At 39.9% G+C, this 72,089-nt stretch overlaps 1 protein-coding gene across 2 annotated transcripts; it reads right to left on the reverse strand.

Annotated features, from left to right (window-relative positions):
• Positions 1-7,292: 7,292 nt before the first annotated feature.
• Pag1 (phosphoprotein membrane anchor with glycosphingolipid microdomains 1) lies at positions 7,293-30,471 on the reverse strand. Of its 2 annotated transcripts, XR_001503565.2 has the most exons (7): positions 30,266-30,471; positions 28,656-28,707; positions 25,364-25,460; positions 22,671-23,272; positions 19,978-20,037; positions 14,996-16,328; positions 7,293-14,205 (listed from the first exon to the last, which is right to left on the reverse strand). XR_001503565.2 is itself a non-coding variant. In XM_015485904.2 (6 exons), the coding sequence occupies exons 1-6, from the start codon at positions 30,388-30,390 to the stop codon at positions 15,972-15,974; spliced, it is 1,293 nt and encodes a 430-aa protein (XP_015341390.1). In that variant the 5' UTR covers positions 30,391-30,471; the 3' UTR covers positions 7,293-15,971. The 2 variants fall into 2 exon arrangements, 1 of the variants encoding a protein (XP_015341390.1); XM_015485904.2 differs by having other exon boundaries at positions 7,293-16,328.
• Positions 30,472-72,089: the final 41,618 nt, after the last annotated feature.

Genomic DNA, 72,089 nt, shown 5'->3' on the forward strand with positions numbered 1-72,089 from the left:
CAAGATGAATAAAGCCTGGATATATATATTATATTTAAATATAATATATATATTTAAAATTTTAAAGCAAACAAAGATCTGGTTTCAGTGGTTTAGTTAGATGACTTACTTTGATGTGGCTGCATTATAGGCATGTTGTGGAAGAGCAAAAAAGTAGTGAAACTTTAATGCTACTGTCTGTTTATTTTTGTGGCAAAGAAGGAGATCCAGAGCAGATGATATTTTGTCTTCAAGCAGCACATCAAGCAGTCTTAGAATATGTGATGGAAAGTCTTGAGCCCAGTGGGGAGTGGAAAATGGAATTGCCCTGCACATTCAAATGAGGAGACTGAGGGGAGAGTGTTGGTGAGCAAGGATGTGGGGGGTGAGCTCCCCACTCCATCCAAGATGCTTAATATTCAGTTCCAACTTTTGCTTTGTGTGACATCTGTTACCTTGATCAATGCTATGTGGGTGCAATTTTGAGGGAAATTTAAAAAGTGGGCCTTGGGTTATTGTAGAATTAGAAACAGAGGAAAATGAGGTGGATGGTTTAACAGAGATCAAGAGCAGTTGGTCCCTGTTGAAGTCCCTGGCATTCTACAGAAGGCTGAGAATAACCTTGACCCAACTATAACCTTACTTTACAAGGAAACTAATTTTGTTGAAATTTCCAATGAGAGCTTGACCTTCCCTGAAATCTGTGAAGTCTGGAAGGCATGGGGCTTTGCCAAGGCAAGGGCTTGCATTCCCTAGAGCCAGAGAGAGAGGGGCATTTGGTTTAGGAGGCACAGCACAAGCAGGGCTCTATACACATGGCTGCTTTATTTCAGGACTCAGGAAGAAGCCATTGATGCCAAGGGATATGAATATTTAACATTTTCCCAAGAAAACAGTCAATCTGTTAGTTTTACCCTTCTGCATGCAACAAGATGTGGATGGTAAGCAAGTGAAAGACATTGAGGACAATTCAAGGACACTGGATCCAACTGGTTATGAGAAATATTGAAATGAGAGAAGCACCAGAGAATTGAAGACCATGTAGAAAAATATGAGCAAGAAGAGCTAGTAAAGGAGGTAACTGTGTGTGTGTGTGTAAACTATTTTACCTTAAATTAAAAAATGCTAATCAGGTTAATAGTTTAGTTCTCTGTGCATTCATTCCTCCTCTTCCTCCTTCCCCTCCTCCTCTTCCTCCTCTTCCTCCTCTTCTTCTTTGTAATTGAGATGCTTTACCACTGAACTACATTCCTAGTCATTTTTATTTTTTCTTTTGCAATAGGGTCTTGCTAAGTTGCTTAGGCTGGCCTTGAACTTGTGATCCTCCTGCCTTAGTCTCCCAAATTGCTGGAATTATAGACGTGTGCCACCATGCCTAACACTCTTTCCTCTTTTTAGCTGTTCTCTTGGTCTCCACTATGTTGTACTTCAATTTGGTTACTAAGCTAGTCTTCATTCAAGTAACTGTGGACTTTCATCCAGTGCTGACATGATCATATCCTACAACACTTATTTTCTGGGGCTGGGGTTCATATACTGTTAATGGACAATAGCTATGAGATTTTTGGAAAATGATCAATGAAGTCTCCATGTGGAACAACCCACTGATTTGGTTCAGGTTTTTCAATTTATTATAATTGGAGAGCTTACACCTTTCCTCCCTCAACTCCATGTAATAATAGTACAAATTATCTTTCATCAACAAGCTCAAAGCAATATTATTATTATTCTGGTAGTGGAGGTGGAACTTACAGACACTTTGTCACTGAGCTGTATATCTCTAGAGCCATATATACCAGTTCTTTCTTTTGGGGGGTGGTGTTACTAGGGATTGAACCAGGGATGCTCAACCACTGGGCTACACCCCCCAGCCCTTTTTTGTATGCTATTTAGAGACAGGGTTTCGCTGAGTTGCTTAGTGCCTTGCTAATTTGTTGAGGCTGGCTTTGAACTCTCAATCTTCCTGTCTCAGCCCTGGAGCCGCTGGGATTATAGGCATGTGCCACCACGCCCGGCTAGCTCCATTTTTTTTTTTTGAGAAAAGGTCTCACTAAGTTGCTGAATGTGGCCTCAAACTTGTGATCCTTCTACCTCTTTCTCCTGAGTTGCTGGGATTACCGGTGTGCACCATTTCACCAGGCTCAAAGCAATATTATTAAATAATTATGAAATCAGTAGGAAATAATAATGTGTTATTACTTGTGGAAAGTGAGAGGTGCATATTCTAAGTCCCAACTTAAATCATTATCTATTCCCCTTCAAACTTTCTCTTTCTATACCTATTGTAATATCATCATTTATCCAGAAATCCAAGAATTATCTTTACATCTGTATGTTCTTAATCCTTTACATTGCAGCAGTCATCAGATCTCTTCTGTTCTACCACTCAATTAGGTTGAGAATTAGCATCTTTGTGTTTTTCCTCTATTGTGTTTGCCTGGTGAAACCCCTCATTATGTGTGAACTGGTCTCCTGCCTTTGGTCCTCACACTTCCCAGTACAAACTCCAACTGCCTCTGGCTGAAGCCCTTTAACTCCTTGCAAATGCTTGCCTCTCACACACACTGAGTTCACCTTTATGTCACCAGCACACGTGTACAGCTTGGGAGCTGGCTACACATAGACTTAAATATTATTCACCTACTACCTACTCATGTACCATCCATCCCTTGACATATGTTTAGGAGTTCCTACTTTGTGCAAGCGTACTTTAGGTGAATGAAATCATGGCAGATATGTTGCTTCTTATCCTGATGCATATATTTAAACATTTATAAAGAAGTTTTATAAATTCATGAAGACAAATATATCAGTGTCTTCCTTTATGATTTGTGCTTTTTTGGGCATTGCTTGAGAAATCCTTCTGTTCTAAACCCTACTAAAAATCTTCATAGCACTATTTTGATTAAGAACTGAGGCCTGGGGCTGGGGTTGTGGCTCAGTGGTAGAGTGCTGCCACCATGCATGAGGCAGTGGGTTCGATCCTTAGCACCGCATAAAAATAAAATAAAGATATAGTGTCTAACTAAAAAATAAATATTAAAAAAAAGAATTGAGGCCTGGGATGAACTACCTGAGTTCAGATCCCTCCCAAAGCTGGACAACTTAGTTGTGCTGCTTCAGTTTGATCATCTGTATAGTGAGTAACTTATAGTTTGTTTTTAAGATTAAAGGTGGTGTCATTTACAGGAAAATGGATGGAACTTTTAAGACCATTGTGCTAAGTGAAATAAGTCAAACTCAGAAGATCAAGGGTTGTGTTTTCTCTCATACGTGGAAGATAAAGAGGAGAGCAGAATAGAGGAGGGAAGTGAGGGGTGGTGTGCTGGGGAGGAATATTATCCAAATTATATTGGTATTTTTTTATACAAATACGTAACAACAAATTCCATCATTATGTACAACTATAATGCACCAAAAAATGTGGATAAAAAAGATTAAAGGTGTTAATACAATTAAATGCATATTGAACGGCACCTCATAAATGGCAGGTTTATATTGTTACAGCTATTCTGTTAGTTCTTTATCTCTTAATATCAAATTTATTTTCATTTATAATATAAATTGTAAATCCAATTTTTTTTTTTTGGTATGGAAAGATAATTGTTGCTAAACCCATTTGACATCGTTCAATGCCTTCTCTTTGCTCCTAGAATCACATCTCAATTCCTGATCTTGGTCTACTTTGCTTTATTGGATCTGACCCCTGCTCATCTTTAAATTTTTTCCCCCCATTCTTTATCACTGGGACTCCATGGAGGTTTTAGAACAGCCTCTTTTCCTCTTTAGAGTTCTTTGGGATTGCTCTTTTTTTTTTTAAATATTTTGTTGTTGTTGATAGACCTTTATTTATATGTGGTGGTAAGAATCGAACCCAGTGCCTCACACATGCTAGACAAGTGTTCTACCAGTGAGCCACCACCTCAGCCCTGGGATTGCTCTTTTCTTGGAATGTTTTGCTCCTCATGTTTTATATGGCTCCAGGTCACTCACTGGTCTACCTACAAGAAAAAGGTATCCTCTCTCCTCACCCACAAACTCTGGAACTCTTTACTTCATCCTCATTTATTTCCTTTATCTATCTTGTTTTATTCATCACACTTAGGATCTGAATTTGTTTTGACAAGTTGTTTATGTTCTTCTCCCACTAGACTCAATGTTCATTGAAGTAGAAGCTCTTGTTTTATTTACTCCTGCATCCTCAACACCTGGAACAGTGTCGGGAAATAGTAGGGGTGTAGTACTTACCTTACTGAGTAATCTGTCTTTGTCTCCTTACCCAAATGGGCTTGCTTTTTGGAAGGATAATTCTAGTAATATTATGTAAGGTTGATTTGGGGTGCTGCAGAGGTACTCAGGAGGGGAATGGCTAGACATGGGCAAGCATGGTGGAGAGAGAGACATCTGGGGTCCGGCGGGTTGACCCTGCATTAACTTGTGTATATGTGTATGAGAAGGTCAGTGTTTTCCTGGCTTGGAGCTTTGGTGTTGGCTGGGTGCCATGCCTGGAGTGCTCTTTCTTTGAATTAACCTTTTGAACTCATATAAACTATAACCTGCTCACAGACCCCTTTTATCTAAAGTGGATCTCCAGAGACCATACAATTGGCTGAGATATCAGGATACTACATTCCTTGAGAATTTAAATGTGTGTGCCAAACATTTAAAGGTAGACACTAAAACCATTACAATGTGAGCGCCAATGAGACAAGAGTTTTGTCTCTCTTCTGTCACTGTCTTTCAGCACCTGGAACAAACTAAGTGCTGAGTAAATATTTAGAGAATGAATCAATAAGTGGATTTCCTGTGGTTTCTTTTGTTTTCCTGTTAACTTGTCTTTCTACTTTGATGTTGCAATGATTTTTTTTTCTCTTTTAGTCTTGAGCATTGAAAGCTGTTTGCTTTGAGGTCTGTTTCAGAAGACCCCTCTGTCAGGTGGTGAGGCTGCTTATCTCCAAGTTAGATGCCTCTCTTTCTCCCCCACCACTTTTTGCATTGGTCTAGTTTGGAGCACATCCCTACCTTGTTACTCAGCCATCTCTTCATAAATTCACCATCACAGAGAAGCTTTTGGAAAAGCTCAAGAATAAAATGGTAAACTTGAAAAACACTATTACAAGATGTACTCATAGGACTATGGATGATAGAGAGGTGAGAGAATTCGAGCCAGACCAAACACTTATTTGGTGCTTGCTATGTGTAGAAAACTGCAGTATATGTTATGAGGGCCACTTCACATCTCAAATGTGCCCCAAACGCCAAAATGAGACAGCTGAGAAAGATGATTCCACTCCAGAATGATCACATTTTGAGATGACAACAGGACATACAGATGGAGATATCTTGCAAACAGATGTGATGCCTGGTAAGACAGTTGGCTTTGGAGCCCCTGAAGTCCAGCCTTAAGATTTTAAGAATCAACTAGGATGAGAGCAAACAATCAGAATGACAGCCTTAAAGGTAGCTGGGGACGTAGCTCAGTGGTAGAATGCTAACCTAGCATGCGTAAGGTCCCCAGGTTCAATCCCCAGCAGTGCTAAAACCCCCCCAAAAACAAACCTTAAAGGTATAGTAAGGTCCTAGATCATATTTTAAATGAATAGAGCCATAATGCAGACTGCAGTCTCAGAGGCAGAAAAGTGGACGACCGAATCATTTTTTAAAACAATGACAAAGTGAGTGGGATATGTTTGAGTCACCATAATTAGGGAATCTGAATTCTTATTTCTCAATGAACATTTGCTAACTGTCTGCTAAGTGCTGGAATTGGCAGTGTACTTCTGCTAGAATAGCAGAGACTCTATTCCAAGACGACAGAAACCCTACTAACTTTCTGAGCTCCAGAACTTCAATTTGCTCAGTTAGTCCAGGTGCAATGACTGGTTCTGTCTCCCAAAGACTCAGAACAAGCTTTTCTTAGCTCCAAGGTTTCACATATGGAATGGCATTGAGACTAATGGGTCTTAGAAAGGAGAGGCAGTTCTCCCACATGGTTAGAAATGAATCCAGGGTTGGAAACCAAGATGATCAGGAATTTCCCTGCATTTGCCTCCAGGCTGCCATTAATGCTTTACAGCAAATGCAAGGGAAGCTAAGTCCTTTGACACGGGAAAGGGGCAAACATGGCCTCCGAGGGCTCAGCAGGCCCCAGGTGAGATGGCCTATAGTCTGGGGAAGCCATGGCTCCCTGTTCTGCCTCTTCCACCCTGTATACTTCCTGCAGCCTCTCTTGGGCTTGCAACGCCCATCATTAGAGTGAAGGATGGTTCTGTTCAAGAGCCCCAAGAGCAAGCTCCTTAAACTGTGAATGGTCCTAAGAGTAGGGGGGATATTTACCCACTCCATAGGAGAGAGGAGTTAGCTGGTTAGAAATGAGCATGTGAGTCCCTGGAGAAATAGGGCCATGAGGTGAGTATCCTGGTGCAGATGGGATGGGACAGAAGGAAAGAGCAAGGAATAGGCTCAGAAAGGGAGGCTCAGCTGTGGGTTGGTCTTATCTGAGGGGATACAGAATACAGGGCTTGGGGCATCTTGAGTTCAGGGGCACAGATTAAAAGGAGACAGAACACAAAAGAAAACCCTCACTGTTACACCTTTTGGCTCCAAGACCAGTCTCCCCCACCCACATATTAGTTGTAGATGGACACAATATCTTTATTTATCTATTTTTATGTGATGTTGAGGATTGAACCCAGTGCCACACACATGCCAGGCAAGTGCTCCACCCCAGAGCTACAACCCCAGTCCTCAAGGTCAGTCTTCATCAGGAGAGAGTGGCCAAGGTTAAATTCTAAGTAAAGCCATTTGCTCTGAGACCTTCTCCTGGAGTTACTTGGTCCCTTCAGTGGATTTGCAGATGGGTTCTCAAGACCTGGGCACTGCTTGCTCACTTTCCTAGAAGTACCTGTCAAGTGTAGACAGACACCACCCCAAATTTCCCAGGGTTGTTGTGTAATTTGGTCTTGCTAGTATTTAAGAGCATTTAGCATTTTCTGGGTACCATGCTGAAGACCTTAGTCCCCCAGGTAACCCTTTAGTCAGTTCTATGCTATAAGCCCACAGTCACCTAGGAACTGGGATGCAAATCTGCAGGTTCTGCAGATTTTGACCCTAATTGCTACTCACTTTGGTCTGAGATTTACTCATATTCCCCTTCCTGTCAGGGTGGTGAGCTGACTGAGGGAGTCCCCAATCCTGGCTATGTACTAAGAGTATACGAATCAGCTCTTCTTGACCTTTCCAAATACCAAATGAATTTTAACAAGCTTTTATATAAAACTGACCTTTATTATAATTAAAAAAGAACAAAGACAATTTGATAAGTGCCTTTAATTACAGTGTACCTGCTATTTACATGTAATTATACTTTTTATATACAGCTTGAATAAGGTTCATTACATGTAAACTATAAGATATTACAAGCTACACTCCAGCCTTTTCTGAATATTCAGAATTGAAGTACTACCAGCAGGAACACAGAAAACAAATACCCACTTCAGTTCTTTAGGTACCATTACTGAATGAATAATCAAGATCTAGCCACAGAAGAGAATTGGAAATATGCATCAAATTGAAAGAGATTCTTAACATGACTAACAGTATTGCTATTATCTAAACTCTAACATAATTAATCATTGTATCATTAAAAACAATACAGCTTCAATTTATATAGCACCTTTCTTCGAAAGAGGTCAAAGCATTCATACTTATCTATATTATCTCATTTGTCCCCAAAACATCCCTATGAGGTAGGCAATGGTTGATATCATTATCCCCATTTTGTATATGGAGAAACTGAGGCACAGAGAAGTTAAATCATTTCTTTGAGGTCACACAGTAAAGTCAATGCTGGAACAGGTACCATAGCCCTGTGCTCTTGTCTCCAAAACCAATGTTATTGTTTCAACTAAATTGTTCCATTAGAGCATCTAATTCAACACCTCAATTCACTTTTCCAAGAAATAAAAAAAGTGCATTTTTTTCACTCATAAAAATTGTTGAAATATTAAAGGTAAGAACCATTCTGGGATGGATGGCAAATTGATGTTACACTCTTCTAGAAAGAGCTTAGGGAAGTTTTCGTTTTGCTTTTTTCATTCATTCAAGGAGTTTCTCTTCCTAGTTGGAACACAGAAGATGATTTGAAAGAATCCTCTTAGTCACATCCAAATTTTAGTTTTTGTGGCCATATTATGTTATCTGCAAACCAGGTTTATTCCTGAGTTTTTAAAAAAGAAGAAAACGTCTAAATAGTTTTATCATGGATACATATTTTCTGTTCACTCCTTAAAAGACTCCAGGTGGTAGAGAGGGAGTTAGTAACATACATTTTCCAGACAGACATACAGATGAGAAACACAAAGGCAGTAAGTCACCCAGGTCACTTGGTTCAAATTTTACTATTAATCCCTTACCCCTCTCCGAGTCAAATATATATATAGTCTATACTCAAAGGAAGAAAAAAAAATTTTTAAATAAGTGTCAAAATCTAAGGAATAGAGCATGCTCTCAGGTTACAAGTTGTTGACTTGAACCTAATATTCAGTTTTCTTTGCTTAACTACTGGCACAGGTGAATTGCTTCTCCTAAGAGGCAAGCCCTGCTAAAGGTACTGACCCCCTCTGGGACATCTGTGGGCAGCTGTGGAGCAGCACAGAGAAATTAAGGTTCTGGTGGTTCCAAAACAACAACAACAACAACAACAACAACAACAACAACAACAAAAAACACCAGAGGAGCCTAGATGTGGAAAATAAATTTTAAAAAAGCAAGCGAGCTAAGGGATCGGTGGCCAGTGTCACATCAGGTTCTTCTATGAGTTTTACATGGAAAAATGCATGGAAGCCTGTCAAAGCAATGTTCTCATCTCAAAATCGTTTGCAAATAGTAGACTCCAGCTTTTGGTTTTAGCAGCTTCACTGAGGGAAGGACACTGCTGTCATTCAGGAAGCCTTTACTCTCTAAATGGGAGATAAAGACTAAAAAAAGAAAGAAAAAATTCTCTTTCAGCTTAAGAAGGGAAAGGGAAATATAGAGAGAGTGGGAGTAGGGAGAGTGTGTGTTTATGTTTTAGTCCAGGGATTGAACCCAGGGGTGTTTTACCATTGAGTCACATTCCCAGCCCTTTTTATTTTTTATTTTGAGGCAGGGTCTTGCTAAATTTCTGAGGCTGTCCTTGAACTTGCAATCCTCCTGCCTCAGCCTCCCAAATAGCTGGGATTACAGGTGTGTGCCACTGTACTTGGTTGAAAATAGTGCCTTTTAAACTCATTGTTTCCAAGTTGTTGAGTTAAAAAGGAAACTAAACAAAATCAAACCAGGACATTACAAGGCAATTCTGAACTGTAGGCTCCAAGCACCAAGACTAGTCTGTCTTCTAGCTTTAGTTCACCATTCAGGGTGAACTTTTAAAACAAAACGAAACAAACAAACAAACAACAGCAACAAAAAATATATAGAGAGAGAATGAACAGATATGTATACTGTTAATTTTGAAAAAGTTATACTCTAGAATATTCAAATAACTATGATGAACTACAAGGAAGTTTAAAAATCAAAACTAGACACATCTTGGTGCCTTAAATATGTAGAAAATGAGAATCTAGACTGCTTTATCACCCATTCACCTGTGCCAGTAGTTAAAATAGTATTGCATTCCATAAATCAAACCTTTGCCTATAAATGATAACTTTGTATTTAGATACAGTTATTCTCAATATCTGATAACTTTGTATTTAGATGCTTGAACATTGTCAGTTTTCTTGAGACCTGGGAGAGTAGCACAAACTAGTTTTTAACTAACATAGCTCATAAGCACCATTTCCCAAGGGAAGAGAGTATAAGAGTTGGATGGCTAAGACATTTTACATTCAATTTATTTGTAAATTGATTAATAATTATGATTAAAAATAATTATGATTAATACAAGTGATTAAAAAGTATTAATAATTTTCCCATTGGAATAACCAGCTTTCTCCTACTTTACTGACAACAATTGCTGTGCAGCTGATAGAGGGCTACCTTCAACAGGATGCTCAGTGAGGCTACTCCTTCCCTGGGACATGTGGGGACACACGCCAGCCTTGGAACACTGTGGGGGAAAGCAAGCTTACTTGTTATTTGGTGACAGTATGGTGCTAATATTTCTGAACTTGTGAGTTTGATTCTTCCTCACCATTTTAAAAAGTTCTGTTTTTTTTTTGAATTTTTTTTTAGTTGTAGATGAACAGCATGCCTTTATTTTGTTTATATTTATATGATGCTAAGAAACAAACTCAGTGCCTTATACATGCTAGGCAAGCATTCTGCCACTGAGCTACAGCCCCAGCCCCCAAAAGTTCTTTTCTTAATGTCAATTATGCTCATGAAAGAGGTGGGCAGGAGCGTGTAAGGTTTAGCAACACTTGTGACAAAAAACACCAACACCTGCTTCCCTAGGATGATCTATGGTCTTGGTACCCTGTGAAGCAGGGAAATCTGACTTGGGCAGAACTGTCTGGTCACCAGCAGTTTTGGAGAATGGTTCTGGGCTGGCTGGCAGGGTCTGGGATAATGGGGGATTGTGATTTGAAAAATGTTAGTGGATGTCCTTTAAGTAGCAGGCGGAGAGGTCTGGGTGGGGAAAAAAACCCCAGGTGTGGTGGTATTCAAAGGAAAGTGACAGAATCTGTGCAGGACAAGCCAAAATAAGGCAGGAAGAAATATTAACCTCATGACCCCGTTCTTTAGACTCCCTTCTTCAAAGGTGTGAGGGAGACTCAATATCTAAAAGACATTTTTGCACTTACAACTAAGGTTTAAAAATTCTCACTTAAGTATTAAAAGCAACTTCCCCATGGTTTTATGAATTGGATAATTTGACCATTACAAAGACCTTTTGAGACAATGCGTAAAACTTCTGTTAAGTTTCAGAAATTATATTTTACTATTTTTTGAGTAAGGGGGAGTATTCTCAACTGATCAGGTCTACCCTTTAGATAGTATGTCACTTTTGGGGTAACCATTTTTATGAGGAAAAAAAATGCATGAACAATGAAATGATAATTCTTATTTACAAATAACAGATTTGGGCAGGGGGGCTATATTTCAATCTCCTCCAGAAAACATGAGACATGTTAACATAACACAAGTATCTAAAAGATAACAACATTAAAACATTTTACTGTTGATAATTTAACATACAGAAATCTGAGGAATGATAATCACCCACCTTTACAATACATTACATAGGTGATACAAAACAACCGTAGCACAATACTTTTTTGAAAATTACCCATCGTATGTAAGTGGCAAGCAAAGAAAAATCTTTCTGCTTTAAGATAAATGAATTCCAAATCAGATTTTTAAAAATAATCTTTAAACAAACAACAACATTTTTCTCATTTCAAAAGTCTGACATGTTGAGGAATTTGAACTATAATTTTTCATTAAAGAACATGAAAATAAATGAAATATTTCAGAAATACTAGAAATTAGATGCGATCAAGACTTAAAAATGAGCAAAGGGATTAAAAACAACACCATTACATAATGTTTGTTCTCTTCTGGACTATGATTTTAAAATTTCACATGCAAATTCCAGATAAAAATTCTAACTCATCCAGGCTCCTGGATTGATCTCTTAAGTTGAACACTTTCAGTCTTGGTGTGTTCAACTTGTCTAATGCCACTGCAAGGAATAATGGATTTTTAAAAAAGTTACAACACAGAGCAAGGAAATGCTACTACAAGATAAGGAAGTTAGATTCCACTGCAAATAAAGCCATATTTGATATTATAGACACATGTTCCTATTTTCACATCAGTCACTTCTCAACACCAAACATTACACTTTAACTTTTCCCAATGACACAGTACAATAAGCCTGTCAAGATTTCCAGGAAATAACCATCAGTATCTACTGTGCTTCCAGCAGACAAAGCTTGGCTGGGTACCTGAAATCAATACTTTTAGAAGAACAGCATCACAAGAGTACACAGACTTAACTATTACAAGGAATGTTGAAAAAATGTCACTCATTTACACAATCCTAATTCAGTCTTGAGCTGGAGCTTTGTAATCTTAGCCATGGTGTCCTCTCAGGGCTGTTTTGCATATCATATCACATCGATGCCTGTTGATTCTGCTATAAAAACCTCTGGGTTTTAAAACAAAACAGATCACCACCACCAGGTAACCAGTCACTGGTACTGGGACACTGGGAGTCACCTGGCCTGGGCTCCATCCTGGCTCAGGGTCATTCACTTGATGCTTTTGACCAAATCTCTTCTCACACACTTATCTGAGAAGCACACCTATGTACATTTCTTCCTCTCAGACAGAACATGTCTAATGAAATCTTAAAATACCACTGTTTTTCAGCCAAGAGAATTATAGACATAATTTAAAATCTGAATGTATTCATTAGAGAAATTAAATGAGGTACACTCTAGAAGGTTTTCTCTTAATTACCAAATGCAAACTATTGGAGGACTGTTTCTTGTAATCCTGTTTTTTATGACCAAGAGTTCATCATAGTCATATGATAAATACTTAATAGAGCGTATGCCAATTAATCAAGCACCAGAGCTGTGCAGAGCAACAATACATACATGTGTGTGTGTGTGTGTGTGTGTGTGTGTAGTTTATTCCAAGTTAAGGTAAGTAATTTAAGGTAAGTAACGTTCTAATTTGAAAACTGAATAAAAGAAATAGATATAGTGACATACTAAGATTAAATTTTCATACTTTGACTACCTATTGTTAACTTAGAACTCAATTAGAATTAACTCTGGGATTTTGATGGTGGATAAATCAGTGATTAACCTTTCCCCCCCACAAAGAATACTGGTATCTTTAAAAGCTTTAACTGACTTAATGATGTAATTTAGATCAGGAGGAGAAAAAAAATACGTAGCAAATACATTTTCAAAAACTACTCTCTTCTAGAATTCCTTAAACATTTCACATATAACACATTAACTTTCTGCTAACTATATTTGGGAAATACTAAAAGCAGCACAAAAATGCTCCTAAACTTTAAAAATATCTGAACAAAGATTTCTCAACCAAGGTAGATTTATAATTCTGATTTATAGCACAAAATTTTTATTAATCTTATTATCTTTTTATATAATTTCACATAACCTAGGTTATTATAACTAGATGCATACTGTAGATGTCAGTGGTGAATTTTAAATATACAGTGAATTGTTTTTGACAATCACCTTTCATACATTTAAACTCTGAAGCATTAAGATCAAGATCAAACTTTTAAAAAGAAGCCACAGGCTTCTAACTCTAAGACTGGAGTACAGATTTTGAACAAAGACATGAAATTTATGAAAACCCGCACAATAAAGTCCAAACAAAGGTGAGACATCAATAAATACACTTCAATAAAACACCCGGTGCTCTGAAGAGCCAAGCTGTCTTCCTAGAGTTCACTCTGCATCTCCCTCCCCCATCCTGATGGACTGTGCTATCATATATTCTTCTAGAATTTTTGCAGGAGGGCTTTAGAGTTCTTTTTAAAGTACACTTAGAATATTTTCTATCACAACGTATTCTCACCACTTGTTCTCAAATTAAGAGAGTTATTTCAGTGCATATTTTATGACTATATTGCATAACCTATATTTGAACTCTTCTGGAGGAAATTCTGATAATGAAATTTTACTATGACGTGATTATTAATGATGAACTTGTCTCTAAAGAAAGTATTCTACACTTTAATAGAGATCATACCTATTTCCCTGGCTATAAGTCAGATATTATGAAATGCAATGAAACGTTTGACCTGGAAGGTGCCCACAGAGGAGGGTACAGCAGCGTGCTGTGTGCAGGCGGCTGTTCCCATTTACTAAGAGAACCTGTGACCTGAGATTGCTGGGTCAAACTCATTCATACAAAGCAGTGAAAATCAGCAGGCAGAGCAGAGCTTATGAAAGGTCTGAATACAGAGAAGTGCCTTGAACTTTCCTGATAAACTTCTCTCAAGAGATTCAAGGTTATTCCACCCTTGTTTTCTAATCAACAATAACTGTGTTCATGCACTTGACTTCTTCATGGGAGAGACTTAGTGGACGGACAATGAATGGCAACCAACCAGTGTTCCCCAACAGAGTTCACTGTACAATTTCAAAAGTATAATACAAAGTCTTCACAAAACCAATCTACAAATAGAGGGACACATACCAGCGGGCTGGTCTCTACATTTTCAAGATGCTTCATTTTCCCAATTGCATTCTTCATAAGGAAGGAAAACAGCAAGATTATTAAATGTTTAAAGTCACAGATGTCACATTGGCATAGGATTATGACCTTTTTCTTTCTTTCTTTTTTTTTAATCAGTGTAGGAAGGTTCCCCTTCTGTAGCCTACACTTGATGGCACTTCAAATGACAAGTGAACAAGTTTTCCAATGTTGGCCATATAAGACTTAAAGAGATGATTAAATTCAAACCAGGCTGACCTCTTAGTCTGAGCTACTTTCAGCCACTGATTTTTGTCAAATGAAGGAAAAAATTCTAATAGGCAATTTGTACTGGCAAGCCCTGGACTGTAGAATTCATCACTGTTTTCTTTAAAAATGCTATTAAACTTTATTAAAGTATGATACTTTTAGGAAGTTCATAACTCCTTGTCATATTTTATTCTTCCATCCTTTTTCACCATTTCAAATATTTCAGTAGCCCCCCCACAATCACTGAAATGGATTATTTATTCCTATCACAACTGCTGTAGGTTATTGATGAGGAGAGTTCCAAGTACCATTTGAGAAGTTGAGTCTTTAAAAACCTTCAAAGTTTTAAATGTTTGTTACCAAAAACAAACAAACAAAAAAACAGTTACTTGTCATTATCTAGCTTATGTGCTTTGTGGTGTCTTTTCAAAATGAGAGTATAAATCATTGTACATAAAATCAAAATAGTTAATATACATTTTTCTGGCACTTTCTAGAAATTAGGCATTAAACATAAAACATCTTATAAATTTATATAATAAAAATAAATGTTTACATTTTAGTCTTAGATTACCTTAGGGTGTAGACAACTTATGCAAGTCTACACAGTTGGTGTGGGCGGCGACGATCACTGGAAATACCATGTCCACAGCCCTTCCAGTATGGATGCCTCGCTGCCGTCCACTTATGTGGTCTGTGTTCCAACATAAAGATTAAGGCTCTCTGTTTGGAAGGAATGAGCTCTGGGCTTCAGGAGTATAGACGTACCACGATATTCATTGAAAATACTGAAAAGGCTCTGACGAGTTCCCAAGGTTTTGATTAGAAAAATAAAACAAAGCATCTAAAACTGACTTCAAGTACTTTGGGGAAAGGCTGCTGATGCACAGTACCAAAATAAAAAGGAACGAAGACCTAAGAGACTCAAGGGACCTCCTGCCCCAAACCTATGCATAGTTTGGATTCCCAGAGACAAAAGTTGCAACTCTGGGAAGAGGACGAGTGAGATGGGTGGGGACCAGCAACACCGGTTTCTCCCCATCCTATCTCGCCTCTGTTGAAAACCATTGCCAAGCCCTGTAGGAGAATTTCCTTGGATTGGACTGTATAAATCAGAAGATTTTATAGGGGAACATGCCATATATTTTTAAGGTTGGCAGACAGAGAAAAGAAAAGACAGGAAGAAAAACCTGGTTCTTCCAAATGGCAGTATTTCAGGCAGGTGGAAGTGTAGTTCTTGCTGAGTGTAGTTCTTCCCTACAGCATGGCTGTCCTTACTAGAGGGATAAACCCTGACAGCTGGGATCTTTTGTGGACGGTGAGAGGGTGTGCGTGTGCTGGGGTGTCTCCCGGGGCAGGCAGGTGCACACTTGGGGACAGCCAGGTCTGGACATCAGAGTTTCAGGAACTGGGGAGACAGTCGTGGCATGTGCAATCATCTTCAGTTTTACTAAAGCAGCATATATAGCAGAGATCGATGTGACTTCTTATCCCCACAGAACTGTCCCCAGATACTAACCACAGGCTCTCTGGAGTTGTCTTCTGGGTTGCTAGAGCCTGGTGACATCTCTGCATTGCTGCAAGTCCCCAATGCTCTCATAGTCGTTCTCCTTGGGGACAAGACCAGGGTGGCCATTAATCTCCAGGGGGGGCTTATCTTCTTCTCTGTTTAGAGTCTGTATTGCTTCATAGTCGGGCTCTGGCTCCTCCATGGATCTCCCTGCCGGTGGAAGCGTGTTGTTTGGAGTTTTCTCAAAGTCTTTAACGGTGGCATAGAGGTCATTACAAGAAGAGGGAGATCTCTGAGGGGCACCTTGAATGGTGGTGTAGGTGGATTCTAGCGCTTTATGTCCTGGTTTATGCACTGACTGTCCAGGCTTATTCACTGATGAGTACATGGCGGAGATCTAGGAAACAGAGGGAGAACTGAATAAACAGGCTTCAAGATGTGACTTCTTCCTCCCCTCTCGGGTGACAAGTTATATACTTAGCACTCATGGGCATCTGTGTGTGTGTGTGTGCACGCACGCATGAGTGTGTGTATGTCTTTAAGATTTGTTTTACTTATCTGTACTAATTCTGGAGTCCATTACCAGAGAATAATGACAGATGTTATCTTCAAACTTTGTAAATATATCAATCTTATTTGCTTAATTCTGTGCAGACTGAGTTCCGTGAGTCTACTGAGGGGACTAAAAGGCACAGGCAATGGTGGGAGCTCAGGACACCCCAGGACCTGGCACATACCCTCCTTTATTTGATTTCTATATCAGAATGATATTTTACCCAAAACATTCTACAGCTTTACCAAAAAAGGTAGAAGACATGTTTTAGACCAACAATTCTTCAAATGTGGGCTTCCAACCAACAGCAGCAGCATGTTGGAGTTTTTCAGAAGGGTAGATCTTCAGGCTGTACCTCAAGGCCTCTGACTCAGAGACTCCAGGGTAGGGCTCACAATCTGATGCCCACTAAAGTGTGAGAACCACTGAAGGAGACCATGCCTCCTGCTTCTGGTGGTGTGAGTGGCTGTTGGGCTCTGGGACATGTGTCCCTGTGAGCATTCAGGTCTCCACCACACTCTGACTTAGCTGCATGGTACTGGTTAAAGAGACATTTACAGAGCAGGCTTAGTTTTCTTCAATGGGAAAATTCATTCTTTTTTGCAACCAGAAATGAAATTTGGGGACCATTTTTGGGATACTCTTTCCTATAGTCAGAGCAGGCAGGCCCTTTCTAAACACACTGTGGCAGTGCTAATATATTTCACAAAACCTATAATATCAAGAAGGATTTAATTCTTCAGTCATGATAGATTAAATATACTGATGCACAGATATTTGGGGAGTATGACTCCCCAAATTTTTCTTAGAAATCATCCAGTAAGACATAATCTTCATTACCTGTATTTATTTTTACCACAGTGATTAATTCATTTAAATACCCTGGAAATAAATAAACATGTTTCCTGACAGATGCTTGGCTTTCCGAGCGCCCAGGGACATGTTCCTGTTCTCCCACATCTCGCAGACTGTGGGCGAGCTTTCCAGCTGGCTGCAGTAGCTTCTGAAGACAGCCCTGCCGCCTGTTAACTGGTCATCTGCATCAGAACTTTTTACTACTGGCTGGTGGGTCTGTTTTGTGAGGCCCTGACAGAGAAATCATCTTTGGAAGACTCTCGCCTTGCCCATCTGACTGTTTAATGAAGAGTTATATTAAGAAATATTAAATGAAGAGTCCCATCTTAGAGGTTTTTGTTTTTGGGGTGCTGGGGATCCAACCCAGGGCCCCCGCACATGCCAGGCAAGTGCTCTACCACTGAGGGACGCCACCAGCCCTCATCTTAGTTTTTAATGGGGAAATTGCTCTCAAATAGAAGAATTATAATTTCTTTCAATTTCGGAAGAATTTTAAAAACACCAATTTTCATAGTTAGGTATACATATGGAATTTATTATCTAAAAGTGGTCTGAAAGCCAAAAATGGGGACAGATTATATAGGGATAAGCCGTGGATGGAAGTGACAAAGGGAACTGGTATAACAGCATATCTTTCACCTTTACCTGGACAGTGACAATGACAGGTGGCCCTCACTGCCATCTCAACTCCCCCCTTCCAAGTTCACTGCCATTAACATCTTCCTCTCTTAGGAAGAGTTCTTGGGTCTTTTTGGCCTTTATACTTTTTTAAAAAATATGTTTTTATTAGTGCCTTACAGTTAAATGTAACAGTGGTGTTGGCCTTTCTACTTTTTAAAATTTTAGTTGCAAGTTCTTCCATGAACTTGCAACTCTGGGATAAACCTAGTGCATACAGGGCGTCACTGCACCTTTTAATTTTTATAAAAGCTTGTCAAGCCTTTGATTATTCTTTTTGAATATTTGTCTTCTATGGCTATGATTTCTAGTTTATATATCAGTTTCTCAAGACCCCTTGCTACCTAGTCTTTTAATTTTTTTCTTTAAAACCTTAATCCTTATTACTCAATAAATTATTACAGTCTTAGGGATTACATGAATTACTCTTTTCCTTTACCCATTTCTCATCTGTTTATAATTGACTCTCTCTTCTTCACTCTTTTAAATCGAGACAGCAGGACTCAAAGTGCACACACACCTTAGTTTCAGTCTAGGTTATCACTAAAGGCATACAGAAATAAATAATTTCTACATTTGTTTTTTTTTCCTAAATCTTATGAAATTTTGTAAGTCACAGTTTTTTAAGTTAAAAATTCATCAATATAACTCTATTAAATATTAAATATAAAGTGCTATTTCACAAATCTCAAATATGAGGAGTAAAGTACTTTGAAAAATTTTTATAGATTTATTTATTTTCTTTTTTTAATATTTATTTTTAAGTTTTAGGTAGACACAATATCTTTATTTTACATTTGTGTGGTGCTGAGGATCCAACCGAGTGCCTCATGCATGCTAGGGGAGCGCTCGCTCTACCACTGAGCCACAACCTCAGCTCCGAAATGATTTATTTTCAAGGATGAGCTTCCAGATCTTCTTTATATTTTGCTTTGTTTTCCCAATTGTGTCTCTCTGGCTGCAGAAAACAGACCAGAGGGAGGCAAAGGAGCTGCCAAGGACCCAGAAGGAGGGAATTGCTGTAGTCTCCTGGGGAAGCCAGCAGATGGGGTATGCCTATGAACCCGTTTGGAGGTACACTTGAAGGGACCTGACAGTTTACTGCACCAGGGAAAGGAGGCATCAAGGATGACCCCTAGGGTTTTGGCTTGTGCAAGAAGGTGGACAGATGGCAGGTCCGTTCCTGGGGGATGGGACATGCAAGGGATTAGGCAAGATTGCCTAAGGAAAGCACTTTTGCTCCTTGAACTTTCAATGTGGGAGTCTACCTTCACACTAACCCTTTACTCAGAGTCCTATTTAGGTACATACCTGCACACACATATCGGTCTTGTATATGTGCAAAATTTACTATACTGGAAGTTTCAGCTAGAAACTATAGGCAGCTAGGTCCATGAAGATGTTTAGCTCTCTGTCTGAGCCTATCTTGACATGTACCACATATACTGGCTTTTATAATTTTAAGGCTTCACTAAAAGTCTAGCTAGCAAATTTTCAGTGCAGTGTTTGAAAATACAAACATTCATTCTTGTTGGCTGCTATGTCTGACCCTTGTTCCAGTCTGGAATTAAACTTTCTAAAGCTTCCTGCTCTCTGGTGTCCAAAATTTCTCACTAACACAGTCTTCCAGGTGAGATCACATTGGAGAACCCACTATTGATGTGGTCTTCCTGGCTTTTGAGTAAAGCTCCCATATTGAAATTCCTCTCATTTTGTTCGTATGTCCTTTCTTCTCCTGTTCTTCTTAGCCTCATTTCATTTTACTTAGACTTCCTGTTCATCTTGTCATCCTGCTTGGCTTACCACCTGCCAGTCACCCATCCTCAATTCTGACCTCCACATACAGGCATAAGAGAGCATTGAGCTCCTTCAGACAAAGGGAAACATTACATTCAGGGGGAGAAGTTCTATTCTTTATTACAGGAGCTTTCTGGTTACTTGAAAAAGAAACCCAACTTACCTCCTCTTCTGTGAGAGTTGGGTCTTCTTCCCGAGACTTGTATGACAATGAGCTAAATCTCTGTCAAACACAAATCAAAAAAAGATAGATTGAAGTCAGTAATCCCATCATTCTTTACATATGTTTCCATAGATTTATTAAACCAATGTGATCCTGCAATCTGTACACGTGGTAAAAATAAGAATTCATACCCCACTTGAATCAAATGTATGAAATATGATATGTTAAGATCATTGTAATGTTTTGAGCAACCAATAAAAAAATGTTTTCAAATTATTTCTATGGAACCACAAAGAAATTATGTCAAATTATTTCTATTGAACTATTAAGAAATTTTGTGAAGCACCTGGGAAATAAACATTTACACAATTATTGTGTAATATTCTTATATAACTAGTAGTATTACAAATAGAGACTAACTGTTAATTTAACATTACAAACTGTAATTACAAATAAGCCAGGAATAAATATTTAGACTACTATTTCAAGTTCTAATTGTCACTAAAGGATTGACCATCAAAGAAAGATTGATAATAAAAGGCCTCTCTTTATCAAATGCCTGAATTTGATATTTCTATAGTTTGATGACATCATCAGGAAGATCCTTAAGTAATTCTGGAAACTTCAACTGAATGAAGAAATGAACTCTCAAATTTCATTGTGTGGCCTTCCCCCTCCTGATTTCTCAATGACTGGTTCCTGTTTGCTAATTTTAACACACATCCTGTCTTAATTCTGTGATTGATTTTGAGGGAGATGTAGAAGGGCTTAGGCAGCCAGGGCAAGATGGCGAGTGAGGAGGTTGGGGGCAGGGCCAGAACAAAGGAGCACGAGGAAGGTCTTCTAATGAGGTCGACTTCCTGGATGATGAAAGTGTTCATGGACACAAGTGGGGGACCCACTCAGACAGACACTTCCATACTGGTGTACCTAAGCAGGAGATCCAGTAGAAAAACTAAAACAGATGTGTGGACAGAGAGGGCACCAATCAAAAATAGGGGTGGGGGCGTATGTAAACAGGAGAAGAGATAAGGAGGAAATTCCAGAGACCATAAAAAGAACAAGCCCAAACTCCCTCACCAATTCCCAACTCCAGGGACCTTTCTCTTTGGAGAAGTCTAGCTTTGTTGCTTTTGCAGTAAATCTGCTGCTTACTGGTGCTCTCTCTGTCCTGTTCTTCAATTCTTTGCTGAATGGATAAAATGAATCCAGTACCCCTAGACATAACAATTTCAACAAATGTGGACCCTCTCAAACCTAGTACATGATGGTGTGCTCCACCTGAGCTCCCCACCTACTCTCAGACCTTTGCTCGCCCTGATCCAGAGCCCCTCCACCATCCCTGCTCCTAGCAACTCTCTGCAGATCAACACTCACTGTTCAAATTCTCTCCTTCTATAATCAAATTCCAGGTCTTTTTTTTTGGAGGGGGTGGGGTACCAGGGATTGAACTCAGGGGCACTCAACCACTGAGCCACATCTCCAGCCCTATTTTGTATTTTATTTAGAGACAGGGTCTTACTGAGTTGCTTAGTGTCTCATTTTTGCTGAGGCTGGCTTTGAACATATGATCCTCCTGCCTCCGCTTCCTGAGCTGCTGGGATAACTGGTGTGTGCCACCCTACCCAGCTGCATTTTTGCATTTTATGAACACATTTGTGAACACTTTCATTGGTGATCTCACAGCTGATTTCATGGATAATATGAAAAGTTGGAAAACATTCAGAAAATAGTTTTTCAAATTTTTTTTTTAGTTGTAGTGTTTTTATTTATTTATTTATTTTATGTGGTACCAAGGATTGAGCCCAGTGTCTCACATGTGCTAGGCAAGCACTCTATCACTGAGCTATAACTCCAGCCCCAGAGAACAGTTTTAAGAATGACTTGCTTCATGTAACTTACACAACCACAGCCAGGGGTCACCTCTGACCATGAACTCCAAGAAGTGTTTGAAGGCCATAATTGACTGACCAACTCTTATTTGTCCTTCTCCCTTAAGTAGAAAAGAACTTTGCTATTTTCTTTTCCCATATGGAGACCAGAAATTAGGTATAAATTGCCTAAAGCAGACGAGGGTTAGTTAAATCCCAAGGAAATTCTGTCAACTGGAAATGTGAGGTTCCAGATATCATGTTGGATACACACAGAAGGCTGTGGATTACCAAGGCGTTTTAGAGCTTTGTTGAGGTCTCAATTTTACAACTGTAGGTTATTGCTTAGAAACTGTCACAAAATAAGACCTCTTGACTTATATAAAAGTATATACAACCAGATAGAACCAGCTGCACCTGAGAGTCAGCTCTGTCTATAAATGTAACTATGCTTTGATTTGGGGGGGTCCTGCAATGGTCAAAGCCACGACCAAAGACAGCAGTAAGCAGAAGAGGTAAAAAATGTACAGTGGAGAGTCTAGTAGCCTATTTAGTTCTTAGTCTTCAAGATGAAGAAAATAATACTTGGCCCTAACTAGACACAATGCAAAAACTGGAAAATAGCCAAGTAAGGTGCTGGGAGAGAAATATTTATAAACATGAGTTTTCAGAATTTTATTATTTGGAGTAGAGAAAAAAGAAAACACAGCTGACACTAAAATACTTTTCATCAATGAACTTGCAAGTGTTTGGAAATAGTTCCCAGGAACATGTGCAAGAAAAACCCCAGGATGACCCACAAAACAAAGAATTGGAGCCCACCTTATTGGTCTCCCTGCTCCCCTCTGGGGCTTGCTCTTCTGCCTCTCCCTCCTCCTTCTCCTGAAGGTTTTCATTTGCATCTAGAAGTTTCACGGGAACAGGTGGTGGGGCCTCCTCTTCTGGATCACACGCATTTCCAAGAATGCTTTCTACATTAACACTCTGGCGACACTTTTTGTTTCTGTCCACAGATGCATATTCAGCAAACTCCACTTTGTCCTCCGTTTGGGGCCCCGGAAGCTCTTTCAAGGTGGAAGCAGACTTTGACTTGCCACCCTGGCCTCTGTCTGCGTGTCCTGCTGCTGCCAGCTCCTTGATTTCCTTCACGGTTTCATACAAGCAGTCCTCCACCATGTTTTCCTGGGAGGAACTGTCCTTGAGCACCTCATAGGGCCCTTCTGTGCCAGGTCCCTGGTCCCCATCCATGCTCCTGTCAGTGAGCATTGTGTCCACCACACTCTCTGGGGGGATCCTGGGCAGCTCCCGACTCTGGTGACACTTAGGCTTCCCCGTGCTGTCCTGGGAGTCCAGCAGATCAGAAGCAGAGGTCTGAACTTCCTCATAAGGCTGCATGCAGGTCAGGGTACTGTCTTCTGAAAGAACTGAGAGAGCACAAGTATCACAAGACAGACGATTCCCAAAATGACCATTACAGTGAATCAGATGCACGACCTTAGGTTGAATCAAGACACTTGCTTTTTATATGATACCCAGCTGCAAATTTATATTGTTGAACTCTTATATTCTTATAAGGATTCTTATGTTCTTAATTTTCAATCACAGCTTAAAATGAAATCCATTCATTCTCCCTTTTTCAGTACAACATTTAATAAATTCTCCTGGCTCCCATCTGGATCACTGTTACTTTCATTACTTGATATTATTCCTGATGAGACTCCTAAAGGCAGAGTGTCCCATGTGACCAGAGGATGAAAGTGATAATTGATGGGGCCAAACTGGGAAGCTGGACACTAAAGAAAGGAGCGTGTGGTGGCCACTCTCTCTGGCCCTCCTGACTTCTACCTATTGGGAGGGAGTAGTTGGTAGCCATGCTCTTTCACTGGTCATTTTCTTTTGGCAGATGTAACAGAAGCAATGTACCCTTAAGCCAATATCACAGAGGGCTTGGAAACCTCGTGCCTCCTTCAGGAACTTTCTTCCATGTCACTTCCTTATCCCAACATCCCTATCTCAAGTTAGGACTTCCAAATGAGAAATTCTTGGACTGTCACAGAAATGTTCCTGTGTGAAGTCAGGTAGCTCTCCCTTCATCAGACATTTTACCAGGGCCTACTACATACCATGGATGGTTCAAGAAGGTGGAGATACATTTGCCCATGAAGCAGAGTCCTGTCCTTCTAGTGAATACTCTGGAGTGAGTTAAGTTCTTCAATGACTGTGCAGCCATTTTGGGCTGGTTAGAAATAGTATCCTCAAGGGATATGTGGGAAATGACACAAATTCCTGTGCCTTTGAACAGAACAATAACCCCCTGTGTTCTATACTCATCCTGCCCTTTGGTCTTGTCATCTGTGCCATGGAGGACAGAGAGTGGGCACTGGTGTCTGAGACTCAGGTGTCAATACTGATCATGCCTCAGTTTCCTTATCAGTAAATGGAGATAATGAGATGACCTCCTCCCTCAGGTGCAATGCACTGTAGACCATATGGTCTGAAGCAAATGTAGTCACTACCTTCGTCAACAAAAGTATCCAGTGCACCAAATGGAAATTATGCAGAATGGTTCTGGGTGCATAGAAGATTCCAGTTGCCTGGTTCATTTGGGTCCTCAGCTAATTACTATATGACCTTAGGCAAATTATGAACCTCTGTGGTTGGAAGAACAGTCCCCCAAGGATGTCCATGTCCTCCCTGGAAACCATGCATATGTTATGTTATACCGTAAGGGTAATAAAGGTTACAGATGAATGAATGCAGCCATTCAACTGACCTTGACCTGGGAGAGAATCCTAGACTAGCCAAGTAGGTCCAGTGAATTACAGGGTCTTTATTAGTGGAGGAGTGAGGCCTCGAATCAAGAAAAGTAGTACCTCTAGAACTGCATGTTAATCAAATAAATCTGTGTTGTTTGGGGTCCTAAGTTTGTGGTAATTTGTTAGAGCAGAAATGTGGACAGTTTTCTCCTTTTAAGAGGTGGGTAGCAATGATACCCATTTTCAAGGTGGTAGTAATAGTCCTATCATTAAAGAGTAACATTTCAGGGTTAGGGTGATGAGTTGGTGCCCACACCCATCTTAGAGTGATATCTGGCACATAGAAGACAATTAGTAGATATTAGATACTGTTAATCCAAGTGAGATTATTTGCTAATGCTTGCAGAAATAATAAAAGAGCAAGACTGCATTCCCTAATTTCTGACCTGCAGTTTTTGAGACCTAGTACTTTCGTAGGTGATGGGGCCTGTGTGGGAAGGTGTTTTTCTCCCCTCAATACCAGGGATTGGATCTAGGGGTGCTTAACTACTGACATACATTCCTAGTCCTTTTTTTTTTTTTTTGTATTTTATTTAGAGACAGGGTCTCACTAAGTTGCTTAGGGCCTTGCTAAGTTGCTGAGACTGGCTTTGAACTTGTGATCCTCCTGCCTCAGCCTCCTGAGCCTCTAGGATTACAGACATGCACCCATGTCTGTAATATGTGCCCAGCTAAAGCTTGAGTATCTGTAGAACTTACGGTCACCGTTGGCGAGTGCCCCATTCTGTTCACTGCTAGCAAGAGCGTCTGTGGTCAGGCTAGTCGCTGAATGGCTGAACATCTCCTTATCCGAAGGCTGCAAAAAAACAAATGTATCCACATTGCTAAGAATATGGACTGCACAGCAGAGAACATTCCCAGCTTTTTCTAAGACTCAGAACATCAAAAGCAAAAAACAGAATCGTCTACTTAGATTTAAATGAAGTAAAATCAAATCAAACCGAGCATTCAGTTAACAGTCATATTATAGGGCTCACTAGTGGGGATACAGACAGTGCTAACACAGAATGCCTCCACCACTATGAAAGGGTCTACTTGACAATGTGGTTCCAGAGTCACAGGGGCACTGGGAATCTTCGGAGGCCATTGGCAGAGCTCCCTACATGATGATCTATAAATGGCCTACACCTAGGTTGTGACATATCAGCCCCCTTAGCTCAAGGCAGGGAGGGGAACAGAAGTCCTGGGGCTGGTCAGTACTGACTCCAGCAGGGAGTAGCCTCATCCTCATATCACAGGTGCTGTAAAATGCTGTTCTTTCAGGTGCGCCATGCTATGAAAAACAGCACGAAGCTTCATCCTCTGTCATCTGATGAGAACAGACTTAGATCTGGTCAAACACAGAAAATGCCATTGATTTCTGAGTCTATTTCAGAACCAGCCAAGCCTCTGGCTTCAAGGTTCAGAAAAGCAATCATGTGCTAAAAAAAAATAGCTTTTTAAACCTTTCCTATTCTCACAAACCAACATAGGACACTTGGAGAGAAGGACAAAAAATTGACAGTTTTCCGCTGGGCTAGTATCTGTAGCTACTTCCTGGGACGACATGCCAGGCTGAGGTATTGCCAAGGGAAGGCAGAAACAAGTCGGTTCTTGGTGCACTTCTTTACATACCCAACTGGGCTGGACAGCAGCCCGACTCAGGATCTGCACCCTGCCCCCCATCCTTTTCGTTTTTTTCATGGCCTGTGTGACCCAAGAGGTAACCTCAGGCTCCAGGATCCCACATGCAAAGTTCTAATGTGAAAAGCTGGAATCAAATAATAATAGACAGCAAATAGCCCAGGCCTAAGTTTCCAGGCAGTCTTCTGTTTCAGTTCAATGCTGCTTACATCTGCTGCCATACGAGATGGCCACTGTGTTGGGTTGTCAGGGACTTGAGATACAGATGCTAATGATCCAGAAATGATGACCTGACAGGGCAGGAGTGGGTGGGAGAGGAAGACTTCCAGGTGGACCCATAACCACATCATCCATCACAGCTGAAGTTCTATAATCCACTTCTAATCTTATCCTTCTAAGAGTTATGGGATCTGCAAGTTGTATGTATACGATTTGATCTGGGAGCTGAGCTCTTAAAGCCAGGCTACTTAGATTTAAATGAAGTGAAATCACTGTGAGTCTGATCCCTGTGTGTGTGTGTGTGTGTGTGTGCGCGTGTATGCGCGCGCATGGTGCGCAAGTGTCAGCACATGCTCCTGTGTGTGCACACTTGCTCTCAGACACACATAGTCATACAGGAGGTGCTAAGAGGGGCCAGTAGCTAAGAAGATGGTGTATGAGGAGGAAAATGCAGAGGGCCAGATTTTCCTTTATTCAGTTGCCTCTCTCCTCCTATTTCACCCAAGGCTGCTGTGGAACAGCAGGAACTGAAGGTCTAGAACTCTTGCTTGCTGCCCATCAATTCCCAGAATTTGCCCTTCTCACCAGCTCCTAGGTGATGCTGCTGCTACTGGTGACCAGGCCACACTTGAGAACCCCTGTCCTAGAAGAAATGAGGACAGAAGTGGAAGCTCTTCCCCCAGTCCCACTTCAGCCCCACTTGGCTCTGAAGAGGGTGAGGGGTGAAGAAAGATGGGGCCCAGGCTGTGTGTATGGGAGAAACCACAGCAGCAGGCCCCCTCCATCCCTCCACCCTTCTCTCTGGGACAATCACTGGGATGGAACAGAGATACCGGGAACAGATGAAAAGTAGGGACATCGTGGATATGTGGCCCAGAAAAAGGGTCAAGGGAGGATCAGTGCTGAGGGCCAGGAGAGGTGTGTTGGGCAAGGTTTGGGAAGGTAAGGAAGACCTTGGAGCCCCCCTTAGAGGAACCCAGAACCTTGGCTACTTCCTGACTGCTTGGGCCACAGGCATCCTGAGAATCCAGTCAGGCAGCCTGGGCTGGGGGTGCCTCCTGTGTGTGCTCTGAATATGTCTGCCAGCTGGGAGTCTGACCCAGGTCTCACATTAAGTATTTGGTTCATCCATACTTCCCTTTATGGACCCTCTTCCCCCAACCATCTTGAAAAACAATGTCCAGAACAGGAAGACATGGCAAGATTAGGACAATCTCAGGTTCCTCCTCTCCAGGTGGATCCCTGAGACTCTCAGAACCCATCAGAACCCAGGAGAGGCTGGGGACTGGCAGAATGCAGCAAGGCCCCGCTATCCCTTAGGTCTCTGGGCCCTAGGCCAGGGTGAGCTTAATGATTAGCTGTTATGGGTTGTTGAACTGTGTCCCCCAATTCATGTCAAAGTCCTAACCCCCAGTACCTCAGAATATGACCATTTTGGGAACACAGTGCAGATGACACGGGTTAAGATGAGGTTACGCAAGGATAGGCTAGACCCTAGTCCAATATGTCTGGTGCCTTTATAAAAAGGGAAAACTTGGACTCAGACAGACATGCAGAGAGGGAAGATGATATGAAAGAGGAAAAACGCCATGTGGAGATGAAGGAAGTTTGCACTGATGCCCCTACAAACTGAAGACCGCCAGGAAACCACCAGAAGTGAGGAGAGAATTCTAGAATAGGCCTGACCTCAGAAGGAACGAACCCTGCCAACACCTTGATTTTTGGACTTTTGGCCTCCAGAACCAAGACACAGTAAGTGTGTTACCTAATCTACCAGTTTGTCCTTATGATAGCCCTGGCAGACTAATAACACCGGCTGGAGCCTGGCAGAGGCAAAACAGAAACATCCCCGCGGCAGATTGGAGCCACCTAAGGATCTTTCTGGCAGTAGCACAATCACATCTATTTCAGAAACTCTCCCCACAAACCTGGCGAAGGCACAGGCCTCGGGCCATGGCAAACATGGCACCTACAGAAGGAGAGTACAGTGCAGGCAGTCATAGCTAACTCCTGCTTAGTTCTGCCCCTCAGTTCCATTCAGGTCATCAGTAAGTGAGATAGGTGGAAAGGTGGCTGCTGTTTTAAAGTGCACACAACACACACACACACACACACACACACACACACACACACGGAGGCTTACACTCACCACGTTCATCAGGTTCTCATGGTCTCCACTGTGTAGTCTTGGCTTCTTTTCTCTGAAATGGAAAAATAAAATGTTGCTTGAATGCCAAAAGTGCTCCTTGAAACCAAACCCACACTACCTTTTCCTCTCCTAATTCCTACCAACTTTAAGAGCCCTATTTATTTTGTTAAGAGAATGCTGGCCAGTCACTGAAGCTCTCTGTAGGAGTCAGGGATAGGAGGAGGCCCCACCATAGCAAGGGTCTGCTCCCTTCTCATAAGCATTCTTTCTCCAGGAGTAGAGAACACACATTCACAACGAGAGGACCAAGGTTGGGTCCAGTGTGGAAACTGTTTACACCTGGAACACTGGCATGAGTTATGCCGTTTTTGTCTATAGAAAAATGTAGAAGGTTATCTTATCTCACAAAGTCTGTGAAGTCCCACACTGCAATGGAACAGAGAAAGCAAAGAAAATACAAATTTTGGCACACCAGGAAGGGTACATGCTCTCAGGATGAGTCATTTGTACTTCGAGTCTATGGAAAAGTCTGTCGAATAAAAATAGAACTGTTTTCACCCAGGACAGTCTAAAGAAAGCTGCCGGTTGTAAAGAGGAAACCCATCCCAGTCGGGGCAAGACAGCCACTTAGTGGTGGAGTGAGTAATTGCAGCAGCTGCCCTCTCAAACCTAGGAGAGCCAGTACCCAGTCACCTCTATTTCTTCATCTTTCTGGCTGGATAACCAGTCCTCAGCCATGGAAGCCCAGGTCCAAGATGGGTAGGGATTAGAAGGCTATGTGGAGTCAGAGAGTCTGGCTTTTCCCCTCCTGACACATTTTAGCATAGGACATCATATCAGGCTTTTAAGCGACACTAGTCAAGTTTCTTCTGAGGTTGAGAAAACAGACATGACCAGGGCCAGACAAGCTGGTCCTCACCAGCTCCCAGCAGCATGGCTTGCATGCATTGTAACTATTTCTGAATGTCTGGAGAAGTCACTCCTGGTGAGAAAGAATTTTACTTCTCTCTGAGCAAAGATCTCTTTTTATTGGGGGGAGGGCATTGACATTTTGTATGAGAGGAGAAAGACAGGAGTATAATTCTAAAAAAAAAATTTAAAATGGTGCTAATGAGTATTCCACATAAAATCTCTCTCTCTTCTAGGAAAACTAATCTGCTTCTTCAGAGCTTGAAGATCTACTACACACATTTTAAATAATAAGCTCCCTCTCCAAAGCCATGTGAGAGCAAAACTCCTTAGTAATTTCCAAATAGTGGTTAAAAAGATGCATAGTGTGCTTGGATTTCAAAATGTCCACAGCTGGAAAAAGACAATAAAATATTGACAAGAATGTGCTCAAAAGAACAGCAAGAATTTTATTAAAAGAAGTTTAAAATGTAAGAGGAGCTCTTTGCATTTCTTCCCAGCAAAATCAATATGGATTTTCATCCAATTAATATAGAATATTCTTGGAACCCTTTGCAGCAGAGAGAGGTAAGCGGATTTTAACATATGAGTGTGAATGCCTTTACAGTGAGATTCCATTTATAAGAGGCTTTTTAGTGTAAAGATTCTTCAGGGTCCAGGGAATAGGTTGAGATTTCAGTTAGATACATGTTGGCTCTCACCTGTCACAACTTGAGCATAGAAAGACCAGGAAGGTGATGAGGAAGAACGTGGCAACAGCTGCCAAACTTCCGCAGAGAATGATCTGCATCTGTCCGCCGCTCAGGACACTTCCTTCGGGTCCCATGGTGGAAAAAGGACCTGGCACAGCTGATGGAATGAGTCAATTCTTCAAAGGTGGCCACATGGGGGGCAGAGGGCCGTGGTGTCTTCCTGCAAAGAAACTGATGTGTTTGGAAATTACTTCTCATGAGAAGTGCCAGAACCTTGCATGGACTGAGCATTCCAAGTTCTCAAACCCCAAACTTGAAATGCTCCAGAATCTGAAACTCTCTGAGTGGAGGCATGACTCCACAAGTAGAAAATTCCACACCCGACCTCGCATGATGGGTCGCAGTCAAAATATGGGTGCACTAAAAATATGTCTAAAGTTACCTTCAAGTTATGTGCATACGGTGAATATGAAACATTAAATAAATTTCATGTTTAGATTTAGGTCCCTTTTCCAAGATATCTCAAAATATTCCAAGGTCTGAAAAAATTCCAAATCCGAATCGCTTCTGATCCCAAGAATTTGGGGTAAGAGAATTCCAACCTGTAGTCAGGTTCCTGCCAGAAGCAAGAACTCATAGCACAGCCAGGGAGGTGCATGCAGGAAGCAGATGCACTCTGAAACCTGACCTAATCATGCCTGGGGTAGCCTCTGTTTTTCTCATGTAAACATGTAAAATGGGAAAGTAGCTGTGACTAGCACAGTGTTTGAAGAAATAAAAGTTGTATTATCATCACATATTTGGGTGTGGATTCTTAATGTCTTCAAATAAAGATTCCAAGTACTCCTCATTCTATGGCGAATAAATACATGTTGATTTGGATTCACTTTTCCCCCATCAGAACTGTATAAAACAATATATGGCTTTTACAAAAATGCATTCACGACCTACTCCCTACGCCATCCTTTTAGAAGGTTTAAGGCTCATACAACGAACAAAACAGAACCCCTCTCTCCTCACCTGCGTACACAGCTGTCTATTCTGAGCATGTGACTTTATTTTCAGGACTGGCTTCCACTAAGCTGCTGTGAACACCAATAAAAACGCATTTTCAAATGAATGGCTGGAAGTGTGGGCTTGCGACTACATCCCCAGCAGCAAATAAGACCTATTTATAAACAACTACAAATTAAGCAACAGAGCTATACTTAATATGTTTTAGTACCTGGTGCTTGCTAGGGACTCTGCTAAATGCTTTCCTCATTTAATTGCTCCCGTCACCCTGTGAAGGAGGAACTGTGAGTCCCTGTTTTATAGACATGGAAGCAGAAACTCAGCAGAGAAGTAACCTACCCCAAGCATCCCTGGAGCTCGAGGGCAAGGAGGTATGAGTCCAGCCATTTGGGCCCCCAAACTTGTGAACTCTACTCCTCCAAGAAGCTCCTGATCACTGGGGGCTACTGTTCCCTGCTCCTGCTACAGTGCTTCTAAATGAGGATGGTCAGATTACTTTCATTCAATATTTTAAGTATTACAGATAATTTACAAATATAGTGGTACATCAGATTAACAATGATCTATTGTCAGGGGGGCTTGGTTCAGGACTATTTGTCAGTTCTAGAATATTCTCACCAAGAACCATCTGGAACTTAATCTCAAGTGTCATGTATAATGTAAGCAAGTATTTTTGTCCTAGGACAATATTCATAACAGCATTCTTGAGAAAGACTGCCGATGTTTCCATGTTTGTCTGCTTTGGGGAGGGAGTGTAGATATTTGGCCATCTGAGTATCTGCAAGGGCAGCTCTGGGGTGTCTCAGCAGCACACCAGGGTGTGCCCAGAAGAGGGAAAATAAAAGCCATATGACAAAGACAGTTCCACTGGACCAAATTTTCTGCAGGGGAAATATGATCATATTTGTTTGAATATTCCAGGTAGAAGAATAATAAAAAGTGAGGAACTAGGAAATGTTATCTACAGTGTATAGAGAGAATTCTGGGAGATAAAGTGGTGGACTGCTTTTCTCAGCCTGTGAGTCAACATGAATAGCTCCTTCTAATGCTCTATAAGATGTAAATTGGAACTTTCTGTGTAACATAGAACTTCTTTCTTCCTGTGTTTGGCTATGTGTTGTGTTTATAAACACTACAGGCATACAGTAATAAACAGTGAAATTGCTTTTGTATGTTTGTTCCTGAACAGCTGTAACTGAATGAAAATAAACACCACTTTTCTTATGATTTGTTGATGCAAAGGATAGTTCACTTTAAACTGAGTCTACAAATTAGCACAAAAATAGGTTATTAAAACATATTTTCTCTCATTCCAGACAGAATGGTAACAATCAAGAATACAAGTAACAATAAATGTTGGCGAGGATGTGGGGAAAAGGGTACATCATACATTGCCTGTGGGATTGCAAATTGATGCAACTACTCTGCAAAGTAGTATGGAGATTCCTCAGAAAACTTGGAATGGAACCACCATTTGACCCAGCTATTGCACTCCTCAGTATATATCTAAAGGACTTAAATTAGCACAGTATGGTGACACAACCATATCAATATTTATAGCAGTTTAATTCACAATAGCTCAGCTATAGAATTAACCTAGGTGCCCTTCAACAGATGAATGAATAAAGAAAATGTGGTATATATACACAATGGAAAATTACTAAGTTATAAAAAAGAACGAGTTTATGACTTTTTCCAGTAAATGGATGGATCTAGAGACTATTATGCTAAACGAAATAAGCCAATCCCCCAAAATTAGAGGTTGAAAGTTATCTTTGATATGTGGACACAAACACACAACAAGGGAGTGGGGATGGGTGGGGGAAGAATAGAAGTTCAAAATATTAGGCAAAGGGAAAGAGAAGGAAGAGGGGACAGGAATAGGAAAGACAGTGGAATGAATCTGACATAACTTTCCTATGTACATAATGAATACACCACAGTGAATCTCCACATCATGTACAACCAGAAGACTGGGATCCTAATATAAGAATAAGATGTACTTCATGCTTTATATATATCTCCAAATACATTCTACTGCCATGCATAACTAAAAAGAATTTAAAAAAATAGAAAAATAAGTTAAAAAAAAGCTGAAAAAACCAAACATATTCAAGGAAGCCCTAAAATCATGGTGACCTATAAGCATATGAAATAACTTTTCGCATACAATCCCAAAGCATAAAACATTTTAGGAAGCACAGACAAAGATCTGTCTCTTGCACAGATATTTGTTCCTTCCTTCCTTCCTTCACACAACAGATTCATCGATGCTTATTTATAAAGTGCTAAGTTCTTAGAAAGGAGATGGTGTGTGAATTGCTCAAAGGCAGAGAGGCGCATCCAGCAGGCCTAGCGTGGGGTCTCCGGCCCATTTCTCCATGGCTGTAAGTTTCTATTCTTTCCTCTCCTCTCTTAACAGGAGGAGGCTGATAGAATACAATGAAATATGTGGGGTGCCAGACTATTAGGACCTTGTAGGGATTAAGAGGATGAAAAGGGACTATTACAAGCTCCCCAATAAAGGTGGGAACTCAGAGAAAATGTGTCCAAATGCCTGGCTTACTCCCCTTCAGTCAGAATTTTCTCCAAATCTGCTGAAAGAAAGAACTTTTTCCAAAAGTTCTTGCCCTGGATAAAAATCTCACAATGAAAAGAGACCTTCTGGTCTAGGTTTCTGATCATGAGAGTTGAATCCCGAGGGACAAGTGCTCCAATGGTATGGGCGGCTTCCGCCTCAGAAGCCTGCTAGTGCCACTCTAGAGGAGGACGAGGGAGCCAGGGAACAGCAGCTGCCACTTATCAGATGCCCTGCGTTGGCCTAGCAGGGTGTGTGTGAAGGGGACTATGCACACCTGGCCTTTCATCTGCACAGAACTCTAGGTGAGATTATTCCCACTTAGAGATCTGCCATTCTTTTCTCTTGGCCTCTTTCTGCATTTATTTGCTCCATAATTCTGCTGCCCATTTCTTCTCTGGCTTTCACCTTAATTACTTTTTTTGGCGGGGTGGGGTACTGGGGATTGAACCCAGGGGTTTTTAACCACTGAGCCACATCCCAGCCAATTTTATTTTTTATTTTGAGACAGGGTTTTACTAAGTTGCTTAGGGCCTACGTTGCAGAAGCTGAATTTGAACTTGCATTCCTCCTGCCTCAGCCTCCTGAGCTGCTGGGATTACAGGTGTGCACATGGCACCTGGCTTCATCTTAAACTTTGATGGCTTATCTATAACTGGCTAGTACAGTCTCTCACCCCTTCCCCATCCATATGTGTAGATCAACTGTCTTTCCCCCGATCTGTGCAGATGACTGTCCCCTCCCAGGTGTGTAGATGTACAGATGTGACTTTTCTGCTCACCTTCTTGGCAGGGATAAGGACAGAGTCATTTGCAGACCAAATGAGCATAAGATCCAGAAGATGTACCATGTCTCTGAAGTTTAAAAAATACTCAGTTGTAAAACAACATCCATTTCTCAGACCATATGTGTATATATTTGTGATTTACTCAACACAGAACAAAGGAGGGCCATTTATTTTTATTCTACCTAAACTGACACTTATTATGACACCTGAATGTCCCACTAGAATGAGTTGCAGAATGATAATGTAATTGCAGATGTAGTTAATAATTGCCCATGAGATCTTTTTGCTTCAGAATAGACTTAATTATTCACTGTGCTGATTTAAGATCATGGCCAGAGACTGTAACTTAATAGAAACCTATGGGATTGCCGAAAAAGAGGCAGCGGTACTCCCTCTGTCTCCGATGCTATACAATTTTAGACTACCATAGGAACTTGTTCTTTGGTCCTGAAAGGTTAGTGGTTGGGGTTATGGAACCTTATAGGGCCTAGGTAAGAAGAGGGTGTGGTTAATTATTTGGAACTGAAAGCTTGATAATCTCTTACTCTTTTATGTATATTCATTCCATGACTAAAGAATTAGGGAAAGCAGATGCTACTTCCAACCACAAGGTGGCAGCATAATTCCAGTCTCAGCCCCCATCAGTAGCTCCTCCTCCAAGGAGAGGGGTTCAATTATTCTTGTCTGTCTCTTATGTTTGGCATTGGAATTGTCTTCATTAGCCTGGACTATCAGCCACCCAAATCAATTACAACAGGAAAGGAAATAAAACCCAGATGAGATTAATGAAAGTTTGCAGACCAAATGACAGCCATTTACTTCTTTAGTCAAACACCCTTAACAGGTAGGTGTTCTGATCACAGCCAAGTCTACAAATAATACTTCAGCAAAGCTGGGATGGTCAGTGAGAACAGCTACAAAGGCAGTACTTTACAGTTCCTTTGAAGCAGGTTTAGGTCAGTAATGACAGTCATTACCACTTTACATCTGTCCAACTCAGCCCATAATTAAGGATGATGGAAACCACCTCTGCTGATGACCCCTCACTGATGGATGAAATCAGGAGAGCCAAGTCTCAAACCCCATGGGAATTCCTCCTTCCCAGTCATTATCAGGTGTGGGAACCATGTGGCAAAATACTTCATGAGCTACAAATTAACCAAACAAATTTAACCATCACCAAGGAGCCACATTCTCGGGTAGGTCCCTGTCCTGTGAGTACATTGGTGGATGCACAGATCAAGGCTAAGTATTTAAATTACAGGTAGGTGTCTTTTCAGATTCAAGGGACTGTGCCTGACACAGGCTAGCCAGCTTCAGGGAACTTGGTATGAATGAGAGTAGACCCAGTCTGCTGTGAGGTGAGGAATTGAAACTGGTGCTTATTCTTCCATTCTGATAAGGGTACAAAGTTGCCCTCCCCCACCCCAGAGATTGTAACCAAGATCTTCCCATGTGCTCCTTCACCAAGTCAGGGAAAAGATACATGCAATGAGCCAAAGGTAGTGAAGGAGGACTTTGAGGCAAGGTTTTCTTGTGTAGTTCCCTGAATCATTTAATAATGTCACTGCAGAGCAATATCCTGTCATTTCTTCCTGTAACAACTTGAGAAAAGCACATCAACTGGAAACCTCTCCACCACCAGACCAAAGGAACCCTGGTATCAAGACTTGCTCACAAAAGAAGAGCCAGCCATTTGTCCTAAGAGTGAGTTATGAATCCTTAGAGCTGTCTGTCGGCTCAGCCAAATTGATGTTTTGTACATATAGGACCTATTGATCGACTCAGGAAACAGGAAAGTGAACCTATTTGAAGAGGGGGTATGTGTGGCTGTCTCCTGTCTTAGGGAATACATTAAACTTACGTCATAGAAACAATGTAGCTTACTGTTTATATGTTGTTGTTTTGCATGGTACTGGGATTGAACCCAGGGCCTTGTACATACCAGGCAAGTGCTCTATCACTGAGCCACATCCCCAGCCCTACCTTTTATATAAGAATAGACACTTGGCTTTTGCCTACGGAAAAGCCAAGAGACAAGAGATTCTGATGGGAAATAAAATGACTTCTAGGGTTGCTTTTTATCATGTCATGATTAGGAAGTCAGTTTTCAAGGTTCATTTTTCATGGAGTGGAGAGAAGAGAGAAAGAAACAAGGTGGGTATGGTGGGGGGGGGGGAGGAGAGGGAAAGAGAGGTCCTTGCATAAGTACACATTGCTTTGTACCACGTGCATCCTGATTGGAGCCCTGAGACACTTATTGGGGTGAAGGCCATATGTTCTAAAGACTGGGTGAGGTGGCTTTGTTTTGCACCCACAGTCTTTGTGCGACGTTGCAGAAAGCATGCAGTTTGGACTTCAGGTCCTCTCTCTTCCTGTCTTGTGTGTTTGCGCAGCTGATCTACCTTAAAAGTTCCTTTAGAGTGAGATGTATTGGTCTCATTTCCTTCTATATTCCTGCAATCTACATGACCTGGAAAATAGGAGCCAATCAGGGAATTTCTATGAAATACATGTTTCTGCAAGAAAGAATGGTGATTCCTAAGCAGACTCTCAAAAATGCAAATTTAATTTTTAATTTATATGGTAAAGGAGAAGAGGAGTTAAAAAGTAGGCCCAGGGTGTCTTAAGGCCCAACCCTAACTCTTGGATAAACAAAGGCCCAACCCTAACTCTTGGATAAACAAAGCCTCCTGCCTGTGTCCCATCACCAAAGCAGTTGAATCTCTTTTAAAAAAATCATTGCAGGAGCTGGGATTGTGGCTCAGAGGTAGAGCGCTCGCCTAGCTGGGCGGGACCCGGGTTTGATTCTCAGCACCACATTAAAAAAAAAAATAAAGGCATTGTCAGGAGCCTGGACCCTGAGTTTCTCCAAGGAAAAGGCAGCTTTACATATTCTCATGCCTCCTTCTCTTGGTTTTCACCTGATGAGGCCCTTCCCGTAGGTTTCAATTTAAATGGTGTTTTTTTTTTTTTGGAGTTTCCTGATGCCTCTCAGCCTCCAAGGAGAGTTGATAAGCATTTCCCTTCCCAACATTACTCAAAGCTGAAATTATGAAGTGATTTAATGTCTCCTGGGCCACCTAAGCCCTGTGAGGGAGGAGCTTGAAGCAGATGCACATAGGACAGGGCTGTCACCCAAGTGTGCAGCACACAGTAGGCACTTAATAAAAATTTACTGACAAAACAGTTCATAGAAGGAAAAGCTTCCAGGACAAGCTGCCTATTGACCAGGCCTTCAAAGATGGAAAACATGTGAGTGAGAAGCGACAGGGCACAGCAGACACAAAACTTAGCTTGTCACCCAGCCACCTGGCCAGACAGCTCCTTCCTACACTTAGTCACCTTGCCTTCCCCTTGTCCCTGAAGAGGCCCACTACAAATCAATAGTGACTCGCAAACTTGAAATAAAACACACCAGAAAAGCTAAACAAGTCTGTACTACGACGTGCCAGCCACTTTCACATGCGATCTTTTATTTAATCCTTGCGACCCTGTGATTTTGGTGTTACTGAAACTACTTATGATGAGAAAATGGAAGCTCAAGTTAAGTCTCTGATCTAAGATCACATAGAGACAGCTTTCCTGACTCAGTGTCCCCAGCACTTTCTATATTCTAGGATGTTGGCTGGCTGTGTGTTCTCATCCCCAGGTCATTCCTAACCCCAGGGGCCTAGCTTGTCTGTGACAGCAGAAGACAGGTGAGGACCTGGGAGCCACACCCTTCTTCCTGTCCATCCTTGCTTCCCTCCATCATGACTTGTTTTTGGAGCCAGAGAGAAGAATGTCCTCTCCCAATTGGTTTGGCCACGATGTGATTCCAGCCATGCATCCATCATGGATGGTCCGGTCCTTCCAGGGGATCCAGAGGGCTTTACAGATTTCATCCGGCCATCCACACTGTGATGGATGTGACGTTTACACACAGGCCCGTTTCCTGAGACCAGAACTATTTACAGTCATACTTGGGTAAGCATTGCTCTGTACTGTTTTTATTTGGCTTCTGAGGTTCAGTGATTCAGCCATTTCTTTTCATAATAATAAAAGACTTAACCAAAAACAAACTTCAGCATCTTTGCTGAGAGAGGTTCAGAAATGTATTCTTGGGCAGAAATGGCTCTCAGTCAAATCCTCCTTGCGGCTCATGATATTTAAAAGATCAGATTCACTTTAACACGTGTTTAGACAAGGTTAATTACAAATGCTCCCCTCTGCCACAACCCTGTTAGCCTTTACAAAGCCCTCACCCTGACCATGCCACCCACTGAGACTCTGTGCATCAGATGGTATGTATTCTGGGAAATACATACTTCTTCAAGACTGGAGAAGTAAACTTTAAAAGCAGATGGCAATCTGGGAGTGGTGGAACATCCCTGTAATCCCTGTGGTTTGGGAGGCTGAGGCAGGAGGATCACAAGTTCAAAGCCAGCCTCAGCAACTTAGTGAGGCCCTAAGCACCTCAGTGAGACCCTGTCTCTAAATAAAATATAAAAAAGGGCTGGGAATGTGGCTCAGTGGTTAAGTGCCCCTGAGATCAATCCCTGGTGTCAAAAAAAAAAAAAGCAGATGACAGTTTAAGTCACATAACAGAAGAATGTCCACCACCGAGGTATTCTAACAGAAGCTCACTGATGTTTATCATGCTGTTAGAGGCTCTTCCATGGTAGGAACTGTCAACTTAACATTCTACCCAGGTGCTGGCAAGAATGTGGATCAACTTATTACCCAGAGTTATCGTTATTTCTAATATTTTTATATTACAAAAGAGACAGACAAAATACTTCTTGACTCCTAAAGAAACAAAACCAAATCCTCAGAGCACACCCCTGCAAGCTGTGATCTACATAGGGCTGGGGAAACATGCGAAGAAAGACTAGGTTACTGAAATAAGCCTGAACTTGCATTTGAAAATGTAGGTTCTAAGGGCTCCTCTTCAAGGCTTCCTGCCAGGAGAGGGCAGAGGAAGGCAGATGGCTCAGGGACATGACCCTCCAGCTAGGGCTGGCAGTCTGTTTATAACAAGCCCTCTGGGTGATCACAATGGACCCTGAAATTTGAGAAGACTTCTAGAATGGTGCTTCTCAAACTTTAATGGGCCCCTGGATGATCAGGGGGGCCTGTTAAGGTGCAGATTCTGACTGACCCAGGCTGGAGGGGGCTCAGGTTCTGCATTTCTAACTGGCAGCGGGTGCTGTCTGCAGCCTTTAACCTGAAGTTCATCTTCTTTCCAAGCAGGGTGAAGGCTTACACGGCTGGATTCCTGGTGCTGAATCTTGGCCTTCATCTTAAAGTTAGGGGACCCCTGGGGCTGGGATTGTGGCTCAGCGGTAGAGCGCTTGCCTAGCACAGGCAGGCCCCGGGTTCGATCCTCAGTACCACATAAAAATAAAGGCATTGTGTTGTGTCCCTCTACACCTAAAAAATAAATATATTTTTTAAAAAAGTTAGGGGGCCCTAAGGCCACAGCTCCAGGATCCAAAAAGCCTTCTTGATTCCCACAGAGAGTTTAAGTATAAGCAGCTCTCAGTCCAGCGTCTAAGAAAATGGTAGTGAGTGGACACTCCCCGGGCACGGGCAACACAGTCCTGGCTCCTATTCTGTGCTTTCCCACTCCACTGTTGTGTGGCCTGAAACAATTCTAAACCTCCTTGTGACTCAAATCTCCCTTCTGAAGAAAGCAGTCATTTCTAAGGTTTCTTTCAAAATCTCAGCTTCTATCATTTTATAAAAGTGACTAGTGATTTGTAGAGTCATAAAACAAAAATCCAGAACTTTGCACATAAAGGCAAACATTGCTCCAGCAAGAACCTCAAATTCTCAATGGGATCGATAGTTTCAACTTCCCTTAGAAACTTAAGACTGTGCTTAGTAATTCATGGGAAACCCTGATGAGGGTGCACCAGAGGGGGAGTCATGGGCAACCTTTCCAGACCTTGCACCATGCCAGAAATCAATGCTGACAGCCCTTTCCGGGCTCTTGGTAATGTCACCATTGTACACTGGCTGTGGGGCTGACCTAAGAGTATTGTATCTTTTCATTAACATGTAGTTTCTATATTTACACATTTCCAGTGAGATTTATAACAGCTTTTCAACAAAATGCAGGGACAGAACTGAAATGTGCAGATGGTGCAGGAACAGGTAATGCAGAAAGAAAACACTTCTCCTGGAAGCTACCAGGCTCTTTAAAGGCAAATATCCCAAACTTGGAAAATCTTACAGAGATAGCAAGAGGGATCCATCTATTTCCCAATCCGAGTACTTAATAAGCCTGAACAGATCCAAATGTGATAAGACATTCTGGAGAAATTCTTTGTTTTCAAAGACATCTTGGGTTGGCTTCATGACAAATACATTGGATGATAGTCCCTTACTCTTTGACACTCTCATTCACTAAACAATAATTGCTAAATATCTATCACGTGCTAAGCACTATTCATTTTCTAACTACATCTTGACCATGAGACCATACTGGTCCTCTGTAATTTAACGTTGCAAGCGGTGAAAATGTTTAGATGTAAATTCCTAATGCAGAGATGTGTTCTGGTTATACGAAAAAAAAAAAACAAAACAATTTATTGTTGAATTCTAAGCATGTGAAATCAGAAAAACAACCAACCAACCAATCAACCCTTTAACTCCTTCCCTCTCTACTATGCTGCATTAGAGATGGCACTTCGTCACAGTAACTGCAGCTTGATTCTGTTCAGCTTGGTGGCAGAGGCTCCAAGGGACAAATGCAGCGGCAGTGCCCTTGGACTGATGTTGTTTCAAGCTGAGAACTGTCCTCAATGTGTCTGGTGGATTCCAAAGGCAGCCTTTGCATGTTCAGAGGGTGGAAAAACCCACCTCCCCTGTGTGTCCGCCATCACAGCAGGTCTGCTGGCCTCTGAGCATGGGCTGGGTTCCAAGGCCTGTGTGTGTGTGTGTGTGTGTGTGTGTGTGTGTGTGTGTGTACATAGAGCCCCTGCCCCAGTATAAATGAAAGAAAACTGCTTTTATTTTATAGTTAAGGCCAGAACTTAAAAAAGCCAATACTCAAATACTCAAAGGACAAGTGGCCTGTGCATTGAATCTCACACTAAAGGGGCCAGGGAGGTCAGGCTTACCTAGCATGTGCAAGGCCCTGGATTCTAACCTCAGTGCTGCCACAAAACAGAAAAGAAAATCATCCTAAGGCACAAGTGACAGAAAACAGACCAAGTCACTTAGGGAGGGAAAAAAGGAGAAGGATGGGAGGGCTGAGGCAGACCCAGGGCACTGTGTGCTGAGGGAAATAAGACGGGTGGGAATCCACACGGGTAGGAATCCACACGGGTAGCTTTTCATGTCATTTCCCCCTGCTTTTCCATTTTGACTGTGGCTGACCTTAATCCATAGGGAACTCAGTGAAGAATGACATGTATATATGTATGTGCCTAAGGATACTGGCCTCTCTGTCCTCTTTCACCTAAGGTGGAGAAGATAAAACTCTGTCAGCAGAGGAGTGGGGACAGAGCCTATTCTTAACATGGTCTGATGGGACTGATTATGGAACTCAACCATCAGAATTAGAATTAGTCACTGCTTTGGAAGAGGCTCATGTTCATTTCAAAGACTGCTAATACCCTGGAGAGTGAAAAAAGACTTTGGACTAGATATAAAAGGCAATATGGAGCAACTTCAAGGTCTCAAGGAGACGTGACAGTAGGACAGAACAGTGACTCACTTCTTAAACAGAGAACATGCTGTCAGTTTATGTGGATGAGAATTTTGACTGTGGTCCTACCAAACCACCTGTCTGAATTTATATCAGAATAAGGGACCTGCCCATATCTATTGGCCTCATGGGTTTCTCTTGCTTTCCTTCCCAGGCAAATTTGCCTTCCAGAATCCCTTACTCCTTGACCTCTCCCAGTCCCTGCTTTGTTATACCTGGGACATTTGTTAAACATTTGATGCCCAGATCTGGTCCTCAGATCTTCTGATACAGTAGATTTGGAGTGGGGCTCAAGTATTTGTACTTTTAATGTGCACCTTACATCCTATGATATGTGGAGAAAAATAGTTTTTTCAATGAAGACCCTTTGAAGAACACATGTTGAGAGCTTGTTAGTCCTGTACTACTCAAGCCAGAAACTTTTCTCTGCTTCCTCCCACCCCAGTGAGCTGCTGAAGTGCCATGGCCTTCTCGGACCTTGTCATCTCTTGGGTTCTGCAACAGGCCTCTCTGTGGATCTGAGGGGTAGGCTTCTGTTTCTCCTGCCCAAGTTGATTCATGGCTCCCAATCCAGAGATCTGGGCAGGAGATGGTAGGGGATTTTATTTCACATGTAACATCTTAAGGCTGATTCTGAAAGCTGCTGCTTCCTAGTGTGGATGACACCACTAATAAATATACTGAGTAACTGCTGCATGGGAATTCCAAGGGAGTGGGGGGTAGCTCATTGCATCAAGCCTTCAGAAGTTAAGGATTATTTAAAGCCGACATAGCACAGGGCCAGAGGAATCATTATAAAGGGTGAGCACGATTTCTACATGCAGTATTGTTTCCACTGGTTCATCCTGTGAAAGAAAAATCTAATCCCATTGTGGACCCCTGTGGGTAGAGGGAGTGAAAGTCTGGGGAAGTCCATGGGGACATCTCCAGAGGCCAACTCTGCTCCTCACAAAGCCATGCAGCTAATGTGATTATGAGACCTAATGAACTGAAACAAATCCAATTTTGAACATCTTCATAACTAATGACGATCACATCTTCTCCCTCAAGATTTTTCATTTTCTGTTTGTAAATCATGAATAAAATGGAGGTGATGGGTTCAGGATGACTTCATGAAAAGTCTCAGCATTTCCAGTGCAGTGTTTTATGCTGTGAATGTTACATCAGTTCCCAGATTGAAGGATCATGTGGAGCTTATGCTACATTACATGCCACAGGCAGAAGAGACTTTTTTTTGGGAGAAAACTTAGATTATGGATTTATTAAACTAAAATTTTAGAGAGAGCCCTTTCCCCTTATTGAGCTTAAAGTGCTTGTAGCTGGACAGCCTATAGGGTCACTCTATTCCAATATCCATTTTCTTTGGAAAGTAAAGAACAGGCAAATTCTACAGTCTTGCACAAGGAGAGCTAACATCAGGTACAGCTTGGACACCACTACCCCTCACTGCTCTATGCTGTGTTTCACTCCTTTTCTGGAAGGGACATTTTAAAGTCATTCATTTGAGAGGCAGGCAGTGACAGATGGTGAAGTAGAAAGCTTCCCAGACTAGGAAAGGCGTATCCTAGAGATGTGTTCTGATGCTGGCCATATCTTCCTGCAGTGTTAAAATAACTCAATTCTAACTCTGTTAATTTAATAACAAAGGAAAGGGATATTTTTGGAATACACGGCTCCATTAAGAACTTTAAAAATAAAATATGGGAACTCAAAAGAAGTTTTGCTTAAAGAATCAGGAATTCACTCTTCTCTGTCATTAAGGCTTTGAGTAGGTCTGGCTGTGCTAAGAGCACAGGCTGCATTGTGAGTGGCGCCTCCTAGAGGTATGAGGTTGGCATTGCACAGCCATGGTGGATTCTGCCATTGCTGGACAGGGGCATTTGCTTTTGAGAGGACCACTGTGTATTTATTTCTCATGATTCCATAACACGAAAACTTCAAGAAAAATATATTTACAAAATGGCACAAGAGATGTATTTTGCGGGCAAAAAGAAAACTCATCTAGAAGCCAGGCATGGTGATGCATGCCAGTAGACCTGGCACTCAGGAGGCTGGCACAGGGAGGTGGATCACTTGAACCTCAGAGTCTTCAATCAGCCTGAGCATCACAGCAAGACACTGTCTCAAAAAACAAAGCAAAATCCCCAAAGGCAAAAACTAAAGTTATCTAGAAAAAACCAAGGTAGTCATGGATATTTAGTAACTGCTAATGGGAAAAGAAGTTCATATTTTTAATTCACTAGATCAAATAATCTAGCTAAGTGGCTTCATTCCAGTTCTTTTTGTAAGATTATTTGCAACAGTTATGTGGTTTTTCAATTCTAACTGAAATAATTGTAATACCAATTCAGTGAGACCGACTCAGTCTTTTTCACATTTTTAGACCTTTATCCAAACTCTTTAATTTGAATTCATTTTACTTCTTAATAAACTTCCATGTTGTGCTATATCAGGGACAAGCAGATTTTATGGACAACTGGTCCACCTGTAGCTGAGACACATTCTGCTTCACCTGACTGAGAACTCAGTTAAGAGCAGTGTAAGACACTGAACCCTCTCTAGTCTGATCAAAGTCTGCTTCTGTAGCCAGGATCTTTCCAGGACACCAAGGCATATAATTTCAGGATAGTTTCTAGACTGTTAATACCCTTCCAGACTGTAAGAGTTAAAAAGAGTAAGGGGTGGGTGGAAGAATCAAATGCCAAAATTTTCATACTTCCTAATAGAGTGGTGCTCATTGTCCCTTTCCCTTAATTTATTACTTGGTGTGGCTTTTGGATGCACTGAAGGGCATCCTCTGCCACTGCTAACCAGAATATCAACAGTCTCCTGTACTGTGGCTGGCACAGTCCTTATTGTCATGAACTCATGTGGGCTGTATTAGGTACCAGCTGAACACACTGATTAATGTCATAAAAAGTAGTTTTATGAAATAGTAATATAAGAAACTGTCAAGATTTGTTTATCTGTATTTTTCATAAAAGTTTTAATGGTATTGTTCTATTGGTGGGTACATAAAGTTTAATGCATCCATGTAAGATACTCTTGAGATTTTAGAGCTTGAAAGGTTTTCTGTCTTTATGAATCAGCTTACCTCTTTTTATAAAAACTAAACATACAAAAACCATATTTCCTTTTTTTTTTTCTTCCGTCGTAGGCTGACTGTAAGCTCAAAGAATGTAATTATCTTCAATTATAGCAATTATCTTAGTCTGGCTCTTTCTTTCTTCTCTCTGCACCAACTCCAATTACAAGTTTATTTCACACATTTTGAAGAAACTTATAGGTGCCTTTATTACATTTTCAGTATTTTTAGAAACAAATCTTAATTTCTGAGTAATGCACACAGTGAACTTTAAATTTAATTACCATGGACTATTCCTTTATAGATTTTAAAAGTTTTCAATGTCTGGATTATACTTTTGGAGGAAGATAAGTTTTCAAAGGAGCAAAAGATTGAAAAGAGGAAAAAGAAAGAAAAGAAAATTTTCCTACCAAATTAAACTTTGGGATCATAAATTCAGATACCTAAGGATATAATCAAGGCACCATCCAGATGACATCAGATACAAAGACTAAGAAGATAAAGCTCTAACCAGTTTATCCTAAGGGCCAGGGAATTATGAAGGTTCTTTAACTATTCTATTTCTTTGAAAAGATTAGTAGTCTTCAACCCTATCTATATATTAGAATCACTTGGGAAAATCTATGTCATATATAAATGCCTAGGCCTAACCCCCAAAGTTGGCCTAATGGTCAGGAATAGGGGTTGGATATTTGATCCCCTGTGCATTTGAACATATAATTAATTTTGAGAATCACTGAGCTAGATTGTTCATATTTCTAAATTGGCAAATGCTATGTCAAAATCTTACTCATATCTATTGCAGTATTGGGAAATGTTGTGAGTAGAGTGGGGCAACATAAAGTAGATACAGTTTATCATTCTGTTTTCCCCACAAGTCTGTACTGGGAATCACATTGACCAAACTTTTTGCTCATGTTCAGATGCTCCTCGACTTACAATGGGGTTACATTCCAATAAACCCTTTAGAAAAAAAATACCAAAAGTTGAAAATGATTCAATACCCATTGTCTACCAAACAGGGTACTGTGTTTAAGGTGGGTTATTGCTTGTTACCCTTATGGTGGTGTGGCTGACTGGGAGTAGTGGCTTATTGCTGCTGTCCAGCATTGAGTGTTACCTGCACATCACTAGCCTGGGAGAAAGTACAAATTCAAAGGACAGCTTCTACTGAAAGCACATTGCTTTCACACCATTGTAATATTGAGAAAACATAAGCTCAATCAATGTAAGTTGGAGAATGTGTATATTCTTAGAGCCCAACATCAGTCTATTCCAGAATTTGGAACACAAAGATTCAGATTCATCAGATACAGGTTTTGAGTCACGTTTTTTTTTAACTGCTATATTATTTCTACAATATTTTTTTTGCATCCCTCAAAATGTCAATCTCAAAGTTATGTGGCTATTCATGATTTATTAAAGAAATTAAAATAGCATTGTTTTAAATTTCAACAAGAATTATATTAAATTTTCCAATGTGTTATTGGTGTGAGGCTCACATACCATTGTCAAAGCTGATCTAAAACACACCTGTTATCTATCCACATGCAAAATGACCCACAATTCTTAGAGGTAAAGAGGATGCAAGAAATTGACACATTACTATGATAGTACCTTTCTTTATGCTTTACGCTATTTTAGTCTTTGTATTGTTCTTCATCACTTAAATGGACACTACACTTTGTCCAGCTCAGTTTGACATTCATTGGAAGATTATCATCAGGGGCCGGGTGGGCCTGAATGCTCCAGCCTCAGCAGGTACTGTCTCTCCTTGGCCATGACCTTCTGTAGGCTTTTTCATTCCAGCTTGACATGTTAGGTTTACCCTCACCCTGGAACTTTTATATTAGTTGTTTACTTTCTGGAATGATCATCCTTTAGGACATCATACAACTGGATCATCCTCGTTTTTCAGTCCTGATCCAACATCATGTTCTCAGAGAAGCCCTCTCTGACAAAACTACTCAATGACCTGCTGGGCACTCCCAACTGTCTTCATCTCATTACCCTGCCCTCTTTTCCTGTTAGCTGAAAGCATCTTATTTATTAGTCTTTGTGCTTATTGTCACCTTGTGCTTAATAGAATATAACCTCCAGGAGCACAGGTCTTTGCAGCTATAACTCCTGCACCTCCAACAGTATCAGACACCCAGTAAAACACTGGTAGAGTGAATGAATGCATATCTCTTCAGTCTTAGATCAGAACTGAATACAGTCCTGTATTATTTTGAGGTTGAAACTACTGATGGTTAGCAGATAATAAATGAGTAGGCACAGTTGCAATTCTAACCTACAATTCTCCATGCAATATGCACATGTTGGGATTTTAATTGGATCCACAGTGCCAGCCACTTTTTGCAGAGAAGGCAATTTGCATCCTGAGTTTCACTGACCTCTGGCTGGCTTTAAGCTTCTGCCAGAATGAGCTCCTCCATTTTGTATATTTTGCAATCTTGGCTGTTCCTTTCAATTCCCAGCAGCTAGACATTGTTTGAAACTGCATTTCCAATCTTATGTTGATGTTTTTTTTTTTTTAAAAAAGACTGCTTTATTGGGAGCAACACCATGTTTATTTGGCTTAGGGCTCTCAGTATGTCATGGTAAAGTTTTTGGGTCTCTTTTCATATGTCTGGCTTGAGACAGGAGTTACACTGCAAAAAACCATTCATCTAATGTTAGTAGATTCATTACAGTCTGGGATCTTTTGTCAGTAATCTTATCCTTCCATTATTACCATGAGATACTAAGAGTACTGGCCAGCAAGTCAGTTGTAATATCTTCAGGACAAATCCTAGTGACATATGGCATAGACAGTTGGGCACTACCACTATTTTGAGACACTTCTGTTTGGTCTAGACTAGCGCTTTCAGCCATATTGATAACACACTTTGCCAGCTTTCCAAACATGTGCCTATGTTTGCATGTTGCTCTATTCAATATCATCAGTATTTCAGTTTTTCATTTCATATATAAAAGTTTATTTGATACCACTATTGAAATCAGCTGCAGTTGGATCTTGTAAAACATGCATAGTCCAGTGCCCTCACCCAGAATAAATTCCCAATAAATATTAGTCCCTTCTCGTGCTTCCCTGGCTGGTTTAATAAAATCTTATTTTATTCCAAAACATACTTAAGGAATCTGCATCTTACTGTATTTAAAGGAGCTGATTCTGATATTATAATTTATCATTTAAATTTAACTGATGAGAATAATCTGATACTAGCTGTACATTTATATACATTGAGTAATATTATTAACACAAGGACATTCTTCTGAATCCAGTAGGTTTTTTTTGGGGGGAGGGGTACTGGGGGGTTGAACCTAGGGCCACTTAACCACTAAGCTACAAGCTCAGCCCTTTTTAATATTTTTTATTTAGAGACAGGGTCTTGTTGAGTTGTTTATGGCCTTGCTAAATTTTTTTTTATTTTATTTTTTTTATTGGTTGTTCAAAACATTATAAAGCTCTTGACATATCATATTTCATACATTAGATTCAAGTTGGTTATGAACTCCCAATTTTACCCCAAATACAGATTGCAGAATCATTACTGATGCTAGCTTTGAACTTGTGATCCTCCTGCCTCAGCCTCCCAAGCTTCAGTGGTTAATTTTAACATGGTGAAAAGAGGCACAACCAGATATGGTGTTGTGTAATACAACAGGAAGTCAAGGGCACTAGCTAGAAAGTCTAGTTGTAATGAGAATGTGAAATAGCATTCTATAACTTGAATGATCAAACATCATGGATTTTGTCTACTCCTGCCAGTCAACTCACATGCAGATAATTTCAAAGTTTTTGCATAAATCTCTAGAGTTTTCTAACCACGTAAAAATATCAGACCAAATTTTAGACATGGTCCTTATATAATTATCCATAATGATTATCATCCCTGTATTAATTTAAAAGGCAGACATATGGGTAAGAGGAAGATGACAAACACATTTCATTAAACACTCCCTGAGTTTGGTTCCTCTCCTCAGCTAGGAGATATTGTAGCTCCTTAAGGCTCAGGCTTAGTCTCTTTTCCATACTTTGCTCTATGCTATCTTCGTGGATGAAAATATGCATTACCTATAATAATGGCTTTGATTCCCATCAGGTGGCCTCGATTCCCAAATTTGGATTTCTAGCCAAGGCTCCATGAACTGCAGTGTCCATATGCAGCTGGCACCTGAGCTCTCCATCTTCCCATGCCTAGGGATCATGGCCAAGCCTACAGAAGGTCATGGCCAAGGAGACAGAACCTGCTGAGGCTAGAGCGTTCAGGCCCACCTGACCCTGTTTGTTAATGGAGCCACATTAAGCTAGGTGCTCTAGGGTGAATCCTCTCTCAGCTTCCCTCCATGTCTAATTCCACGTCAAGCCCCCTCAATGTCATCCCTTAGCTGACTTTCAAATGCAGGTCTTCAACTCATTCTTGTCTCTGTACATGCAGAGCCAGCTCTCTCCCTGGTCCAAACCACCAGCTTCTCTCAACTTGGCTACTGCAGGAGCCTACTGGTTTCTTGCATTCACAATGCAGCTCTCCAGCCCCTTCTCTAAACCTCTGCCAGACAGATCTCAAAATGAAAGTCTGATCACACCAAGCTTACAGCTTAAAACCCTTTAACAGTTTCCCATTGATCAAGGAATAAAGAAAATGCAACCATATAAAACCAGCCTGCAAACTAAAGGCAATTGGCCTTTTGCCTACCTTCCCTCTCAACTTATTGCACTTTCTCACTGTTTATCATCCTGGCTACTTCCTCTAGAATTTCTCCTTCCCTACCACAGGCTTTCCTCGGTTAAAAAAAAAAAAAAACACAAAACTTCTCAGATGTTGGGTAGTCTTCCCAGCACAAGGTCATTGCCCATTGCTGTTGGGCTTCTTCCATAGCATCTCATTTTCCTAGCCTACCTAATACTGGTGAATCAATTCACATGCGTCATAACTGCCAGACTGTGTGGAAGCCTTACCATGAAATCAAACCTGAGACGGCAGAGCAGGACACTGCATCTTTTCATCTTGGGTCTGTGCAATCTCACCTGCTGTCACCCATGCTTGATCTTGCTGGAGCTGGAGACCCTCGCCAGGATTTGATCCTGGTTTGTTTTCACCGTTAGTTTTAAATGAAGTCAGATTTAAAAAGAGGGTCCATTTGCATTATGTGTTTTCCCCAAAGCCCAGTATTATAAATGATCAAATAATGCTTCTGATTATCTTGTAGTAGACAATCATTTTATAAACTTTCAAGTTCAAAGTTCCACAGAACTATTTCCTCAAACCAATAATGGACTGACAAAAAGCATTTGGATTAGACTGACTTGGCATTATAATAAGAAGGCACTAACAGCATCGTCAATAACACTGGGATGACAGAACAGTATAGTGAACACACACGGGCTGAGGAGCTGAACAGAGAGAAGGGAAATCCTGCTCAGCAGAGATGTCACCACATGCTCAGGCTGAATTTCCTAACCTTCATCTTTCTACGCACCTATGAAGACCCAAGAGCCTTTTCCAGCCACCACCACCACAACTGCTCCAACTCAGGACAACTATTTTAACTAGTTTTATGTAAAGTTTCAGCTTATCAAACATTTTCACAGATTTTCCTTTGTGAGGAGCTCAAAAGTCTTGTAAGAAATTGGGGGTGGGAAGTGTTGTCATTTTCGTTTTTAAATCATTATGGGTGTTTTACAAATGAAGAACCAATGTGACAAAGAGATTCCGCGGCTGCCTGAGCCGAACAGGCTACCCAAGGGAATGCCCAATCCAGACTCTTACGTTCCTTCCTGAGGATACATTTGTATTTGTAGAAATGTCGTTCTGCAAAGTGAAGTTTTTGCCCTAAGCCAAGAGGACACAGATCAGACAGCTGCCACGATCATAAACCGCAAAGCCACAGGAGCCTGGCAGATAGTACACACACTGGGGAGGGCTGGTGGATATTAAACTTTCTTCCCTTTGCAAAGAAACACCATCTATCCCATTTTTATTGAAAGACATGGCCTACTTATTTTATCTTTTATTTTCCTTTTGCCTTAGCACTACCTAAAGAAAACCATGGCACAAAAATAAGGAAAATGATGATTTCAACTTCATGGTTGGGGATTAATGGCAGAGTGGGGCTGGGCAAACCATGATCCCCTCCACTCACCTCAGGTGTTGTTTTAAAAAAAGTAAGGGACATAGTTCAAGAGTTTCAAAAAGTAAAAGAATGGGGGCCCATGACAGTGTCTACCTGTGAGAACTGTGTAAACACTGGCGAGGTGTAGTACTTATGTTTTACTAGTTGTTTAAAAACTGAAGACAAAGCAGATTAAGCTTACCAAAATTGATGGCTTTCATCTGCATAGGATTTCCAACCATTTTTGACATGAGGTGCTTAATATAAATTCTTTACAGAAAAATATTAAAAATCTTAGACTGTTCAGAAATCTTTGAGATCTAATTTAGGAGATTATCATTTATTTTCTTATTTATTAAAAAAAATCACTGCAATAATTTAAAACTATTCTAGAGTATGCAAGGGTAAAAATTCTCTTATCTTGGGCTTGTAAAGCTATACACAACTTCTAGTTTTGCAAACACATGTCAAAAATGTGGAATTCCCCTCAAAGATCTATGCATAAATAGAGTCATCAAGTTTAGACTCTGAAGCCCCAGATGGTCTATCGGTATCAACAGAAACCACTTTCCTTGCCAACACAAATTTCATAAATGAGAAATCATTCTCAGGCCCGTGAAGGCAGGCATGTCAAATCTACAAATACTTATTACTCTATTCTTGGTATCATGGTAGGTACTTCATTACATGGTCCATAAAACATATTTTAAAAACAAAGAGTGAGTGTTCAAAACGACCTGCTTATTCTTTACAGCAAAGGCACTGAAGCCCTTCTAGAAGGACTGACTGTACTCATGTGTGTTTGGGTGAGGCAGAGGGGTGATGATAGTGGTGACCGGTGGCCTTCAAAAGCAGAAGCAATACCCTCAGTAGAACTCTTTGGGTCAGGTTTCTTAAATATTTTAACCTACATCCTTCCCCCCCACCCACTTTCTGATTATCTAAATTTCTGAAATTAAATATTTGTGCTGTTGTTAATAATCTAATAACTATAAATGTGATCAACAGCTATGTAAACCTAAGTGGAATTATATGATCATTACTGACGCAATAAGGAGTTTAGATGAGGTTTTTGAGGTTTACGGCTTCAATAGCTTCCCCTTGTTGCTCAGAAAAGAAAGTAGAAGAGATGGGATATAAGACACAGATCTTAATCACTCCACGAGAACTTTCTGAAATTGTCAGAGGGACTACAGGACAATGAGATCTCAGTGTTTGAAAATCTCAGACAACAGGTGACACATAACTCTCTGAGGTTCTTGCTGTTGGGGGAGTCAACAGAATGTAGTCAAGAGGCAGAGCCCAATGAACACCTGAGATTGCTTTAAGGAGTTCCAATAAAAGTGCCATCCCTGTTTAAAAAAAAAAAAAATGCCGACACCATCCTCCAAGAACACTGACCATGATTCTACCCTACACATTTAAAAATGACTTTTGGTGTTCTATTTATTTCAAAAAAGACAGGTATTTTTTTGATTCAGTTCACATCACTGATTAGAGATATTCCAGCTGCCAAGTAAATCTCCACTGAATGCAATTTATGATGTTCAAGAACAATTTATGGATCAATCTGGAACTACATGGGACTTAGCTGGTTTTGTGAAAATACTTATAGTGCTGAAAGAAATCAATAAAAACTTATTAAGATTATCATTCTTTGCATAGGTTTTGAAATACATTCTTACCCCTTATTTAAAAAAGCCTTTAATATCTCTGGAGTTGAAATATTGTACTTTACTGCTCTGGTCTTTTGACCCCTCACATAGTGCTATTGCCAGGCTCTGTCAACCTCACCAGGTGATGACATCTGGATTCTGTGCCAAGATACTCATGCACTCAGAGGTCATAAACATGTCCCTATTTCTATCATCTTTCTGCAATAGGTAAAGAATACATAGCATTCACCCTTCCTTAGTAGAATCAGGAGGCTCAACTGATAGTCTCTGAATGCAAGCAATTAAATAATCTGGCTGAAAATCTGATTTTTAATATATAAGCATAAGTTAATAGCTTTCATGTATTGAACATGCGCTATTTGCCAGATACTTTTGAACTTGGTGCCTTGCCTAAAAAAATCAAGTTACATTTAACTTGCTCTTCACAGGATTGCTGTGGGCCATCGGTAGGAGCAGAAGATTGTATGGATGGCCATAAGCCTTCCCCTCCCTGTATCCTCACTTACTGCAATATGACTTTGTAGCTCCTTTAAACAAGAAATGCTATCTGTTTTTCTACTGTTTTACTGGGCGCCCTCTGTGACTCACTTTGGACTATGGAAGACAGTGGAAGCAATAGTGTGTCAATTCTGAACTACCCATAAGCTTTGCAGGCTTCCACTCTCATTCTTGGAACTTTGCTGATCCCCTGTGTGAATAAGCCCAGTCTGGCCCACTGGATGATGAGACAGGCAACCCAGTTGTCCTCACTATCCCCTAACGGTCAAGCAGTCCCCAGAGGCAGAGACACCAAGCAAACTGTAAACTGACCATAGACTCATCCATAAACCCAACTGAGAAAACCTGTCAGGAAACCACAAATCAGGAGCTAAGCAAATAAAAGGTATTTAAGCTACAAAGTTGTGAGGTGGTTTTTCATATAGCAAAGGCAACTGGCGCATAAGCATTGTTGGCCTCACTATACTAAACAGAGGCTCTATAACTTGCCAAGCTCAACCAGCAGGTAAATGGTAAAGCTATCAGGTTATCACATTTGCTTTAAAGGCCCATGCTCTGAAGTCACACCCCTGTTTTTATCTAAATAAGAAAGTACGTGTGGAGAGCCTTCTACCTATATTTGGTATTGGGTTAGACATTTTCTCCATTTAGGGAGCTAACAATCCCCATTTTGTATTTCACTAATGAAGCTGCAATTTAATGGCCTTACTCATACTATTGCCTCTACCTGAAATGCATTTTCCACTTCTTTGTATCTTTGAAATCTGCTCCAATGTAACTAGCTTGCAGGAATCTTCCATAAATGTCCCAAGATAAAATTAAACTTTTCCACCTTGTGATTGATTGCAAAAATAACCACAATTGCTCAGTCCTTCCTTTCTTCTTACAAAGTGACTTTTTTAGTACTTTCTATCAAAAGATGAGATCTATTTCCCCACCCCCGGAATTCAGACTGGCCTTGTGATTTGCATTGGCCAAGAAACGTGGCAGAGGTGACAATGTGCTGTTCTGAGTCGAGGCCTAAGGTATGTTGGATACTGCCATTCATTTTTCAGAATCCTAACTCCTCCTCTCTAACAAACCTGAGCTGGCCCTGCTGTGAGATGAGACCACAAGGACCAGAGCTTGGGCCACCAGTGTGTCTCAGCTAAAGGCCTCAGACACGTGAGGATCCTAGCCAAGATCAGCAAAGCCAAACCACCCTGAGCAGTGTTGCTCACAAGGGAGACCAGCTGAGCCCAGCCTGAATTGCCCCATCACTGAGTTAAATGGTCATTGAAAGCGACTACTTGTGCTGAAGCAACAGATAGGGGGTATCTATTGTACTTTTTGTGTAAGGGATTCTTTGTGCTTTTATGGCATTTTCAAACTTATTTTTTGAATATCCCATGTATTCAATAAATGTCAGCGAATGAATGAGTGGATGGGTGACTAAATATTCAATTACACGGAGGTAAGCTTTTTTCTAACAAAACAGAACTCTGACTCTTTATTTTTATTTTGGAATGAATAACTACTATCTTTTCGGGCTGTGAATTAGAGCAATGTTTAGCATGGGGCCCAACACTTAGCAGGTGTGCTCAATAGATGTTCACTCCCATTGATCCTGTATGTGAACTAAGATGCCCAACAAAGAAAAAGCCAAAGCAAACATCATGCATTGAGACATGCGGTGCATTTTTCCTAAATGCTTTTGAAATCAGGACAAACTTTCCTGGTTATTGCTGGATGGAGATTTAGGGCAAGTGACATGCTGCTTTGTTTTCTCAGCTATTGGTAAGCTTCTTTCTCTTTGAAAATATATTCCTTTAAATGGCTTCATGGCCCCTTAGGCCACCTAAGCACAAAAAGTAGGAAAGTTCCAATAGGAAAAGGCTGTCTCCAGAGGTTTTCCTGCTTTCTCTAGGCTAGGAGTTTTCTTAGTTTGGGATGCACATTGGGAGCACCTAGGACACATTAAAAAAAAACACTTCAGGTGGTGAATGCCTGTAATCCTAGCTACTTAGGAGGCTGAGGCAGGAGGATTGTGAATTTGAGGCGAGCCTCAGCAACTTGGCAGGACCCTGTGTCTCTTTCTCCCCCACTTCCTCCCTCTCCCTGTCCTCATGAACCCACAAAACAAAAGACAAAAAAATTAATAAGAAAGAAACAACAAAAAAGACCTCCAGAGATTGATTTAATTAGTCTGAGGGTACAGCTTGCACATGGGGACTTACAAAAGCCCCTTGGGTAATTTTACTGAATAGTCAAAGTTGAGAAATGCTATTCAACCTTTCCCCAGAGTATTACACCAGTAAAATGGTTACGATTGAATTTAACTTTAAAGGCAATCCTAAATAAACCTTCTTTTTTATATGTCTCTAATCAAAACCCAGCGCTGAAATACTATAGCTGGAAAATAATTTCTTATAATAGACAATGACTGGCTCAAAAGGAATTAAGAAATAATTATCAGATGAGCAACTTCCTGATGATTAATTCAACAAACATAATATGAACACTTGGCAGGGTATTAAATGTCTTAAAAGCCTTAAACATAATTAGGTATTCAAAATTTTACTGGCCTAAATTAAATAACACATAACACTACAGGTTATATTAAATAATACATTGAAGCTAAACTGCATTTAAGTGTACAATCTTAAAATATATTCAGAGAAAGATTTAAGAGAAACCTTTATCACATTATCACATGAATAAAAATACTTTGTTACAAGTCAAGGTACAATATTTTTAAGTGATTTTGGGTTCAAATTTAGGAAGGACATTTAAAAAAAAAAACAGATCTCATCTTCCTAGCACATAAATGACATGGCAACAGCGTTATTTTCAGCAATTGATTATTTTTGATACTGTTCAAGTGTTGAAAAATGACAAATAATTTTGTTATAAACTATGTTATGGCATGCAAATTGCTTTAATGCCAAAATTTCATTCTCAATAAATTCAGTAACTGTAATCATTAATGGATGTCCAACTCATATTCAGCATGAGAATTTTCCAAGTCAAAGGCTTTCTAGGAGAAAAATCTGGTTTGACCTTCTGATTTCCAAGGAAGGGAAACAAGACTCAGAGAGGTCAGGCAATGTCCCCAACAGTGCCTGAGTGGCTGGGGATCCAGCCCCAATTGGCTGAGGCTTCCTTCTCTTTGTCTCTATAGGAACATCTGTAAGATAATGTCAAAGTGTAATCCAGTCTTACAAAAATGGGTGGTAGAGCTGGATTTGATCCCCAGATTTTGCCAAGTACTTAGATTTTGCCAACCTCTGCTATTTGTAGTTATGTTCATTACAGGATTTTGGCACTGGGAGAAATTATCACTTTCTACCCCAAATCTTATTATAAAACAGTCTGAATTCAACTATCATCATTTAATACATAGGTGTAAATACATTTGCTGTATTTTTCTATTTCTATTACATTAGCATGTTATAACTAAAGAACCAATATTGGCACATTATTATTATTACGTACAGTTCATACTTAGTTCAGATTTCTTAGTTTTTATCTACTGTCCTTCTTTTGTTCCAGTAAGGTACAATAGGATGCCATATTACATTTAGTTTGCCCTATTTTGCATTATTGAGAGGGAGGGAAAAGGAGAGAAACAGACAGATACCGGCATGCACATACACACATACAGAGACAGAGAAAAAGAAACACGGATATCTCTCACTTACTTTGAAGCCAATTAAGGCCAAAATCCTACAAATTACTGTTCTCATGTTCTCTAATATAAAAGAAAAGGGCATATGTTAATGAAGTAATCCAGAGTTTTAATAATGAGAAATACATTGGGATAAGAAAAAGGTCAGGTTAAAAAGAATGTGACATTTGGAAAGATGTGGCAATGTGGTCCCTGATTTTAACATGGAATAATGAAATCTACAAAGCAAGAAATGGGGCAGAGTAGCATGAGAACTTAAAGTAGTAACAGGCAGCTCACATAAAACCACAGTTATATGGTGCAATTTGCCATCATTTACTTTAGGGAAGTTTGCATTTTTAAAACCCATAGAGATTCACAGATAGTTTCCTTGCCAATATTTATGTAAAACATTTTCCAAACAAGACTGATTTATCTTACTCCGAAATGAATTGTTAGATCACAACAGAGAATGTTAAAGTGTTTGCATCCCTTATAGAAATGCCAAACATTTTACTCTGCCTGATGCTGTACTATAAATAGGGAGATTCATTCAAACGCTAAAAATGTTCAAGTTGCCAAACAGTTCTTTAGCATCTACTTCCCAGTACAAATGACTTGTTCTTCCAAAGTTTGAAACTGAAAGCTAGTTGCAATTTAGAGAAATGCTATGGCTTACTTCAACTGATGAAGTGTGAAAGACACTTCGTTTATGTGTATTTCTTTTTGTTCAGATCATGTTAACTGAATTGCTTCTTTAGGCATTTACTAAGGTTTTGTTCAATAGGAGCTATTCAGATGAGAGTTGGGCCTTTAGCTAAACAACTGGATCAGCCAAGGAACATCAGTATTGTTGGAAAATAATGATGCAGATTGAAATTAGTTCGAATTTTGTTAGTTCTGCTTGGATGTAATACTAGATATAAAATTTATTTATTTATTTTACATCTAGTAAAAAAAAAAGGAATAGTAAAAATCAGAATGAAACCTAACAAACTCACCCAACAAGATGATACAAATAAGACCCTGATATCCATGAGGAAATTAAAATGAAACTCGAAGAAATTTTAATGGATTAAGAAAAATAGGACTTCTTAGGAAGAAATTACCTTTTGTGGTCAAAAGAACAGTAAATGGGGGAATTGTCATTGATTTATGATTGGTATTTGAAAACAAGTATAGATCTCTCTATGTATCTTGTAGAGAGAATATAAATAGTACAGAGATTTGTCTAAGATATTTAAAGCCAACATTGACTTGAAGAAGTGATGACTGGGACAGGAAACTACAGGAGATATGTGACAGAGTGAGGCAGGGCAACGATAGCTCTGTGACATTTTCTTCCAATCAACTGACTATCCCAGGGGTCTTTGGTCTTCCTTCCACAACTGAACAGACGTCCCACTACCCAACTGTAGTCATGTACTCAAAAATGGTGAGATCCCCCTTAAATGGAATCCAAATAATTATCAGAACATTTTTTTCTTAGTGTTATTAAATGTGTTTTAATACTACATATATTGATTTGCTAGATATTTTTTAATACTAGTTATACTTTGATGTGCTTAGTTAATATTTTGCAAGCCTCTGCAAAATAATAAAATATCTACTATTTTATAGTAAACTAGAGTAGACAGATGTATGATTTTATAATAGTTTATAATATAATAATCATAATTATAATATTTTTATAATAATTTTATAGATGTAAAATTTTATAATATATAAGAAGTGACTTACGTAAAATTATTTGATGTTAGGTAAATTACTATTAATTTTATTACCAAGTTAATTGAAATACAAACTTTATTATATTTTGAGGTTTTCCAACTCAAAGCTACTTATTTACTTTAAATTCATTTTTAAATGAAACATATGTCATGCAGACAATTTTTGAAATTGTGGCATTTTATTTTTGATTTGAGGAATAATTATGCAAGTTTAAAGCTGTATTTAATATGTCACAATATCAAAATAGATGTTATTTTTTATTAACTATTGTTTTGATACTTTGCATTTTGGACAAAGATAATCACCCCATAATAATTTTTGCATTTTATAATAAAAATGAGACAAGATGAAAAGTTCTAGGCTGCTGTTTTAGTGAAGTATTTCTCTGCAATTGACACAAACTGTGACTATGTTATCAGCTCGCCAGGGAGAGCCTAAGACAGATATGGAGACACATAGGCGTGCGCTCGCAAACGCACGCGCGCACACACACACACACACTGTCCTCAGACACCTGGGGCTATGAGGCACCAGTACATTGTAAAGTTCCTGTACTCAGGGATTAATGCAGACACAGAACTTTAAGAAACAGAAACACCAGGCTCCATCATTTTTCTGTTTCTGCCCAGTTCCCACTCCAGGATTTGCATAGTGCTTTAAACCTCTGCTTTTGCAGTTTTGCCTTTACAGTTCTGGACGCCATGGGTGTGGCTCCCTCTCTCACCATTCTTAGCAATGCACCTCTAATGGCATGCTACATCTTTAAATGTTATTTTTCTCTTAGGGAGCACACACATGCTCCTATGAATCACCAGATAACGGGTATGAGTTAACAGTCATTGACACCAACATGGATGTTAATGTACAAAGAGCAAAGTTAAAGCAGTCTGGTGTGTTCACAGTATTTCTAAACTTGCATGATTTTAATTCTTGTTAGTACAGTATTTAGATAGGCATACCACTCTCTTAAAGACCTTTCTCCTATAATACATGCATAATGCAATGTGAAGAAAGGAATTGCTGAAAGGAAAACTATTTCCCCAAATTATGACTTGCATCTCAGTATTGAGTAGCTATTAAAATATACTTTTAAAAAATCCCTAAGCTGATCTATTCCTTAGCATTTTAAGATTTCCCACTGCTTTTCAATTTTCCCATTCTGTATGCACAGCACAGATTCCTGCCAGGCCTATTACAGTGAGCAAACAATGTCCTCTCTGTCAGAACAGAGAATGAATAGTGTCACAAAATTCTCCTCTAATGTACAGCCTACGTTCCCCTACCCATGCTTTTCAAAAGAGAATAACCAGGATGAGGGCTGAGGAGGAAAGCCGGACTCTCCCCTTGCCATCTGAAATTGCCTTCTAGAACACTAAGGAATAAAGCATGTCAACCATATATTAACTGACAAGCACATTTTCTTTTAAATTGGATCATGTATTTTTGCATTTCTGTGTATATGGGTATGCAAACATCTTTATCAGGAAAGGAGGAGACATTTTATCAGATAAAGTTTTAGGGCTTAGCACAAACAGCTTTTCGCTACAAACTGAGCAACAACAGGGGAACTTCATAGAAACAACACAGCAATTTGTGTTAAAATATTGGCAGCTAATTCATGAATGCTGAAGCTATGAATTCAGCGGCTTTTGTTCAAGCCTTGATTCCTGCTCAGCTCATGATTCGTAAAGAACTTGCAGCGAGTCCTCTGAAACACAATATGATGCTGACAGATTCCTCTTTGGTATCAGTATCTGTTCGTCTGTCTGTCTGTCTCTCTCTCTCACACACTCTCCCTTCCCATAAGAGACATTAAGGGTATGATCTTCTAAAAACAAGAAATTCATGAAGTATTTCTTGTGAACCAATGAAATGGCATTTTCATAGAAAAACATGGGTTTCCTTAAACTCTACCTTATTTGTAAGTTTCAGTTGGTGTAAAATATGATGATTCAGGTTTTTCTGCCTTGTGACATGAATACAGGATTTATTTTATTTAACCCTCAGGGGAATTACTTCATAAAGGTAGAAATGCTATTTTTATAAAAAAAAAAAATCAAACCCCACTGGCTTTTGTTTTCGTGAATATCTGCAACAGAAAAAACTCCAGCTTCCCCTTCCTTCACTTTCCCACACATTTGCAGTCCAGCCCAATAAGCTTCCAGATTCTGATGGCATTCTCCTGGTAACACATTTAGCAGAGGCTGCAGGACACCCCAACAGCTCTGCTTTCTTCTCTCTCTCTCCTCTCACACCGCCCTAGGTCTGTATTAGACTAAACAATTAAACCTTTGTGCTGTACAACTGCAATCAGAAAATTCTAATGCTGTATCCCTTATTGGTACAACGGTAATATTTACCTTGGAGCAATGTTTGTCCAAAAGAGTATTCCAAATTCTGGCAACACGTCCTTTGGAAGCGTTGTTATGGCAAGACTCTCTTCTTTCTTGGACTAAAACCAAAAAGAAAGTTAGAAAAAAAAAAAAAAGGCAAATGGACACAGGCTGTGAAAGATCCTTGCCCTGTTTGCTCTAAAAATGTTGGCATATTTATGCCAAATATTGAGCTTTATATTCCTTCCTAACCAAAGCAAACACAATGTTTTAACTTCTCAACAGTCACAACTACAAATAGCAGTGAATGAATATAATACTTTCTCTATCATAACGGCCAAGTCAGTGTTTGATCAAATACAAATTAACTTACTTGCTCTTTCCATATTTTTCCAAGTTTATGACAAATAAATCTGTGTTTCTGTAGTAATATTAACACTGGAATAACTTATCTGAATTTGAGCTAAAAACAAGCAATTTCTTTGAAAAGAGCCATTTATGAAAGCTATCTATGGCAAGATAAGCTGTGATTCAGTTCTGGAAATTTCTTAATCAAGGGAGACTAGCAGGACCTGATGACGACTGGTGGATCTAATCCCAGGTCATTCCTTAATTCTGCCCTAGAAATGGGGAAGACACAAAATGGAGGAGACTGTCTTCTTCTGATTTTTCAGCTGCCAGTCCTGTCTGTGGTTCTGCTCAACTGTTGCCCAACTCTTCCTCCATCCCCGATTCCCTCTCTGGTTCTCTTTCCATAAAGCATCTTGTGCATTGAACGTTTATGTAAAGACACCACCTCAGAAGCCAATGAGAGGGAGGAGGGGATGGGGAGGATGGAATGAATGAAGGAATAAATGTGTTCACACTCTAAGGAGAATATCCTGGTTGAGGACTAAGATCCAGACCCTCTCCATGACATTAGCAGACTGAGGCACAACTCCTGATTTTCAATATAAAACACTGGGTAGAACACAAAGCTTTCAGATTTGCATCTACTGCTATATTATCATCTCAGACTGAATGCCTCTTTCTTCCAGAGTCAGCAGATTATTTATATTATCTGAAGGTACATCTCTTGTTTCCCTGCCAGTTATCAAGAGGGAAACGCTGCCTTGTTTGCTGTTGTGTTCAGCTACGTTATTATTTTCTTATTTTTCAAAATAAATCTAAAAAGATCAGAACAACACACACAATCATGAGCTGTCTGCCTCCAACCTGACTTCAGGTCTTTCTACTGTCAATCACGCAAGGTAGGAGGACAGGGCTTCACTGGGAGAGGTGCTTGACAGATCAGTGCACTCTGAAGCCATTGTTTTGTGTTTTCATTAGATTTCAAATCAAACCTCCTTCAAACCCCCACCACTCAGGCATATTGAGATGTGGATTCCAACTGTACGCCTCTCCAGTTTTCTATGATAATGGTCAATCCCAGAGAAGTCTCTTGAATTAGTTAGCTGGGTAGTTTAATTACCCAAATTAAATTACTGCAATAAAAATAAATATTTTTCTTAAAATGACAGATTATATTAATATATATTAGAAATAATATATGTTAATTATTTCAGTAGTTTTTCTATTACTCAATGTGAATAAAGAGCCAGATTTGAAAAACACAACTTTACAGTTAATTTAATGATATAAAGGTGGAATGTAATTTGGCATTTTCAAAACAGACATTTCGTGAATTAAAAATGTTCCAAGGAAATGAGGTAATCAGGACAGTTATGGTTCTATCATAAAGACAGACATACAGACCAATGGGACAGAGTTCAGCCTCCACAGAAATAATCCCACATATTCATAGTCCTTTAATTACATGGTGAGTTGATTTTTTAAAATTTTTTTGGATAAAGGTCCTAAGACTGTTCAATGGGGAAAGAACTGTCACTTCAACAAATGCTTCTGGGCAACTAAATAGCTATATGCAAAAGAATAAAGTGGGATCCTTAACTCAGACCATATAAAAAAGTTCACATAAAATGGAGAAAATACCTAAATGTGAGAAGTAAAACTACAAAACTCTTACAAGGAAACATAGAGGTAAATCTTCATGAGTTTAAATTTTGACAGTGGGGCTTTAGATGTACCTCAAGGTACAAGCAATAAAAAAAAGAGATAAATTGGACTTCATCCAAATAAAAATAATTGTGCTTTTAAAAGTACTATCTAGAGAGTGAAAGACACACAAGGAATAAGAGAAAATATGTTCAAATCACCTGATATGGCACTTGGTTAATACATCTAGAATACATAAAAATTCTTATAACTCAATTAAAAAAACCCAAAAGAAAATGGGAAAATGGTAAAATGGAAAATGGGCAGATAGATACTTCTCCAAAAAGGATATATAAATGACCAATAAGCACATGCAAAGAGCTGAGTGCGGTAGTGCATGTCTATATCCCAGCAACTTGGGTGGCAGAAGCAGGAGGAACACAAGTCCAAGTGGCAGCAATATAGCAAAAACCCTTGGCAACTTGAAATAAAAGCATAATAAAAAGTAAAAAGGACTGAGGATGTAGCTCTGTGATAGAGCACCCCTGGGTTCAATCCCCAGTGACAAGAAAGAGGGAGGAGCATGCAAAGATGCTCAACATCATCATCAAGTAAATGCAAATTAAAGCCACAGGAGAATGAGAAATTATACTCTATCTATATATGATGCATCAAAATGCATTCTACTGTTATGTATAACTGAATAGAACAGAAGTTTTAAAAGCCATAAGGAGATATCACTTCATATCTACACCCACTGACATAGGCAAAATAAAGATACCTAAGATAATAATGAGGGTCAGGGAGGCTATAGAGAAATCGGACCCTCACAGCCTGTTGCTAAGAGGATAAGATGATGCAGCCACTTTGAAAATTACCTAGCAGTTCTTCATCACTGTTAAACATGGAGTTATCATTTGACTCAACAGTTCCAGTCCTAAGTATACACCAAGAGAAACTGCAAATTTACGAACACAAAATCTTGTACATTGATGTTCATAGCAGCATTATCTAGAACAGCAGAAAATAGAAAACAACCCAATGTGAATGGATAAACAAAATTTGTTATAATCACACAAAAGAATCTCATTCAGCCATTAAGTGGAATGAAGCATGGACACATGGTATAACATGGATGTATTGTGAATACAGAACACACAGCAAGGGGAAAAAACCTGTATATTATATGATCCTCTTTTATAAGAAATGTTCAAAATGGGCAAATACACAGAGATGAAAAGTGGATTAGTGGTTGCTTAAGGCTAGGGGCAACGGGGGGATAGAGAGATGATGACAGCCAAGGGGTGATGAAAATGTGCTAAAATTGATGATTGTACAACTCTATACTAAACCCTATTAAATTGCATACTTTAAATGGATGAATTGTAAAATATGTGAATTGTATCTCAATACAGCTCTTACCAAAAAAGAAAAAAAAATACAAGGGACTTTATAAGATCAGTCATTTTCCAGATTAATCTTAGAGAAATGTGGCAAACCCAAGTTTAATTCTAGCTGGACTGCTGGAGTTGTCGCACTGAAGCAGATCACCTAGCTCCACTGAAAACTATCATGTTCTGACTGAGACCATCTGAGTATAATTCTGCATGGACCAAATGTTCCTTCAGGTCCCCTGTAACCTGCCTGACTACCTCTACATGTGGATAGTAGTTCACCACTGCAAATGATTACTAATTCAATCAAGCAGAAACCCATGCATTCAATATTAATTTTTCTGTTGTGTGGAATTTTACAAATCCTGGAACCAGCTATCTACTCAAGTATGATTGATCCCCCCACCTACATATACTCAGTCAGAGGAACATCAAGTTCAACATCTATCCCATTGACAGCTTTCGTGAGGGCTGTTAGCAGGTTTTCATCCTTGATGGTGACACTCATAATACAAGAACAAAACAAGGGCGTTCTGGGAGTTCACGATATGGTTACCCAACTAACCTAAAGGCCTGTTCTGACTAAAGCCACACAGAGGAAATGAAATAGAGTTTAATTTCTGGGCCACTGGGACCATGATGGATGAGATCTGCACCTGACAGATGGCCTAGTCTGAGCTTCGGCTGACATTGCTTCCATTCCCAGCTTAAATTTAACAGTGCTTCTCAGAGACAGGACTCCGGAGGATGGAGGCTGTCCTTAATTATAAAGGGAATCTGGCATAGACTGGCTTATGTTCTGTTTATTTCCATTGTAACATAAAAGATAGTGAGTACAAAGATGACATTTGCATGTTGGAAACATTGTTGTGGGTGGTATGAGTGACCTAATCCTACTCCCTTCTTTGTCTATAGGGACTTTGAGTAAGGATGGCTTTATTATAGCAATATCCTTGAGTCTACTTTGATTTTTAAAAATCGATTCACTTAATCAGCAATTAAAGATATCTCCCAGGCACTGTGAATCATTCAGTGCTCAATATCCAGAAACATAGGAACAGAATGAGCTGATATACGGCACATCCAACTATGAAACTTGGGTGTCATTCCTGGGATACTAGCCTCTGAATTTAGATGGCGAAATACCACCAGGAATGCAATGGTATTAATCTCTGTGGTCACGCTGAGACAATACCATTTCAGGTTGGAAGATTAAAATTCAACAAACAAATTCAGCCAGCATTGAGCAATACTCCACTGTGGGTGAGGCATAAAGTGTGATTAGTGACATGCTCCATGGGACTGTGGGGTCCATTTAACCACCATAAGTATTTCCTGCTTTGGCTAGGAAAAAAATTTAGATTTGAGGAGGGAAAGATAAGGCATGCAAGAGGAACAAATGGCGAGGAAAGAGAGAAGGCAGGAAGAGACAAACTGGGAGCGGATATTTTCATTTTCTGGTTTTCCTCTTCTAAATGATCCAGGTCAAAGACAGTTCTCCAGATGAACTAGACTTCAGTGAAGAGTAGTACAGGACCCTGACTTTTGTTGGTTTATATAATATACTTTTTTCAGGAAGCAGAGGAGTTTTTTTATTTTTTTAACCATCTAAATAGTATTGACATACAATGATATATACTTGACTAATAAGAACACAATTGATTGAAGGGTATTAATTTTATATCCTGCTACTTTTCTGAATTAATTTATGAGTTCTGGAAGTTTTCTGGTGGAGTTTTTTGGGTCTTCTAAATATAGGATCGTGTCACCTGCAAATACAGATAGTTTGAGCTCTTCTTTTCATATTCATATCCCTTTAATTTCCTTCTTTTGCCTAATTGCTCTAACTAGAATTTCAAGGACTATATTGAATAGAAGTGTGAAAGAGGGAAAGAGAAATTAGAAAACATATCCCATTGACAGTAGCCTCAAAAAAGAAAAAAAAAAACTACTTTTGGGACTCAATCTAAAAAAAGAGGCATAGGACTTCTACAATGAAAACAACCAAACACTAAAGAAATAAATTGAAGAAGACCTTAGAAGATGGGAAGATCTTCCATGTTCTTGGATAGGCAGAATTAATATTGCCAAAATAGCCATACTGCCAAAAGTACTCTACAGATTTAGTGCAATTCCTATTAAAAATTCCAATGACATTCTTCATAAAGACTGAAAAAGCAGTCGTGAAGTTCACTTGGAAAAATAAGAGGCCCAGAATAGCCAAAGCAATCCTTAGACAGAAAAGTGAAGCAGGAGGCATCAGAATACCTTAATTTATACTACAGAGCTATAGAAACAAAAAATGGCATGGTATTGCCACCAAAACAGGCATGAAGACCAATGGACCAGTACAGAAGACACAGATGAACCAATATAAATACAGTCATCTCATATTGGACTAAAGTGATGAAAACATATGTTTGAAAAAAGACAGCCTCTTCAATAAATGGTGTTGGGAAAACTGGAAATCGATATGTAGTAGAATGATTTAACTCCTACCTCTCACCCTGTACACAAATCAACTCAAAGTGGATCAAAGGCCTAGGTATTAAACCAGAAACCCTGCACCTAATAGAAGAAAATATAGGCAGGCCCAACTCTCCAACATGTCAGTTTAGGAACCTGACTTCCTCAAAAAGACTTCCAAAGTGTAAGAAGTAAAATCAAGAATTAACAAATGGGATGCTATCGAACTAAAAAGCTTTTTCACATCAAAGGAAACGATCAAGAGTGTGAAGAGAGTGCCCATACAATGGGAGAAAATCTTTGCCAGCCCGCACCTCATATAAGGCATTAATTTCTAGGATATACAAAGAACTCAAAAAGCTTAACACCAAACAACAACAACAACAACAAAAACCTCCAAATAGTTGATCAATATCAATAAATGGGTAAAGAAACTAAGCAAATACTTCTCAAAAGAAGAAATATGAATGGTCAACAAATATATGAAAAAATGTTCAATATCCCTCGCAATTTGAGAAATGCAAATTAAAACTACACTTGAGATTTCACCTCACTTCAGTCAGAATGGCAATTATAAAGAATACAAGTAACAACAAATGTTGGCAAGGATGTGGGGGAAAGGTACATTCATCCATTGCTGGTGCGACTGGATTAGTGTAACTACTCTGGAAAGCAGTGTGGAAATTCCTCAAAAATCTAGGAATGAAACCACGTTTGACTTCCTTGGTATATATCCAAAGGAGTTAAAATTAGCATACTACAGTGATGCAGCCACAACAATGTTTATAGCAGCACAATTCACAATATCTAAGCTATGGAACCAAACTAGGTGCCCTTCAACAGATGAATGGATAAAGAAAATGTGGTTTATATACATAATGGAATTACTGAGTAACAAGGAAGAATAACTTTACAACATTTGCTGGTAAATGGATGGATCTGGAGACTATTATGCTATGTGAAATAAGCCAAACCCCCCCAAAACAAATGTTGAATGTTGATGGGAATAGAAGTTCAGTGGATTAGACAAAGGGGAATAATGGGAAGGGGTGGGGGTGGGAATAGAAAAGACAGTGGAATGAATCGGACATAACTTTCTGAACACACCACAGTGAATCTTAACATCGTGTACATCCACAAGAGTGGGATCCTAATTAGAATTAAATAAACTCCATGTTTGCATAAATATATCAAAATAGATTCTATAATGAGCAAATAAATATTAAAAAACAAAATCTAATAATTTTTCAAACATGATGTTGCTAAACCATGTCTCTCCTTCTGTCCTTTTGCAATTTCCCCCTGGGAGAGGCCACTTGCAGGATCCCTATGGCAGTTCTGCTTCTGAGCTTTGGGTGATTGTGTTAAATGTCAAAATTTTCCCAAATTCTGCTTTGTCATTTATTATATTAGTCATCTCTTCCAGCTTAAGGTCATGCACTGATAGACTCTTACCGAAGTGAGGCCTAATGTTGATGGAGACGGGATTAGGAGAAAATATCAAAAATCTCCTTCCAGGAAAAGAACAATTTATTAAGCAGTTCCTTCTGGATATACCCACCAAACCAGCTACTAACCCAGTTAATTTTTCACACATCTAATTTGTCCAAATGATAAATGTCAGCAATTTGATATACTTTTAGTGAAAAAAAAATCCCCAAACTAATGCATGCTATTTCTCATTAATCCATCTGAATTCTATGACGGCTTTGATAAATTAACAATAACATAGAAATCAACCTCAAACCATAGATATTTCCTTTCATTAAAATTTTAGTATTCAGTCCTTCACAGCAATCATGCAATAAAATGATGTTAAAAGTGCTCAATGTTATAGCAATCAAAGTGGTGGCTAAAAACAGTGTAGCGGGCTATGAGGTACTGTGCAATATCAGAAAAACATAACCAGCAGTGCCTTCTCCTTCATCCTGTGATTCTTGCTCTCCTTGGCCTGGCTAAGCTCCCTCCTGTTTCTTGGCTGTTTCTCTTGCTGGTTCCCCCAGCTGTGCCTCTCATGCCCTGACTCAGCTGCTCTGGCTCACACTTTCAGCCTTCCTGGTATTTACTGTGCTAACAGTTCTAGTCTTCATGCCATCTGATGTCTCCTGCTTCATTTTTTTACACACCCGAACAGCTGAAATCCCTGATGGATACAAAGCAACAGTCCATTAAGAGGGGAGTGTGTTCTGGGTTTTATTTTTCTCATTGCAAACAGAAAAATGGAAGAAGCAAGGAAAGATAATTCACAGAGGTGCCAAAGAGACAGGATACCCTGGAGATAAAGATAAAGTTTTTTTTTTTTTTTTTTTTAAAAACAGACTTTTTTTTTAACCATCAAAAAGATTATGACACTGGGAAAATAGTTCCTTCTGAAAATCCTTTCAAAGGTACAATTTTATAAAATAATCTCCTTTCTAAGAGGAAGATATTTTTCCTGAATTCTAGAGAGTTGATGATAAAAATCCTTAAACATGTATTCTTATGCTATCTACAGTCTGGGATCCAGGTAACACAGATACAATTAAAATACATATATTGATTTATTAACAAATGATATTTTATTAGCAAAACCCTTCTATTGCTACCTGGAAAAAGGCTTAAAATGAACCAAGGTAGCATGAGCCTTATCTGTCAGCATAAATCCTAAGCATGGCTTGGACATAAACTCCTTGCAGTTTCAATATTAGAAGGGAAATAATTAAAATGATGAAGTACTCAAGAAGAAACAAGAATTTCTTTTATTGGCAAAGAACAACATATTTTGCAATATCTATATCTGATGTATTTAGGGGAAGCTCTGTAGCATGCTTCTCAGACATCTGAACATAAAGGTAGAATAAATGCTAACATTAAAAAGACTAGCTTCAGTATTTAAATGCTGCTTCATTACATAAAATGACTCTTCTAATTGCTAGTTTACAAATTGGTAGCAAAAGAAATATTTCAAAAATATTTCCTTTAGATGATGTAAATAAACATGAAACCAAGCACAAAGAGTACAGTCATTCATTCATTCATTCATTCATTCATTCATTTTCTTTAGCACCTGTCAATGTTAGTTTCTTGCTTATGAATAAACAGAACAAAAGGTACATATTGCTCCAGAACCTTCCACTCTCCCCACACCCCCACACACTGGGGCTTTCACTGCCATTTAGAGGGCTTTGAGCTTTTTGTCTTGTCTTTCCCTCAGGATGGGCACCTGGTTGAGAGAGCCACCTACAACACTGTCTGATCACACCGCATGGCCTTCGATCAGCCTCCAGAACATCCTGATGAGAAACAGCTCCTCTAACTCCTGTTTCCTCTAGGATCACCAAAAATGGTGGAGATGAAGGGCTGTGGGCGGCCAGGCCCTCCCCGCAAAGTTGTGTAAGTGGGTGTATATGTGGGGAGAGACACATAAAGATGATTTCCCCTAAGAAGCAGAGGAAGGTGTGGGGGCAGGAACTGGAAGTTTGCCCAGGTATGCCTTTGAGGCCTCCCGATTCATGAGTATCTATTCACAGTTAGAAGTCCGAGCCACAGAGTCACTTTGGGCTGGAACGGGCCCTTCCCTTCCTGCTGTTCTAGAGAATCTGCAGAATGACAGTGCTGTTTGTGTGGACCTGAGGCCAGGGCTGCCTGGGGGTCACAAAAGGAGATGCCTCTGAGCTCTGTGGATATGCCTAGAAGCCCTGTGTGCTGTCAAAGACTGTTGTTTGTAAAGTGTCTGTGTTTCAGAGGGATGGGTGGACCCATGTGAGGGTAGGGGGTGCTTAGGTTGGCATTCTGTAAATGGGCCATGTGAGACAAAGTAACTTTATAGTGTCCTTTCCATATATGTTTATAAGACTGTATCTCTGTCTCTCTGTATATGTAAAGACTATATATGTACATATATTCTATACACACACAGTTAAAAGGAAAATTCCTTAGACCAATTAAATTTATTTAAGCTTATTTGAGCAAAACAAAATAAAAGCAGATTCCCAATTTTGCGGTTTCCAGAACTAGAGTAGGTTCTGAGAAACGCAAGTGAGGTACAAAAACAACTTAACTGGTTACAGCCTAGTCATTCATCCAGTCAATTGGTTATAACTTAACTAGTTAAATTGCCTTAGTCTAATTAGTCTGGCTATAGGTCCTGCAAACAGCCAAAGTTCAGTGACTGTGATTAATCTTGATCCTTGTTTGGTCTCTTGGGCTCAATGCAGATGCCCAGTCCAAAGCCAAGGCCTCCTACCAAATGTCAGTTCACATTCACACATGGCCCTCTGTGTCCATGGATTCAGCCAACTGTGGATCAAATATATTTGGGAAAAAACCTGCAGCCATACTCAATATATACAGACTTTTTTCTTGTCATTATTCCCAAACAATACAGTTTAACAATTATTCACATTGTATTAAGTATTATAAGTAATCTAGAGAGGGTTTAAAGGATATAGGAGGATAAACAAGGTTATTTGCAAACACTGTGTCATTTTATGTAAGATTTGGTATCTGCAGGGAGGGGGCACATCCTAGAACCAACATCCCTGCTAATATGTAATGAAAGAACAGACGTGTGAAAACACACACACATACACACACACACACACACACACACACACACACAAGCACTTGGCTCTTAGACTTCCCATGCTGCCTGAAGACTCCACACCAGCGCGGTGTCATTTTCTCACGATCTGGGACTCCTTCTATACATTGCTGTCTTATGTACATTTCAATTATTTATCTGATGGAAAATAACTACTAGATGTACTAAGTTGAACTTTAGGGAAATTCCGAGACACATGGTGAGATGTAATGCTCAGAATCACAGAGCA

The sequence above is a fragment of the Marmota marmota genome, unplaced genomic scaffold, assembly GCF_001458135.2.
Source record: "Marmota marmota marmota unplaced genomic scaffold, marMar, whole genome shotgun sequence".
In the NCBI taxonomy this organism is placed as follows: Eukaryota; Metazoa; Chordata; class Mammalia; order Rodentia; family Sciuridae; genus Marmota; species Marmota marmota.

Coding starts and splice junctions, on each gene's coding strand:
- Pag1 (XM_015485904.2), bottom strand. CDS start 30,390: ATGGGACCCGAAGGAAGTGTCCTGAGCGGCGGACAGATGCAGATCATT. Junction 28,708..30,265: donor CTATGCTCAAGTTGTGACAG/GTGAGAGCCAAC, acceptor TTTCCATTTCAG/AGAAAAGAAGCCAAGACTAC. Junction 23,273..25,363: donor GGCACTCGCCAACGGTGACC/GTAAGTTCTACA, acceptor GTGCTCTCTCAG/TTCTTTCAGAAGACAGTACC.